The 72,089-nt window shown below is 46.1% G+C and overlaps 2 protein-coding genes across 2 annotated transcripts; both read left to right on the top strand.

Moving 5' to 3' along the window:
- The first annotated feature begins 14,852 nt into the window (after positions 1–14,852).
- Positions 14,853–24,481, top strand: LOC142570325 (uncharacterized). Its single transcript, XM_075678716.1, has 4 exons — positions 14,853–15,063; positions 19,886–19,996; positions 21,686–21,867; positions 24,118–24,481. Exons 1-4 carry the CDS (start codon positions 14,869–14,871, stop codon positions 24,458–24,460), a joined length of 831 nt encoding a protein of 276 aa, XP_075534831.1. The 5' UTR covers positions 14,853–14,868; the 3' UTR covers positions 24,461–24,481.
- A 12,691-nt stretch (positions 24,482–37,172) lies between these two features.
- Positions 37,173–71,573, top strand: LOC142571935 (cytochrome P450 2B4-like). The gene is made up of 10 exons (XM_075680666.1): positions 37,173–37,424; positions 42,917–43,136; positions 45,175–45,351; positions 46,588–46,681; positions 47,279–47,434; positions 62,297–62,505; positions 64,179–64,304; positions 69,089–69,193; positions 69,705–69,836; positions 71,198–71,573. The coding sequence occupies exons 2-10, from the start codon at positions 42,971–42,973 to the stop codon at positions 71,548–71,550; spliced, it is 1,518 nt and encodes a 505-aa protein (XP_075536781.1). The 5' UTR covers positions 37,173–37,424; positions 42,917–42,970; the 3' UTR covers positions 71,551–71,573.
- The last annotated feature ends 516 nt before the right edge of the window (positions 71,574–72,089 follow it).

The following is a 72,089-nucleotide window of genomic DNA, read 5'->3' as shown; positions in this document are numbered from 1 at the left end:
AAGAACTGAGCTGAGGCGAAAAAAAAGCTCCTCCGAAAATTAGCAGGGGCGTAACATTTGTATACAGGAGAGGAAAGTCGTAACGCCAACACAACTAATAACAGAAGCCCGACGACTGTACACAGGAAGGGGAGCCACTGCAGCCTTTGACGGCGTTCGAGTCAATCAGGGTCACAGCACGCACTCGTTAGCATAAACGACGCACTGCGAGCCGTCATCGTTGACCCCGCACCCATTCAGAAGCACAAGCAGATAAATTGGGAGCGTGGGCAATGCCAGTACAACGACGCAGCTTGATGGGCGTTGTCGCCGGGCTTTCTTGGCCTTGTGAGCTCCCGGAAACGATGCCGTTCCTCTGCCTCGACCAATCTCAGCTTCCGCTCTCCTGCTGTTACGCTTTTTCTGCTTTGCTGCTTCGTCTTTTAAGACGGCGGCGTATAGAAATAATGGCACCTATATACCGCGTTGCGATGCCACGCGCATCCTCCGTTCTATTGAGGGGTTAATGAATTGGGCTCTAACCATATCTACCGATACGGTGCAGGTAGTTTGTACATTACAACAGCAGCTTTCTGTTGACGCGATAATTAGGAAAAGCCCCCCCCCCCTTTTTTTTTTGCAGTGCGTATATGTAAGCTCGTTGTGGCACATGTAAGCGCTTTTTTTTTAGCGTGTGTTGTTTCTAAGCGGCAAATAGTGTAATGAAACCACCACGCTGGGATGATATGCTGGTTATGCTGTCGCAACTCTGCAATGTGCCTTCTCCGTATATTTCTGCATGTGTTATGCACTGTGTGCATCCTGACGAGATTAAGCGAATCGTTCCAGAAAAAGTTGCGGATGCCTGTAGATATTGCGAAAGAAAAGCTTGTGGGGAGATTAAGCATTCTTAATTTCTTTAGGAATTTACCAATCAGCTTATCTTCAAGAAGGCAAATGCCCAGCGTTTTCTAATTGTCACAGAAGCTTTTTTTAAACATTTCAGTCTATATTCGGGTACAACTTTAGAAAAAATGAGAGGCCCCGCCCAGATGACCGAAGCGCGACAGCCGATTGCCTCCGCGGCTAAAGTAGTCCCGCTCAAGAAACCGTGCTTCTAAAACGCGTAATTATGGGTATAAACAAAGAATTTCGTATTTTGATGTCTAGTTTGGTAGAGCTCTCGTGATTTGAATACGTCGGATCGCGAGAGAAAAGTAACCCCGTGCCTTCTACAATGCTACAAGTCGTCTGCTTCTTAGTTTCATTGCAAGGAACAAAAGAAGAGAGAGCAGCTCTGCATGGCCTTTAGATTGGTTTACATGTGCACCACATAGTTACTACTGGTTTTCTGAGCTTAAAATGAATCAGTTCCTCTTTAACGAGTATTTAAAAACACCATGGAACAAACATGCAGGATGTTTGTGTGTAGCGGTGTGCCGCCGGGGTATCATGTTTTAAGACGAAGCGTAGCGCAGCGTCAACGATGCTCGTTGCAATCTTTCGTCACTGGATCCCGGCGACGGTGATCACGGCGCAGTAAAAAACACATGCAGCACGAATGGTACATCGTAAACTCCCGATAATATCTCCGGCTTCGTAGACCACCACGAACAGTTTGGGAATTCAATCTGACGAGGGGCAGACGCCCACGACTGACGCGATTTAGCCCAGTTCGAAACTCCGGCGGCTGTCTTCTCCATCGGAAGGGCGGTCACCGACCGTCCGGCTCATGTCGTCAGTCTACAGTGCGCGCCCATTGGTGGAGGCTTGTATGCATCCGCCTTGGAGGAGTAAACGCCCCTTTTTCCTAAGTTGTAGCCGACTATAGTTAAGCATAATGCCTTTCGCCATCTATCGCGATTAAATAATCAGTTGACCCAAGAATAATGAAATATATTTGATGACTCCCTACAAATGAAACCATCTCTTTGTTGTTTAGGTTGAAGACAGGGCGCGCTGGTATGGCACACTAGACGTTGCATTGCGCAACATTTTGACAAGAGAAGCACAGAAGAGAAACACAAAAAGCGGAGCGTTCCGCTGTGTGTTTTTCTTCTATGTTTGCCGTCAATATACTATGCAATCCGACTTCTTGGTTGTTACCATTTTTCGGTCTTCCTCTTGGAACAAATTTGTGATGCAGTTTCATTAAATATTTAGCTACAGCTATCATTTAGTTACCTCATAACCCATACTTTAGTTAAAGTGTACCAACATTAACTTGTACAAAGATTGTCAGATAAGATATTTTTTTGTATGTAGGAAAGCACACGAATCATTTGTTTCTGAGGAGATAATTCTGAACCATTGTTTATCCTATCCTTGGAAAGCAAACCCACTAAAGTGAAAGGGATATGACCTTATAGCCATAATTCCGTGCGTTGAGGCAAGTTGTATAAAGCTAGATCTTGCGCATATCTTGCTTTAAACAACTAGGATAGACTAGAATCATCGTTAGACGGATCTTAGGTGACATTTTATATTATTAAGCTTTATAGACATAAAATTAATAATAAGGAGACAGTATCCCGGAGACTCCGAAGTGCTTCTTTTTTTGCAAAACGCTCCATTCACAATGCAGCTCCTATGTATTTTTGTTTTATTCGTCAGGTTCGAAAGCAACATCACTGCTAGGTTTGAATGAGACCATATGGTCATATGCCACCCGTTAGCGCACAGCCATCTTTCTCCCTGATCGCGAAAATTTGGACGCCTAATAAACTGCAATCTACTCTGTACTCCCCCTCGGCAATGTTTCCATCTCCGTTACTCACATGTCGGCGGCAAGTAATGAATACGAGAGTCCTCTTGGGAGTTGCTTCGGGAATACCAGTTCAAACCTCTCGCGCACAGCGCGCTCCGCCCACAAGGCACCACAGAGATGGCATTGGTTAAGGCTCACAATTCCCCGTGGAACTCCTGCGCATAGTTCGTCATGGAAACATGGCCCCGTACCTACTTTGCGAGACTTCGCCATGGTGACGAAGTTTGGCTCTCATAATTACGACGGTTTTACAATTATCCTCCCCGTCTGTGTACTGCTTGACTCGAGCGAAGCAGCTCTTAAACGATACCGTTATCCTCTCGTTCTCGCCATATCCGTTATTACTGACAGGTTCTCTATGTTTGTTTTTCGTGGTTCCCAACGAGAAAGCAGTAAGTCTTTCGGCGCTGATGACAAGAGCGCTAAACAGAAAAGAGCAAAATATTACGATCGGGAGGAACCCAAGAAAAGAAACCAGGGGGGATCTGCGTATCTCTCAGCAGCTACGCATATTAAACGGCGGACAGCTGGTCAGTATTAACTTACCCCTTTTGAGTTTTTATTTATGAGTGATGTTCATGCGCGCTTGATTTTTGCACTGTGGCGCCGTGCACCGAAGGGCGCAGACCGTGTTTCACTTCTTTACTTTCAATAAAGAAGGTGAGTGGTTTAGAGGGACGAAGAAAAAGTGAGAAGCTACGATCGATACCTATAGCAGAAAGCTTTTCACAGCAACAGTGACAGCGTACATAACCTATTAAAGTACGCGTAATCGTAGAATTCTCTGTCCCACGCCGCTGCATCTAAGCATACTGAACTCGCATTACTTACAAAGCACTCTTTATGCTCAAGCACTGTCTAGATTTGTCTCGGTGCTAAACCTGCTTCGTCACATTGCTGAGTAATTCTGCTTAACCTTGCACATTCGATGTGGGATACTTTAAACGCAATTCCCCTGAAATGTGTAAACATTACTTTGTATACGTAACTGCGGCGCAAAACTATGCACCACTGAGGCACACGCATTCGAAGCGTCACATTGCGATACCAAGACGTTGCAAGGAGATAAAAAAAATTACCGACGATTACGTTACTTCCTAATGCGAAATTTGAGCGCAGCAAATAAGCTGTTTCACCTTTTGGATAGATTGAGGCAAAGAAATCGAGCAACACATGTATGCGCTATCACATAATTTTTTTTTTATTTTTCACACGTATTCCTTTAACAAAGACTCCACTAACAGTTCTTGACAGTCATGAAGGAAGCTTTGTGGTCGGAGAAATAGACTGATATATGTTCGACTTGGTACACCAATGCCTGATTCTCAAAGACGAGATCTATACAAGTGCCTCGCGAGGTTGTCACAGCCGTGGGGGAAGCAGAGGCTAAGCGCCGCCGCCGAGAAGACCCTGCCGTTCGCGCCGCCGAAGCGGAGGCTCATTGCCGCCGTCGAGAGCAACCAGCAGTAAGCGAGGCTGAAGCAGAAGCTCATCGCCGCCGCCGAGAAGACCCTGCAGTTCGCGCCGCCGAAGCGGAGGCTCATCGCCGCCGTCGAGAGCAACCAGCAGTAAGCGGAAGCGGAGGGGGGCGGCGTGTACACCCAGCGGCAAACGATGGGGGCAGAAGCGCGCGCAGCAAGCGGACAACACGATAAAGGGAGGAGGGAAGAGATAGCAGCGACTGACTGATGCCGCTGACGGCGATAGTGAGTCAACCCCAGCTATCCGCCACACAAGAACAGGGGGGGGGGGACCCTTTCCTCCTCTTTCTGCATGGCGGCGACGGTGTTCTATGCAGTCACGTTATCTTGACTCTCTAGCGGCGTCAGCGGCATCCAGCGGTATCAGTCGGTCGCTGCTAGCGCTGGGGGGATGAAAGGGGGGCGGAGCTGGTTACGAGGCCGACGACGACGCCGACGACGACGCGAAACCCAGGAACGGACGCCAAAGAGCTGCGCTCTAAAAAAAATCGCGCAAGAAACGCCTGCAAAGTTACGTTGCCCCATTTCTGTGGACAGCTCGCGCGGCGAACTCATGCAAGGTGGAAGAAACGGGGCAACAGCGCCGGAAACGAAATTAGCGCAATGAGCGCCATCTGGCGCCGAAGCACGCAACATTATCGTTTGTATGCGCAAGGGTCGGCGGAAAGTTGCACTGCGGAACGCAGTCATGTCTTCTTAGATCGTAGCGCTGATTTCTCCCTGCCCGCTGCACTTGCGGACGTACGTGGGCAGGCGCCAAATGTGGACGTAAGCACCTTCCATTTAGGCTGTTGCTTAGGGACACACGCCTAGGAAATGCGTCCACGCTAGACACAGCAGCAAATGGATGAGGCCGTGCGAGTGACGGGTGTGTTTTGCCAAAGTCGTTCAGGAATGCTTTCATCACGGGCCGTTCCTGTCGCAGTATGCCCGTTTTCAGTGGCTTATGCAATTCTCGCTTAGCGCCACTCTCGCCCTTTCCATCATGTGACCGAATAAACGTTACGCAGATGGATGCGCACGGACGGCGACAGTGGCTATTTTGCTCCAACGTGCGGATGCATGCATTAGTCTGTGCGTATGTTTCTGCGCTTGCGTAAGCGCGTGCGTGTGGTCGTGTGTGCACGCGTGCACGCGTTTGTTCAGCATATTTATTAAGCCGAAAGACTTGCGCGTCTATGTTGGCGGTTGACCTTGGCGAAACTGCGCCGTGACGAAAAATGGCCGACGCCGCAATGAGTAGAAACACGCCAAAAAATGCTCGGATTGATGTCACATTTCTCGCGAAGGTTCCTGTAAACAAGTTAAATTAGTGGCTCTGGTGCACTTAGGTATTGGTGGTAGCCGAGCTCGGGCCTCCGCGGTGGGAGACGAGCAAGCTTCCCTCAAGCCACGGCTGATCCACGGCTCTCGCTCGCTAGAGGTGTGGCCTATAGTGGCGTGTGTCATTGGCCGGCGTACGTGACGGTGCGGAGGAGGTGGCGCCACATGACGAGTGTATAAAATGAGCGCGTTGATGACATTCCGAGCTCTACGAACGCTGCACTGCTTTCGCATTCCCACACGTAAGCAGTCCTAAGCTTCTGCCGAATCTCAAGTTTAGTAATCGCGAGGACGGCCGCGCAAGTACGCCACAGGGGAAGAAGCGCGTGCCGCTGCGTCTGCACGAGCACGAAGACAGGGGTATCCCGAACTGCGGGAGCAAGAAGCGGAACAACGACGGGTACGACGAGCGGAAGAAACCGAGCGACGACAACCCCGATTGTATAACGTTACGTATTACCATATGTGTAGCAGATATATATATATATATATATATATATATATATATATATATATATATACATATATATATATATATATTCTCGTGCTGGATTACGCTCAGCTGCACATTTCCACGAGAAATTAAAATGAGTATTTGACTAGTTAACTATAAACTGATTACATTGCAGTACATACTGCTATTTGTTATTTGTTACTTGCATCTGGTGGTTTTGAATATCATATCCAGTGCGAACGAATTCTGAGAATGACATCAGTTTCGCAATATACGTTCCCACTGTTTGCAACTCATGGATTGGTGCTTCAATTACTGGAATGTATAAAAAGCAGTTTCTTTAAAAAGTAACTAGAAAAACAGTGCATTTTCCCCACAGCGGTGGCTGTGCTTATCTCTAGAGTGGTGCTAGTTACAAAAATTCATCCCGAGTGGAGGTCCCTTGTGAAATCACAGGCTTCCATTCGTCTGTTTCAATTCGTTCTAAAATATTTAGTTGAAAATATGATCAGCGAATTTTTGGCAATTAGTCAATTCTGAATTTTTATTTTTAGTCAAAGTAATGTGTTCCTCTTCGAGTGATCCATATTAATAGGCACATTTGGGCTATGTGCCATAGGCATTGCAATTAAGAGAAATTCTGTTCCCGTTCAAATATTGCACCCGGTATGTATGTATGTATGTATGTATGTATGTATGTATGTATGTATGTATGTATGTATGTAAGCTGTGATTCGACAGTTCATGGAGCTGTAGATTGCTAATCGAAGGTTTGACCACTGAGTCACTGCGCCGATGCTACAGCAGGGAAGAATATTGTTCCTGCAGAGTGCAGTGACGTGGCCAGCGGCTATGACTGGCTGACGCATTATAATTGATCGATGCCACTCTCTGCTGCATACGCATCAAAGCGGAGGTTTTACTCTGACTCCAAGGAGACACAGGCCTTAAAAAGGAAGACTACTTTATCGCACCAGTATTTGTACGCAAACTGAGCGACGAAAGGGCAACATATGAACACGATACCATTAAAACAGTTCGCACTTGCGCAATCTAAAGACGACATAAATGCTTCCGAGATATTCAAATCAGATCACAAAACCGATTCATGCCACCATGACGAGCTTAACACGTAAAGAATACTAGTATTTTTACTTGCATATGAAAAGACGCCATGAAACGTCATTGCCTACCCGCGCGGTATAATTAGTACCACAAGTATCACTCCCCTAAAACATTCCGTGTCAGTCGCCCCTAACCTCCCTCCTAGCGCCTTGTCTCTAGGAATAAATGCCAAAATATTTGACACAAAAAAGTACGCCGTGTCATGAACCAAACATATTTTGTGCTACGAAATATCAAATTGTACCTAATGGTCCTGAGGTGCATTTCAATTATTTCGAAACAGAAGGAAACCTAAAGGGGTCTTCTTCATATCTAGTTCATTAAACAATGTGCAAGTACAAATTTAAGATCGGGACCGTTTTTCCGTGTAATGATAAATATAGGCCTCCTTGATATACTGTGATATAAAGGATTTCAACCGATATAAGGTGTATCAGAAAGGCTGGCCAACATTTTGATAGGAGGACCTATAAGCCCTACTGGCCAGCCTTTCGTCGACCAGCGTTTCTGTTGGTCAGCCTTCCTGTGGCACCTGATCCCTGCTTATTACCTATATAGAACGGTGTGCTCCACCATTTTTCAGGCCCATTCTTGATTTTGGATTCCCCTGATATAGTATCAAATAAGGGAGTTAGCATGGTAAAAGCCCCATAGCGCATCGTCATTAACCTTCCCAAAAGGCAATCGAGTCCCGCTTCAATACATAAGCAGTTAAATGAATACAATATTAATACACATGGCATTAAGGACAGTTACAACAGATCAGAGAGTAACAAAGTTTCCAAGCGGTTCCGCAATGACGCTCTGATCGCAAAAAACTTAGTTGTCGTCGACTATTTGAACATTCCTTGCGCAAGGGCATGTGCCCAGCCTATTGGTTGAGTTTTGCAGATACAGCAACGGATGCGCTGACCCGGATATCGATCTCAGCAAAGGGGAGCAGTGATACTCATGGTGACATTACAATGAATAGTGCGTGAAGCCAGCGTATGTGTGCTGTGCTGGCTAAAGTTATCTTGATTTATTGCCCTTCATGGCTAAGCTCGTACCACGAGCCCTCATTCGATGTGTGGCCGAAGTGAGCCTGTCCAACATTTTTCCTTTCCTAAAATTATTGCCTTTTTTAGTCTGATGAAATAATCTCATCGCGGCCGCTTTCGGTCCTGAACTGCAGTATTTAGTTGCTAGGAATCGCGTTTGTTCCCATCTTTGACGGCCTTCTTTACCTGAACAGAAGAAAATAATTAATATTTTAATGTGTGCTCTACTGCTAGTCTTGAAGAGGGATATTACGCTTATGCTTAGCACAACGACTAGCGTGTAAAATTCAGAAATATCCCCATTAGGCAAAAGGATTACTTTCTGAATGAAATCTGTTGGATTTCAAGAAAAGTAGCTCAGTAAATTGATGTGCAGAAGTTCTATTTATAGCTGCAGTTTTTCTTGTAAAAGAAAGCTAATGAAAACAGCGAAATCAGAACTCCCAAGAAAGGATATAGCTAGACATCAAGAAGGCTTTCCTGTTGTTTGATATTTTTGTACACCAAAAAGTCATTCCCCTGTTACCTTATCGCTAGGTGCGACGAGTCCCTATAGCAATTCAGCAGTTCACTGTAGCAGACACTGAGCATTCATAAAACAAAAAACAATGCAAAAAGCAAAAAAGGAAGTAACTTTTCTAATAGTGCGCGATAGGAAACAGATGCAGAATTCTTCTATTATGCAAGCAGTCGTCAGCTTTCTACAACGCGACTAAAGAAATCAAGAACGAAATAACACAGAAAGTTCGACGCAGTTTTGTGATACCATGCAAGAAATATCAAAAGAATCATCACCAGTGAAAAACACACTCACGCATCCCAATGCGCGATTGTACTGACAAAAAGAACAAAAATCCGCGATCTTCAATAACCAAGAACACTGGAATATACAGAAATACTTCAGGAAGAAAAAGATATAGTTAAAAGCCACAGCTACGGAGACCCAGCGGTGGGTGAACGCACTGAATGTGGAGCATTACTTTTCTTTCTCCCTAGCAGTATCAACGCATTTAGAGTTGTAGTGAATGAGAGTTCTTTATTCGTGAACCTGACTGAACAGTGATGCAAAAAAGATGGCCCATTTCATAGACGTCACACCAATCACTGCCCCAGCTTATGCACAGTTTTATATACTGTCATGTTTGTCAGCAATCCAAATTTACATCCTAATCGTTCTTTTTTTCCAGAAAAACGTTTTCATATGGTTGCTATAACAATGACTTCGTAGAACGTTGGAAGCTCGGTTTTTGAACTAGGAGACCAGTAGCATCAACACTCCACAACGTACGTGTTTGCGTTCAGTAGTTTGTCTCTTTTGATCCTATTGCTGCCGGAGCTTGAACTGAACCATTCTCATATCAAATAGGGCTACTGTCCTGTTATTATTTTTATATATATATATATGTGTATATATTATTGAGAACTGCAAGTAGATGTATTTTTGATGTTATCGCTAGTAGCCCTTTTGGTGTACCCAGCTTTCGTAAAGTTGTAGCGTAGGCAGCCAGTTTACAGCCCAGGAAGACAATTTGTCCGTTGTTTTTACGCGCGCAGTCTGTAGCAAACTTTAGTATCGACAGATCTTTCTGTTCGCATGACAGTTACGAAAGGAAACCAAAAAGTTCTTCAGTTTTGTTTACGCACAGCGGCTACCTGACTGCGTATTGAACACTTTCCGCACGTACGAGCACACGTATCTATAAAGGCTCCTGTCTATCATTATTCTTTCAATGCGGAGAATCGCGCGAAGCAAACGAAAAACTTCAGCCAGGACACTGGTATAAAACGTCGGCATTGCCTTCCAGAAAAAAAAGAAAGCGTGAGCCAGGCTCGAACGTTAAGCCACGGCCGCGGCTGAGAACACCGGAGCGATGGTCATGACACGAGATGTTCGCGTTACGTATGTCAAGGTAAGTGTACGACATTGTTTGCCCAGCAGATATTTCTTGACCTATTTTGGGTAACCTGTCGCACAGACTACTTGACAAAAAAGTTATTCAGCTAGTAAACGTAAAACCGCTTAGTTTGCAAAGTGAAATTTCGCGGCGAAGAGAAATATTGCTTAGAACCTGCAATTGTTAGCAGCGGCAAGATTCAGACTTCGTGTATTACCTATAAGAGTTAGTTTATTATTATTATTATTATTATTATTATTATTATTATTATTATTATTATTATTATTATTATTATTATTATTATTGTAAGTAGTTGGAGTAGTCGGAGTAGTAGTAGTAGTTATGCTATAACCCGAAGCCAGTCAGTGACCCTTCTGGGGCCGTAGCAACAGCAATACTTTGTGCTTTACAAAACCTAACATTCACAATACTTTGGTAGCTTATTTCAGAAAAAGGCACGTGTGAAGCATCTTAAGTAACTCGCAGTGCGTTTTAGGCGTTTACTTGGGAAACAGACCACCATTTTCGGAATCTGTGTTCCCTTTTCCTCACCCTCCCCTCGACATAAAGCTCCGAAGCCTATATCTTGAAGACGCTTCTACAGGGCTGCGAAAAACACATGCATACTTCTGGTGTGCACATTTGCTGAATTTCATTGGAATCCTGTTCATTACGCTGTCGGAATGTTTTCACCCAGATTCAACTTTGTTTATGAGGCCTCGAGCAAGTGCCTAACTGATTCTGATTACATGTTTCATGCACTTCGGTCCAGCACATGGGTTTCCTTACCTGATCAATCGCTGCACTCTCCCCACGCCAAACACAGACACTGTTGTGATCTGTCTTTTGCTGCTTACCTTGCAGTTCTTGCCGTATTTGGACGTCGAAAAGCATGAAGGCCAAACGGTTCTCACTGGTATTATTGGCGGTTTGACAATGCTTATCATCGAAGCACTCAAGCTCAAGTATGACAGCTTTTTTATCTTCGCGCTGAAGCTCCTACACGTGCATAGCAGAGAGCTGGATGCGCAGCAAACGTGCCTCTTTACCTCTTTCGATTCAGATTTTCTGGTTGCAAATATGAGAAACATGTTCCTGTTTGTAACATGTAATGCATTACCAGAGAGCATGCAAAGTATAACCAATTTGGGAAGAGAAAAGCACCTCGGTGGCAATCAGAACAAGCCTAAGCAGTTTCATAGTATTTAGAATGATTTTGGAAACGTAAAGTTTAGCATTTAAGCGGTTCAAGAGCACGTCCTACTATAACGCTGTATTTCTGCCATTATCTTTCACAGTTTATTCTGGAACTAGTTGTGCCAGACTGTAGAAGTCACCCCTGACACATGATTAAGTGTCTGTGGAATCTGTTAGAACGCAAGCCTGTCAGAAAACATGGGTGCAAATTGCGAACATTTCTCTTTAGCATCTGTGACATCAGTTTTACTACTTGTGACATCTTTCTATCGCACCTGGCTCCCAACTTCGTTGTATTCAAGTGCGTCCTATGTGTGGTCTTATTGTTTGTCTTCTTTACAGCATACGAAAATATTCATGCCTCGTCGGGCTGCCATTACAAATGGGAAGAGGTGCTCAACCTAATAATTCCAAACAGAATCAAGTCCTCCGTTTTATTATGTGGTTCTAAAATGTTTGTTTCTTTAAATTAATGTTTTTGTTGTTGCTTTTATGCAATTGAGCTTTTGAGTTTAGCTGCAAACAATTTGTTATACTTTCATAGGTGTTTTGACACAAACATTTCACATTTGTGCCTTTATTGATGATCATCTTTTTCGAAATAGTTCAATAGAACGTCTGGCTTATACGGCACCAGAGGCAAGAAGCGGCTGTTAGAATGCGACTAGAGGCTCGTGAAAGAGCTTTTAAGAAAGGCGGCACACGTTCAGTCTTTTTGGGCGCCATGAAGAATTAAAAGCGTTTTGCAAAGGCACTTGTTGGAGCCATAGACCCAGTCTGAACCGAATTTGGCTGCCGGTGACTTGAAGATATTTGAGGAGACGACAACACATAGTTCAGTTCGTAACTATTTATGTAGGGATACTTTTGGCGTAGACACTTGACCAGCCGGCCCCCAGTGACCTGGTTACCTCGCTCCACCTGTAGCCTTCGCAAGTTGCGATGACTCCTGATAGACCCTGTATTACTTATCAAACTACTGAAACGAAGCCGACGTGAGCGAACGAACACGTCGAAATAGCCTTCGAATTTAACAAGTGTACGATGTTGCGTTGCGGTTGATGAAGTCGAGAGTCTGAGGAAGTATGGACTGGTCAGGAACGGGAAGAATAAACTTAAAAAAAAAGGACACTAGCCGGAGTCGTTTTCTCCTATCTTCCTTTGATAATGAAAAAAAAAGATGCCAATGAAGTGAAGAAATTTATTGCAAAAAAAATCACGTAGAAGTTCATCGGAAGCAATGCTATCGTGTGGGAGCTGAAACGTCAAGTTTTTAATAATTTTTTCTCCTTGTTCGGCGTTTGTGTTGTTCACCATGACTATTTCGCGTCAAACCAATAAAATCCCACGCTGCTGTCACTTTAAGAAGATACAGCCCCTTTCAAAGACACTTAATCTTATAATATCGCGAACACCACACTGAACGATATGAAAGATCCAGGAATACCGCGGCCAAAATACGTCGCGAATATACGGCAAATTACTTCACGAGCTTTACTCTTCTCGTCCTTTTTCCTCCGCTAAGTGCAACTTTTGTAGAACCGATGGACGGCGTGTTCGGGGTTGAGCTGCCCAACAGAAGTTGGTCCGGAAAAATGGGAATGCTCGTTAGGAACGTGAGTATGCTTCATTCCTACGCAGCAAACTTATATCGTTATTTTTTTTCTTTTTTAAGTTTACAACGAAGGGATTGTCAACGTTTGCTTTCTCCCGCATAACAAGAAATCAGTTTAATCAAGGAGTAACTTCAGGCGCTACGTTAATCTATGGCTTAAAATATTGTGCCACAGCATGTTCTAACGAAAAACTGGTTTTGTTCATGCTCCTCAAAATTGACTTGTCAGATTTATAGCTTTCAAAAAATAAAAAAAGAACCATTGCAAGACATGACGGAACGCATCATGGCCAGGAGATAACGAACCTGGGAAAAATTCCCGCTGCTCTAGTGGATGATCATAGCAAGCTGGTGGAAGGCAGTGCACATAACATGTATTTTACAATTTCTGTCTCCGAGTACGTCTATAAGCGTCCGACCATATTCGTCCAAGCGACCTATGATTACCCTAACGGAGCGAGTCTCCGCGCTTTTGCAGGTACGATACATGTTTACGAAATTGAGATCAACGGGAGAATACATAGAGAACAAATATACACGTGTGTGTGTGTGTGTGTGTGTGTGTGTGTGTGTGTGTGTGTGTGTGTGTGTGTGTGTGTGTGTGTGTGTGTGTGTGTGTGTGTGTGTGTGCGCGTGTGTGCGTGTGCGTGTGCGTGCGTGCGTGCGTGCGTGCGTGCGTGTGTGTGTGTGTGTGTGTGTGTGTGTGTGTGTGTGTGTGTGTGTGTGTGTGTGTGTGTGTGTGTTTGTGTGTGTGTGTGCGTGCGTGCGTGCGTGCGTGCGTGCGTGCGTGCGTGCGTTGCCTTTCCATAGTCTATTTTGCTCGTGTCAGCTTAATGTCCAAGTACAATCATTGTAGGAGGCCGACATCACTGGAGGGCCACTTATTATCACCACGTCTCGTATGGAAGCAGCCCAACCGTCTTTCCCGATATCCTACATCGATGTGGTCATCTTCGCTGGTCGTCCCTTCCACTTCTCCGAGGAAGTCTTCGCTTTCCTTCGTGCCTTCACGGGGACCGTCTGGCTGGGCACGGCGCTCGCCTTCTTAGCCCTCTGGGCTGTGTACGTGGGTATATCCGTGGTTTCGGCTGCGCCACGATCCGCGCACCCAGAGGACAACGCCCTTGGGTACTTCATGAAACGCGGAAGCGTTTTGGAATCATTTGATATGCTTGCAAGCTCCCTTCTCTCACAAGGTAAGCCGGCAAGGGCCGTAAGCAGACGTCGGGGATAGGAAGACAGAACTAGGTATTATGGGTTGCTTAGATTTTCACGTTCCGTGGTGCGAAAAAACGCAACTATTTAGCCATAGGTTTATTTTTTTGTGTATGTAACAACTGACGGAAATCTTATGGCCGATCACGAAGCAAAAGCTAGAATTCTTGAACTGCTAATAAATTTTCTATTTAAGGTCAGCATTCTCAATTTGTTATAAGAAACAAGGCACGCCCAGATTGGGTAAATAAACGCTATAGTAGGCTGGTATATATCTGCTGCCATCTGCTTGCACGTAGTGGCAGCCCTATCTGAGCCCACGAGCGTGCAAGTGTTTTACGCGAAAATATGTGCTTGAGAAATTTTCTGAACATGTGTTAATTCACCCATATGCATCCACCACACATGCAATTCCTACCCTGTTTCACCATGTTTCAGCTCTCATGGGTCTTCTGGGCTGCTGTTTTTCGGGGCTATATTGTACTAGAATTCATCATTTTTATTAGTGTGCTAAAGATTATTTTCATTGCTTTCATGCGATATTTTACTCTTTATCTGCACAAAAGATATATAAAGAGTATATATGTAACTATATTCTTTATCTTTATTTATCCATGTTATAATTGTCAGTTATGCTGAATGTGGGAGAATCTACTGTTTTTTATGCCGCAGATCTTCTCTGCAGCAATTTTGCGTTGCCGGTACTCACAACATAATAAAATAAGTAGAGAAATTTCCCCTCATAACTTCGCAGCCTCACCTCACGGTCCTACTAGGATGTCGCAGAGAAATTTGGTGGCTGTATGGCTTCTGTGCCTCATTGTGCTGCGCACGAGTTTCATCGGCCAGACGAAGGCCTCGCTGGTTGTTCGTGCCGACGTTAGGGGCATCGAGGGCATTGAGGACCTCGCCAGGGATCCGAAAATAACGCCTATAGTTGTGCCGGGCTCTGGATTTCTGTGGCTTCTTGAGGTAAGCATGGTGGCCTGGGGCGCTATGACGTAAGGCCATTCCAAACTTTTCGATTCAATTTCTGCAATTAGCCCTCTGCGATTGGCAAAAATTATTTCGGGCCACTCCCACTTCGCTTGTCTGTCACGCGACGCTAGGAAAACCGCGAAAACCCTTTATCTGATATTACACATACACACTCACTACGCATGATTACGCCGAACGAAAGGAAAATAATTATTTATGATTCTGCGCCTGCTTCACAGCCCTTCGCTATTGGTCAAAAGTGGGCTGCGCCCACCTCGCCTGTCTGTCACGGGCCGGCACAAAACCGTGCAAGCTCACCACGTCAAAGTGGTGTGTACGCAATAGAAATGTCATTAATATACCGAATAAAACTGAATTTTTTTCAGAATAGGTGGAGACTCCCCGTTCCGAAATAAATAGATGATGGCTGCTCGCCGGTCGCTCTCGCACTAGCAGATCGAAGCTGCCAAGGCGAATAGATTTATTTGCGCATAATAAAGCGTTTTGCCTGGCAGATAACGTCATCGAGAACTTTTGGCACGTACATTACATCAATCCGCCAACTTTTCGTCGCTGAGGATCCGTTTTGAAAGGGGAACCGGGCCAATCGCCGACACCGGCGCTGCTCTCCTCAATTGGTCATACAGTTTCACTGTGATAGCTTGGCCCCATCGAAACTCTCTCCACGTCTGCGTGCTCCTTGCCTTTGGTCAGTCCATAAGATAAAAAATACGAGTCAAAGTAGGCAATGCTATTCTCTTTGAAAGCATACAAAAGTGACCTACTATAAACTAGGATAGCGTGTGACCGGGCTATTTAAACAATGCGGTGTGTTACCGCGCGGTGCTTGCGTAGGGGGTTACGTAAATCTGACGTCAGGAGGTTGGAATAAAACATACTGAAACAGTTTTACGTGATAGGGCCCCTGGGTTTCTTTCAAGAGCCGAATGATTTACGTTAGTAACTTCTGCATGCTAACTGATCAGAAACTTCGGTTTCCTCCCCTGATAACCACACGATGCTGTATGTCGCAGCTATCGCTTGTAGTTGGCAAGGAAATGACGTCGAAGTCGTATTCGTAAATTTTTACTGCAATGGGGGTATTCACTGTCTCAATGTCCGTGCACTTGAATCTTAATTTTTCGAAAGCTGACGTTACAAAATATACAATACAATAAAAATAGCAAACAGTCTCCTATTAGGATAGTGGTCTGTGGCTGATGTGTCACAACGTTACGATGATCCTCGCTCATGTAAACCAAGTTGACAACTTTGGCGTAACATTTCGCGTTTGTATCAATGTCTCTAAATAAGCGCAACACGGGCTAGAGATTCGACGATGAGGGATAGAAAAAGAGTTGAGAACTTATTTGAGAAAAAGCAGAGATGTTGGCCGTAGGTAAGTTTTCTTACGCGCTGCTTTGCTCAAAGGGAAGGGAAGATAGGTCGCAGGACTTGACTATATACTCTTGACTTCGCTATATCGTCCTTCCAATGCTCCTGCTTCCTGTTTGCTCTCGCAAAAATATCATTCGTATTTAAAGCTATTCAGTCGATGACAGAATGAACGCTGTGACTCTTCAATTTATGCGCATCGCCAAGTTAACATGTCTAAATACCGCTGGCGGCAGTATGAATGGTTAGGTGAGACATCTGACGCTTAATAGGCTGTTTTAGATTTTCTGAGAACTGGTGAGAATGAGTACTATGTGTATTTCACATTGCAAAAGAAAGGTGCGTGCCCAAACTCGGCGCACCAAGAAACACTTAGCCGTCCCTTATTTCGTGTCACTATCCTGTTGCTGGCAACGAAGAACAACCAGCAGCACGAAACTTAGTAAGGTACTATTTTTTTGTTTGTGCACTTCAAACATTTCGGCTCACCCTTTTGTCTTTCTTCGAATAAACGTTATCTCTGGTTTAGTTGCTCAAGTATTTTTTTTTTCAGGATACAATCAGATTTTCAAGATGCCACTCTGCCCAGAAACCTAGGGATACATTTTCTTTCGTGTTTTACAGCGAAGCTGTATATGGCTAGGGTTCCATGCATTTTTGTTCTCCGTGACAAAAAAAAAAAACTATCATCATCTATGACTCATACCCCCGTAAGCATTCATGCTCCCCTAAGGCAGAGGCTACAAGCACTCAGCATAGGGAAGGAGGACAGTACTTAAATTATTTCCACTCCTGCATACAACATACAGAACAGCATGTCGGAAACTGCTATCATCAACGGTTCATACCTCCGTGAGCAACGGCTCATCCATCCGTAGAGAGACAGAGAAAGGTTTAATGATACGAAATACAGATAGTTTGGCCTGAGGTATACATTCCTCTAGACAGCTACTCTGCGTTGGGGGAAGGGGAAGAGGGAAAGAAAGAGGTAAGAAAAAGGTGCATGATGGGCGGCGATGATGAGGAAAGATGTAAAGCATATAGTAATCTGTTTGGACAACTTTAAGCCTACAGCCCAGGCCCGTGTCTTAAAAAAAAGATGAGGTAAGGCCTGGATAGCCTTAAAATTCGATTTAACGTCTGACCATGCTCCTAAAATAACATCCCCCGACAGAGGTGGGCTGCCGAGGCGCGTAAGGACACTATTCAACTTCTGACGCTCTTCCACGTACTGAGGGCAGTCACACAGAGCATGATCTATAGCCTCTTTCTTCTTTCACATTGCACAGTTCACAGTCTGGAGTCTCGGTGCGGCGCATGACGTGCACGTACCCACGCGTAAACGCCACCCCCTGCCTAAGTATGGAAGAGACAACAGAAAATTTTAAACATTGGTACACCGCCTGTGTCTTGGTGCTGCATTTACGAAACACTTCATGTACAGGATAAAACGTGTCTCTAGTACGCAGTGTTCTTGTGGCCATCCAGACGAAGATGTGCATCATCTTCTTCTCGAATGCACGAAATACGATACACAAAGAAAGGTACTGCAAGCAAGTTTGTTGATATTAGACAGAAGACCATTCACTCTAAAAAAGATACTACGCCCATGGCCAACTGCGGGCCTTCAAAAGAGAGCGTTTTTTGCTCTGAAAAAGTTTTTAGAGGACACCAACATTTTGGGGAAATATTAGGTATCAGATGATCCGAATACGCTAAATGAATAACACAAACGTTGTTGGTGGTTCATAATTGATTTATGTGGTGATCGCAACTTTTACGCAATATGTATAATTCTGTTCTGTACTTGCAGTGTATTACATGTGTTGTGTGTTTTGGCTGTTCAAAACATCTGACTTTATATAAGCGTATGTGGACTGAACTAATGCACAGAACGTTGCGACTCATGTACTGTTGGACTGTATATTTTTTATTCATCCAATGTTCCAGTTAGTGCCATATTTCGTGTCGCTATTCTCCCTTTTTATGCCAATTTGGTTCCTCTGCCAAGTGACAAGGAGAACCCGGTGCCACCATAAAGACGCCAACCTCTCCTAATATTCATTTCAATAAAAAAAATGGAAGGAGGCTGGCACAGCTGGGTTGAATTTTGGGTGTAGCCTAAATTTCATGGTGAGGTCCAATCTTCGGAGTCGTCTTTAGTGATTATTCGATTTGTCGCAGTGCTTTGCTGTCTCTGTTCTGATGACACTTGAGAGAAGGCAGTTGGCGTCCACTCTTGAAAAAGGAATCGCAAGCAGTGGCTCTGGTTCTTCTAGCTCCTGCTTCGCTTAGGCATCAGCCAATTCATTGCCCGTACACCAACAGTGACTGGGAACCCACTGAAATCTAATCTGGTGGCCATTCTCTCCCGCTAGAGTGTATAGCTCGGCAGTCTGAAGAGCCAACACTCTGTAAGAGCTTTTTTCATTACGACTCTATGTATCTGAATAGCCAATTTCGTTTCATTAAACACTCTATACTTGAGGAGGCTGTTGAAAAATATAGTGCACTGCCTCCTGATTGCCACTAGTCACGTGGATGTTGGCGTTGTCTTGTTCCGCAAACGAAACCGTCGAATGACTTGATGCGCAAGCACGACAAAAGCCGCACCAGACGCATACGACGAGACCAATCCGTATATATATATATATATATATATATATATATATATATATATATATATATATATATATATATATATATATATATATATATATATATATATATATATATATATATATATATATATATATACACGTCCACCGACGAGTCATATAGTTTTGATATATATTGAAACGTTAGATGTCAGAGGCCCACGGTGGGTATTCGCGATTTTCAAGAAATTCCTGGCATTGAGAGACGCATCCGTACTTTAGACGTTACCCCCATGGAGGCATACATGCAAGGTCAGCAGGGGCAAAGTATTATGGTATGGCAGATTCTAGACATTTAATGGCTCTCTAAAAAAGTGTAGTCCAGCCGTATGTAGGGAAGTGTCGATAAGGGGTGGCGTCGGAGACGGCACAGCAAGCAAAAATGCAACGACTCATAGTCCATGCAATGTCGATGTGTCGGTACTGAAAAGGAGCGGTTTACGCTTTCCTCGTTACAGACATATGCCTTGCGATGCTACACCGATCCGGCCTAACCAATAACCCAGCAGCGTACGTGCATCGAATTGCCATTTTCAAAGAATGTGATTGCAGTTGCTAGTGAAATAATGACGACCCATCAAGACAATAAATGAATGTGCGTACCTTTCGTCCCGATGACCACCCATCAAGACTATAAATGAGTTTGTACCTTTGTTCAAAATTATGTGTCACTTCCGTGTCTTGTGCTAAACCGCTTCGCTGGTCAACCACCTTCACGGAGTGGAATGGCTCATGATTTTTATTTACTGTTTCCTTTGTTGCAGACGTCGGAAACGGATGCCTTCAAGAAAGTGCTAGAGAAGATCAGAAGCAGGAAAGCTATTTTTAAACGGCATGATTTGTTCAGTGTACCAATCCTGAATCGAATTTTGAAGGCAAGTCTTTAATCCCTTCTTTTGCTATTTGTTTAACGAACAGTAAGCAGGTGTATATGTGTACCCTCCTTCCGACCGCATCACAAATCCTAAGTTGGTCTCGTCAGAATCACAAAATTTGCATGAAGCACTGTCCATCATACCAGTAGCGTACTAGATTACCTTAGTTCATTAGCAACTTACGTCTACATACAGATTTCATGTGTATGTGCCGTCAACAATTAGCCCCCATTTATGGCTGCATGTCCCTCTGATCTGACCAGCCCACTAGGTGTCCAATTCAGTACAGCATAATTGCAGCCTAAATTCATTCGAAGTAACAATTAACAAAAGGAACAATGTCACACAAGTTTTCTTTCCTTAATGAAAATGAGGTTTAAGCACGCCTGTGCATGGTTGAACAAGAACGTCGATATACTAGAAGCGTAACTTTTGAGGTGACTGCAAGCAGTGAGAGTTTATTAAAACGGCGGCAGAACCATGCTCTTCTAATATTAAGTACGACACCCTGTGAATCTCCTCATGCAACATGTATTCAAACAACAGTTTATGCCAGAGGACTCATCGAGAATCATAAGTTAGCTGCTTATGTTGCCGTCAAAATGTCTTCCTAGATTCGCCCTTCCAAGGGCAACGGAGGATGTGTCTGGCGAGGGCTACGTTCAACGCGATTACACATCGTCAGAGTAAAATTTTCTTTCTCTTTCGTTTCTCGCTCATTTTCTCTCTCCAAAGTCCACGTCGACTACATTGAACAGTGTACTAAACGAACATCCACTCGTGCCATTTGCGATTTCAAGCTGCCACACTATTAAAAAGGTTTGCACGCTTTGGGGCGTATCTTTTCCCACAACAATAATTGTCATGTGTCTTGCCCTCACTTCCTTTGACGTTTGAGATCGCTACTTCCAAGTCGCGAACAGCATGCGCGCTATCAGCGGGACATAGCATTCTCGACAGGGAAGTAGCGAGCACAGTGTTTTCAAGAAACGCAAGCGAGGCAGATGACGATTACTGTTGTGGGACAAATATACACCCCAAAGAGTGCAACTGTTTTAAGAGTGCAATTAAGCTGACCCATTAGCTGTGCCACACTATTATCCCTTATTCTTCCTTCTGCATCTCCTTTTCTGCTCCATTCCTTGCCCCCTGACACCATCGTACAAGTGTCCACCTTCGAACGAGACAGTGACCACGGTCCCCCCTCCTCCTCCTCCTCCTCCTCCTCCTCCTCCTCCTCCTTTCTTTATCATTTTTGCTATCACCTCTTCAACATCTGCGTGATTTTCATGCTCACTCGGTTCATTTTCTTCTCCTCAGGGTGTGTGTTTTTTTTTTCGCTTAGCTTCCTTTTCCCGTAGCTTAGCGTACCGCAGCTTCAATTACCCAAAAGCTGACACTGTTTATACACGCTGTTTCAAAGAATCCGGCAAATAGCCACCACTTTCTTGACACATCTACATGTCACGCGCAGCTATGTTAAATGGCCAAGAAATAAGACAAGCGAGAGTTTGAGGTAAACTGAACATCCGCGTTGTGCATGCAGGTTTTGATGATAACGCGGTCCTGTGTCTGTGCGGGTTGGATTGCCGCATTGAAAAGAAAGCACGGATAGCCTCTGTAAAACTGTGTGTACAGATATCTGTAAGCTGTTCGACTAATGCAATGCTCCCGATCTTATTCTGGCAGGGCGAAGCAGCCATGATCTTCACCCAACAACCCATTGCGGGAGAGATGAAAGAACGCTGCAGCCAACTAGGAGACATGGAAGGCGAGTTCTACTACGCGCCGAAGTTGGTGGCGCAGCTGCCGATTTCCTTGTTCATGAGGAAAGGACTGGACAAGGAACTCCGCGCTAGCATTGGAGAAAAGTACGTTATGCACGCATGGACATACATGCTCAAGTACACATCACATATTTGACGATTTTAAAGCGAAGCTGTCCCAGCCTCTTCTTGGCTGGGATTTCTCGTGTCCAAGATCGCGGGTGAAATTGTGGGCCGATACCGAATATAGCCTAATACTGGGCAGGCTCGCGGCGGAGGTGAAGGGAAAGCGCATACATTCTTTGGAATCATGCATACAACATACAGAACAGCATTCGTATCAATAAACATCATGCACAAATCAAGCAACCGAACCACGTAATTGATGATAAAGCGCTCCTGATAAAAAATGCAAAGCACGCAGCGCTCCCCGCATGTGTTTTCCGGTAAAGATTACTGTTGTGCAAGATGCCGAGGCGACGGCAGCTTGCGACGTGGAGAGTGACATCACTAGCCTTTCGTATATAAAGAAACCAGCCAAGCAGCTGATTTATTTTTTTTTTGCAGGACTGCTATGGGTAGGCAGCTTATTCACGCAACCCCCGAGAAGCAGCGTTAATACGAGGAACTGCGAAAGGAAAAAAGAAAACGACAATGTGACCAGCGGCGGCGTGCTGACAAAATTACCATTACTTCCATAACTACCATTGCTCTACATTTCCATTACTGCCATTGCTCTGAAGCAATAAAGCATTGCATACCCCCTCAGAAATTCTAGTAGTAGTTTTCGTCAGCTTCTCTGAACATACCCTTTCGCAGCGCCGGGATGGCGAGTAAATTTGTTTTTACCCTTTTAGTGTCCCAGGGGAACGCTTTTTCATTAAGATGTCTAAGCAGTGTTTCCAATTACGAAGAGAGGCGTCACATGAAGCATCGACAGCTGTAGCGAGAAGGAGGAGCAGGAGGAGAAACATTTATTTAAAAAGAAAAGAAAGGACAAGCAGGTGTCGGAAACATTCACCCAAACGCGTTTGCTAGTGCCAATCGACTTGTTACCTTTTCAAATGCAAATAGTAAACAAAGGGATAGACTAACACTCCTTATTTCTCAGCTAGAATGGAGTTCAAAAATGTTTTGTGGCGTTAAGATGTGTACATGAGAAGCTGAGAAATCGCGGTGGTTAAAGGATTTCATGGTTGTGGCAGTCACTGTCTTCAAAACTAAGCAACGGACAGTCTGCGTGTCGCCACAGAAGCGACCCTAAGACTGAAGATTGCCTGTGCCTGATCCACAGCCAAAGCCAGGCCTGAAGCTATTTGTTCGTGTCGATATTATGCCACATTGTACAAGACTGCATAAGTGAGGACTCATTGAGAAAGAACAAAAAGAAAAAACTAAGCGGTGTTCATGAAGCGAAAGAAAGAAAGCGAGTGAGAGAGAAATGTTCGGCATAAGTGCACCACTTTCTGTCTGTGTTTTATTCCGCTTTCCGTGCCTTAATTTTTGCGCCTAAAACCATCTCTAAAATGCACCACAAAATTCGTTTTCAAGTTATAAACCGAACTAATAATGAAACTACTTGAGAGTAGGATATTAAAATATTCTGGAACCTAACAACTGCGAGTTCGTCTGATGTAACGCGCGCTACTAACTCCATTTAATGTGAGTAACAGAGTGTATGGGACTTCACGTGGACTAGATCGAAATATTTAATATAATCCTTATGCCTTAAAGACATCACTGCCGTCGAGATTAAATTCACTATAATGAGAAAGATAATTTTAGCTGCAGCGGTAACTTACCATATTACAATGCAAAACATCCACTAGTACCACAAGAAAAGATTTGATAACCCAGCAAATACGCAAAAACAAAAAACGGGTAACGATGCCACACGATCTTGAAGTTCCCCAATAGTATGCCGTGATTTCATAGATTATGACAGCGATTGATCGAGCCTAGTTAACTTTTGATCGGTAAACTTGAACTATATTGTATTCTCATAGAACAGAGAGCAGAACGAACTCGGAAAGTTTAAGGAACTGTTATTGCGCCGCAACCAGCCGAATACAAAAAAAAAAAAATGCGTTGAAATCCGCAAAGTTTCGCCGACGTACTGGAGCTGGTGTTCTGGTGCGAAAATCCGAAACACTATGAACTTCAATTTCTCTTTTACCACGAAATTAGCGAAACTATTGTTTTGAAAGAAGGCTTTATTAGTCCAAACAGAGTTAACGTTTCTTTTTAATGTTCCTTTAAGGGCGCTTTCTCTAAAAACGGGTGCGAGATAAAGAAAGATATTTGCCTGCAGGACAGAACAACTTCCTGCTGACTGTTACGCTCCGCTGATCGCAGGATTGAGCTGTTCATCGAGCGGGGACTGATTCACAAGCTGTTCCGCGACAGCGGCCACGAGGAGACGCCCTGCCTGCGGGAGTCGGCGCTCAGCCAGCAGAAGGTCAACACTGACCGAAGCCAGTTGGACGGTCTGCGAGGAATATTCTTCACCTGGCTCACTGGACTCGCTCTCGCCGCCCTAGTTCTGGTCGCCGAGCAATCGCACCACCGCTATCACAAAGCCACTGCGTCGTCACGGCCCAAAGTACTCCGTGCCAGACCAGCGCGTCTGCGTCGGCGTGGAGTTCGCCCCGTCTTGCTGCCGTCTAATGCGTCACTCGTCCCTGTATTTCCTCAGTGACAAGTAACGAGCAAGATTGATAAAGATGGTTACTCTGTGGCACCTTTGCTTGTCATTTATGCTATGTGAAGGTATGAATAAAATAGAATAGAATATATATGTAAAACATTTCCGGCTATTAAAGAGTTGAAAGTAGCGCTTGTCTTCGTTTCGACCTTCCGTAGTGTGCGTCGTTTGTTGCACTAATCCTCATCAGCTATGCAAGACCAACTAGCTTAGTCCTTCTTGCAAAGATTGGCGTGCACGGGTTAATTACGGCGTCACGAAGAGCCACGAAGAAGTCGCGTCAACAAGGCGTTGGCGATGCTCTAAGAACAGTCAGCAAACTAAGAACAGCTGGCAAACAGACTCCTAGCTCTTCAGACAAATATTGTGAGAACTCGCGCTTATGTAGCTTGTCTGTCTTTGCTGTACCATTTGCTGAGATCGGCATCCATCTGCGAAGGTTTTCAAGCGAACAGGCTTCTTAGACTCTTTCGCCCGTTTTCTTGGACGGACTTTCACCGCCCACAAGAAAAACGCCGACGCAAAGTGTGCGTGCTATCGACGCAATCGAGTTTCGAGGCGCGTTCATCAGCGCAGGCCATCTATTGTATACTCCGTTCCATACATTGCAGTCAACGCTGTGGAAGCTACGCAAAAAGTTCGGTCAAGAAAAGTTATCACTCCACGCGTTCCGTCTATGCTTCGCTGCGCGCCAACAGCGTTCGCTCGCGCTAGCATGCACGTGAGGCTCCCCACGACCGGTTGCAAATATAAAACCCGAAAAGAACAACAAAAATAAAAATGACCTAAATCAACGCATTAGCAGCCGTATACCACAGTGCGTTTGTTCCTGAGCATTAAAACTTACAAACTGGGATACATAGTGCAAGAATGACACAGGGACAAGCAGGAACACGGGACGAGCCGTCCCGTGTTCATGTTTGTCCATGTGTCATTCTTGCGCTATGTATCCCAGTTTGTATGTATACGGCCAACAAGCCCAAACTTCTTCCCTGCTAAAGATTAAAACTTGTTTCATTCAATACTGAGCCCATATAGAAACCAATCGAGCACATTTGCGGTCAAAAATCATCGAACTATACACAATTGCGAACGAGGCCACTGCAAGAAGTATCTCTAGCCTACCCAACGTTGTCTGCTACGTCATGCTACGTATGGAACGGAGTATAGCTCCTTGAGACGCACGTACTGTGCGAGAGCTATGGGGCGTTTGATGGTTTACACGTTGCGGTGGAGCGCTCAGGAAGGACCGCCCTTCTCTTCTCCCGATACGCTCCCCCTGTGTGGCTGCTACGGGAAATGGGGATGGTAGTCGCCTTTCCCGCCGCCGCTAGCACCACTGGATACAACCACCCAAATATGACGAATGAACTTATATGTACAGCCACCTGCGCTAACGCCACAGATGCCGTGGTTAGCAAAAATTATTGTCCATGGGACCACGCAATGAAACAAACGATGCCTAACTATTCTCGCGACAGCAAATATATACGCCTTCAAGCATATCTTTTCTTTAATAAAACAAATGTCGTCCCACAAGCGTTTAACAATTTACTTACGTTGATATTATTGGTCCCTCTCTTTTTATTCGTGCGGAAATTGTTGCAGACCTTCACTCATTTCATCTGCACCAAATCATTTTGCATTGTCCGGAGGCGCCACTTGTAACGAGTGTAATGGTCGATTACTTATTTGTTATCTATGGCAGAAGTGTACTTTTATTTTGACGTGCCACGTGATTCCGCTGTGCTTCTATACGTCAGAAAAAACTCCCTGTCGCCGCTCGCACTATTACGGCAATGTTCAGCACACCAGGGCAAACGCTTGAACAGAGGGTTTCGAATGACTGGAGCGCAGGAAACTGAAAATATTGTTTAGGTATCTCTCGAAAAGTTCTCTGTTAGAAGCTTTTGTTTCGTAGCAGCCACAGAATTTGCAAATGACATTTATTTTCTTTCTCGCCACTTGACGTCAGACGTTGCATATCAGGAGCTTCTCTGATGCATGCTACCTGTGTATTAAGTAATGTGTTTCTGCCCGTAGTCGGCTCGGTAGTTTCATGCATCAACTAGATACACAACCGTGAAGAAATTTAGTGATGGCTAGGTCACAAATTGGCTACTCTTCCATCATAATGTGCTGGCGTAGCAAGAGTGCAGGTTTGTTCTTTAGTAGGGAAGCTCTAGAGGATGAACAATTCATGCTAGAATGAACGTGCGCTGTGATTCCTTGTCCCTTTATAAGCCTATAGAAGACCACTATCCCCCCAGATCCTGTCTATGCATTTTTCTCGCCCAGGCTTGCTAGGAACTTGAGGTGCCAGTACAATTTTGGGCGGCAAGAAACACCGCTTATTTCCCCCCCCCCCCCCCACGCACTTCTAGGAATCGCAGTAAATCAGATTCAGTGCGAGCCACTCCAGTGGCGCATGATGTCAGTCGGTGGAGCATGCAGGCTCACTTGCAACTAGATTGCTCATACTTGATTTCATAAGATGTTTTGCGCTTATAATGATTCTACAAGCGTGGGCTCCTTTTTGGTCAGGTAAATGTACAATTACAAACAAGGGGGGAGGGCTAGGGAGAGCGAACTGCGGTTCCACCTCCAGCAAGCGGCTCGGCTGGTTGCCATGCTAATTGAGCAGTATGCTCGCTTTTTCTCAATTTGATTTTTGCGCTTGTATTTATTTATTTACAATACCCCTAAAGGCCCTCGAAGGAGGGTATTACATAGGGGGGGGGGGGGGGCTACAAGAAAAAACACAAGTGTACATTCAGGTGCAGCATACATAAAAAGAAAAACATTTAGAAGACATTTTTTTCTTTTTTTTCCGCTCAACAAGGCATTGTAGTTATCATATCGAACCAAGAAAAAAAAAACAAAAAAAGAAAAAAAAGCAACGTACATAAAAACATCAGGAGCGAGCAACAACTCACAAAGCATCAAAAATATCAGGTAAACACACTTAATAAGAAAACACAATATTTTTAACAGCGCGTCACAGTAGAGCAAATTGTTTCCTTAAATTTGGCTATGTCAGTTTCCATGGCTATGTATGAGGGTAAATCGTTCCAATCGATGATAGTGCGTAGTACGAAGGATTGAGCGAAAGTTGATGACTGACACAAAATGCGTTTAACTTTGTTAGGGTGATCACGGCGAGGAAAGATAATAGGCGGTGACTGAAAAAAATCATCACGAAGTGAGGTGTGGTGGAAAATTTTATGAAATAGTGATAAGCGAGAATGTTTTCGACGAAGGCTCAAGGATTGCAAACCGGCACGTTTCTTTAAAGATGTAACGCTGGTGAATGTTGCATAATCTGAAAAAATAAATCGAGCAGCACGGTTCTGCAGGGCTTCAAGGTTAGAGGCTAGATATATCTGATGGGGATCCCAAATTGCCGCAGCATATTCAATTTTCGGACGAATGATTGTGATATATGCCTGTTTTCGTACGAGTGGTGGCGCTTGCTTGAGAGTTCGTTTAAGTATTCCAAGAGTACGGTTAGCAGCTGCCAGGGTTAAGTTTATTTGGTGATGCCACGTTAGGTCAGATTGGAAATGAAGGCCAAGATATTTGTAGGAAGTGGAAGACTCAATCGTGCTGTTATTAATGAAGTAAGTGTTTTCAATTCGAGACTTTCGGCCGTTAAATGTCATTAACTTGGTTTTAGAGATATTAAGCGACATTAGCCATTTGGAAAACCATAAGGTAATTGCATTAAGGTCGGATTGCAAACACTGACGATCGATATCAGAGGAAATTGTGCGGTAAATTACGACATCATCGGCAAAGAGACGAACCCGGCACGTTACGCAAGAAGGAAGATCGCTAATATATATTAAGAAAAGTAAAGGACCTAGCACGCTGCCCTGGGGGACACCGGAAGTAACGTGGGCAAAGGAAGAATTGTAGTTGTTAGCGGAAGTAAACTGGGGAGCCTGGAGGAAAGAAAAGCTTTAACCCATTTGCGGCCAACAAGATGATACCCCAGACCCAAGACCAACAGTTCTTATCCGCTGCGCGGGATCATGGTCAGAGAGCCGTGAATAGTTATATTTTTCACGTTAAGTAGGAACAAAGGAGGAACTGACACGTGGACAGGGGATGTTTGCACCCGCCTACAAAGGTGGAGCAAATACCAATGCAGTAAAGTGGTCTGCAAATTGTTTTAGCGCTAAGAAACACGGACCCAACATGGAACAACGGACAATACACGAGGCCCTTCCCGTGTCCTGTGCCCCTTCTTGTGGTCTGAAACAAAAATTACAAATGCACCGATCCAACGTCACGGCATCTGGGAGGCTCCTTAGCGGGGAAAATGAAATAAAAAGCAATTTAAAAGAAAGGAAAACGTAAGTAACCGCATCGGATCACGTTGATAACAAGGGGTCAACCAGCTTACGCACGCAGTGCACTAGTTATTTCCCTTAAGCGCAATAAAGTTTATTCATTCTGTGCTAACCACGGACCACAACAACCATTGTATACCATCGTGTACCGTCGCTACCTGTACCGTACACAAACTGTAACACCAGCTAGTGTTCCTGTACAAGGTCACTGACACCAGCGCGAGTGAGCTGTCCTCTGTCGGGAAGTGACTATTTCGCACCTATAAAACGCTGAACTTTTTTTCTTCGTCACTCAGTACTAAAAGAAATGCTGGAGCTGGCGTGATCGCAAGTCTCTACACAACCTGGACTTTCTCAAGCTGTTTGTCCGCCAGCACTCGTAAGGCAATAATAACTGTCACGGCTTTCCTCAACGCGTTAAAACGGACGTTTGGGCGAGTTGGTAAGCCATATTTGAAACAGAACTGCGCGGTTTTGACGTGGACAAGGAGTGTCGTGTCTCCCTCCTTGTCCCCGTCAAAACCGCGCTGTTCTGTTTCGAATATTCTTCAACACGTGGCTTCACTCGAGAATGTATTACAATAAAAGACGAATTTTTTTTATCGTGTAGTGTTTACGGTAGGGCACCACATCTGCTTTAGTTTTGGACTTCCTCCAAGAAATAAGTTCTCGCCGTGAAGCTTGGCCAGTTAACCTGTCTTCTTTACGCAGACGACTGAAAGGGCACTACGTCCGAAAGAAGCGGCGTACGTGGTTTTGCATGCCGGTCTAAATATTTAACTTTTCGAAAAGTCCCGCCAGAACAACTGGCGTCGACGCTGCCTGCCTTCTCACGGAGGAAAAGAGAATTACAGCTGTCGGAGTGCTAGTTCTTCGTGTTAGATGGCGCAGCAGTTTTGAACTCTGCCCGTCTGATTTTTAGCATCGCTGCTGTGTTGCTTTCTTGTTTGCTTGTTTCACGTTTGGACACAATACTGCTAACTATAGTGCACTAAAATACTGCTAACGCTTCCATTTGCAGGCCAACCACTACCCTGACTTGTGGAGAAAGAGGCCGCACATCCAGTTTTCCACTGCAATACCAATTTCCGTGCTGAAATGGTTCTGTGGGATAACCACTGTGGCAGTTATCGCAGGGAGAAAACAAGATAAACGTAAAAACAAGATAACAAAGCTAACCGAAATTCTGAGCTGAGGATCTAATTTTAATAACAATGCAGCACTTTATTTCCACGCACAAATTTCCTCCATTACTGCGTTGTAAGAATTAAAACAAAACAAAAAAAAACAAATTACGGGGTTTTACGTGCCAAAACCACGATCTGCTTATGGGGCACGCCGCAGTGAGGGACTCAGGAAATTTGGACCACCTGGGGTTTTCTAACGTGCACCTGTGTTTAACAATAAATGAAGAAAGCGTTCTACAGATCCAGCGTACTGTGGGAATCAAAGTTAAGCAAAGTATTTTGCAGGTAGCTGGCTATGGCGTCGACCCTGCGACGGCGCGCCTCGACCGACTCCTCGATTCTCTCGATGACTTCGAGCAGGCGCTCATTGTGGAGCTCAGAGATGGTGCGGGTCAGAAAGAACGTGGGTATGCCTAGCTGCTCGATCATAGCGAACACGTTTCCCTTACTTGGCAGCAAATAGTACCCTAGTAGTACGTCACCCTCGAGCTGCTCAGGTAAACTGAGCAACGCAATGTCCAAGTTGACCTACTTCTTGACGAAGCTGCGGTTTTTCAAAGGCTTCTTTGTGAGCGCCGCCACCTGGTAGGCGTGCATGGTGTGAGGAACTTGCTTTTGAATCGTTGTTCCTACGCAGGAATGAGGCACGCCGCAGTGGGAGACTTAAACCTATGTACGCGAGTGTTTTTACATTGCGCCCTCATCGAAGTGAAGCCGCCGCGGCGAGGATCGAACCCGCGACATCATATTCTGCAGTGCAACGTCACGTATGGCCGCTCCACTACTGAGTTTTTTATTGGAAATAGTTCTTTGCCTACTTTAGGCGCTTTGAATCTATCTATCTATCTATCTATCTATCTATCTATCTATCTATCTATCTATCTATCTATCTATCTATCTATCTATCTATCTATCTATCTATAATCTTGCGGCGACCTAGTGGCCGAAGTAGTCTACCTGCTTGGGCCACTTGAGTATGTGCTCCTTTCATTCCTAATGACGCCAGGAAACAAAGCCTGATGCCACCAATACTCCAAAATCTAATCACGAGCCAGACAATGTTTCCGCACATCTTTTGTGATGTACCGTGGCGCTGAAGTGTTTCTTGTATGATGTAGGCGAGTGCATTGTAAAGACAGAGGTGCAGGGTTGGGCACACGCGTTGTAAGTTCATCAACTTGAATTGCGTCAAGAAAACCTGTACATGCATTCGCCCCTGCTTTATCAGAAGCGTACTGCACCGCGAATATACCAGCGGTAGCTTTTAACGGCACCAAATTTTAAGGAATAGGCAAATGTAAATCTTCCTGACATTATTGTTATCATTCGAGTGTTCAGATGGTAACCTCCAGATACGGAGCAAGTTGAGCAGTTGTTCACGAAGATACGTTAACGTTTAAGTAATTGATCTTGGATGGCTCAAGCAAATGAGTGGTTTGGAGCCTGTCTTCTAGATTGTGTAGCTCAGCGAATATCAGTTTATTAAACGTGTTCCGGTAAGAGCTAAGAACAAATATTCTGGAATTAAACGCTTTCTCAAAGTGTAACTGACGCGGAAAAAGATCGTCGGTAACATCGACCAGACCGTTTCCTGCCTCTTGTGATATTGTCATAATGGTATGGCTCGGTGAACATGTTCCTCGCGCCCAGACGACTCTCGGTTTTTATTGACATTGTTTTTCCGAAGGCAATACATTTAAAGTTGAAATGTCATTGTAGCAGCGAACGTATGCTGCCGAAAGCTTGCTTGGTCACAGGAATGGTACACGAGTCAATGATGGTACAGATTTGGCGCAACATTGCGCTCAAGACATTAGAGAGTCGTAGGTCAGCGAGCCAGCGGGCCAGCGTAGACGCCAGTGCGCATGCGCGGTACATGTGCAGTACTGCATCTACGCTGTGCCACTCGGCCCGCTGGCCCGCTGAGCTATATATATATATATATATATATATATATAACCATAGAGGAACGGGAAGAAAGGGGGTTAACCGAGCTGTCCAATTTTTATTAATCAGGTAATGAGTGTTTTATTGGCTTCTCATAATGTCAACAATTTATTTCTCTATGCTATAACTCTCTATTGTGCTACCGCAGGCAGAAGCAAGATAAGGAAGGTGAACCGCTTAGTAGCTTCTCACGGGGCCGTACTGATCAAGGGCGGCAATACTGACGTCACAGGTGCTTTCTTTCTTTTTTTGTCGGTTTCTCATTCAGAAAGAGATAAGGCTAGAAAAGAAGTGTCATTCATTCTTGTCTCGTGGATTTAAATATCAGTTTTATTGATCTCTACATTACTTTGTTCAAGGAGTAGGTATTAGCCGGAAAATGTTCGCTCACACATAAAAACACCCACGCACGCACACACATACGCACACACACAGCCCCACTCACACACTCTATCCACCTCGCACGAACACATTCTCTGCCTCACCACGCACACACGCACACAGACGCATTCTCTCGCTCGCCGTCGCGGTCGTTTGCTTAAATGAATCAACCATAACTTGATTTAAATAGGATAAGCCTAGGGTGGAGAGCGGGAGAGGGGGCCATGCTTGCATGACATGACTGACATGCATGCCATGACATAACATTCACAACATGACATAAGTGTCATGACCTTACGCCGGTCGTGATGTCAAGAGTCGCTTCTTTAACTAGATATACATCAGGATAGGTATGGCATGAATGACATGGCACGACGTGAATGGTATGATATATATATCATATGACGCGCATGGCATGGCATGTCATTACATAACTATAATTAAATGAATTAATGTTATGCCACAAGACATGAATGTTATGCCATGTATGACATGTGTGACATGACATGATGCCGTCGTCTTGCTTCTGTCGCAGCAAGGAGGCTCGCGTAAAACACAGAATTGCTGACATTTTATAAACATGTCCGCCCATCCGGCAACTCTTTAAAGACCTCGAAACGGTGCCGGGTAGCCAGTCACCTGCAAAATGTTTCGCGTAACATTGATCCCCACAGTAGGTGGAATTTACTCATCTTACTTTTCTTGTATTTATTTAGTATCTGTACAACTTCAGCTTTGACAATGACCGTGATATGTCCATTAATACAGCTTCATTTAAACACAAACAAATGTGAATAACCTACTTGAAAGAACAACAACAACAAAACACAGAAGTTAAAACTTCCTCAAACGTGGAAGGTAATCTAATATGGTAAGCCAGTGTGGCGGCTCAGGTTGCGCCTTGTAGGCCTCACGGATGTATGCAACGCGTTCGATACAGGGGGGGTATTCTGCAAGAGTCCACCTAGTGGACTGTCCATTTCGGCCGCTGCTGGTTGGATGCAGCTGTATGAGCGAGGAGGAGACGAGCGGCCCCAGCCAATCAGCAGCGGCCGAAGTGGACTGTCCACTAGGTGGACTCCTGCAGAATACCTCCCCTGCTTTCTCTGGAAGAACGTGCATTAGTGGCATGCAAGTGCATCATGCCACTAATCTACTGCGGCAAGTGAAACCAAAAAGGTGGACTAAGTTGCAGGTAGTGAAAGATGTCCCTCGGTAAATTTCTTCGCGCACGTGTACGATAATCGTAGCATTTACATAACGCTACTCTAAGGCTTTAATGCTGTTTTACATCATTATGCGGCTAATGGTACGAGAGGTAACGCAACGGCTAGTTCAAAAAAAAAACAGTGTACCACTACAACATGTCCTTTATGTTGGAACACCTGAACCTTCTGCCTCTATATGAAAATAGAATCTGCTCTACCGCCGCTGAATAGTTCAGGTGCCAGCAATGAGTGAGTCAGCTATGACCTCCGGAGCAGAAGATTACGAAATACCATCCCTTTTACTGCCGCTACACCGAGCATTTGCTTTAGCAAAGTGAGATGAGTTCAGCGTGAAAAGTTCGTGGTGCGTATACAGGAGCTTGCCGTAGTATATTCAGTCACTTAAGTACAAAAGACGGGGATCATGGCTAAGCGAAGAAGTCTAAATCGGAATCACGCAAGAATTCTTAAGTTGCAATACAGACCATACTTAAAAAAGTCCTCATACTTCATAGTAACCGAGAGTAGAGAAATGCAGTATCCGAATCTCACATACTGTGAGAATAATATACACGGAGCTTCTGTGAGGTAAGTGCTTGTGCGAATGGAAAATATTTTGACGTTATATGATGTTACAATAACTTAGATATTAGAGCACGTTAAGCAGATGACATTTTTACGTTATTTAGATGCTCTGCGGATGTCATGCATGCGATAATATTGGCTGTTTTGAAGCCACACACGAAAATCGATTATGTTGGCTTCTTTGTTCCTTGATTCCTTGATATTTATACTTAAACAAATGCTAATTTTGTTCCGCATACTAATATTATCCTTGTTGGTACGAGCTGCTACATGCTGTACCAGAGCGCGTTTATAACGCGATGCTATTGTCGAGATCAGCCCGACGGATTTGATCTCATAGCCTTCGAGATCAGCCGGCATTGCATATCACAATAAAGGCTTGCGAACGCACATATTGTGTACTGCACGTTTCAGGATCGTCCCACCAAGTCACCCCCTCTGAATACGTAGTCTCCGGGATCCACAAAGTCTTGATTTGATCATCTCCGGGATCGACGCAGTTTTACTGTTCGGAGCACAGGAGACGCCATACATTGGAAAGAAAGCTTCAATTTTCAAGCGGAATGCCTTTGTACAATTAAGAAGTCTGCCATAATGAACAATATCACTCTTTAATAGCTAACACTGCATTGTCAGAGCAAGAAATGTTTCGACAGTGGTCACAACAAAACTGCGCGCTAAAGGCAGCCACAGCGCTAGATCGCTTCCTGAGGTTTACGAGCCTGTGAGATAGGGACTGGTATAGTGACTTGTGCCGCTTCAGTTTTGCGCGCCCATTCCAGTTTATATACTAGTCTAGCTGTCTCGCTTCCTGTCTCTCCGAAGGGCCACACACCAAGTCCCATAGGAAATTGTAGTACTATAAGATAACTTCTGAAACACTGTCTATGGATTATTTTACCGAAATAATATATACCTAATCGGTTTATTATTACAGGAGATAAAATAAATTGATAGCACTGTAACCATACCGTAAGGAGGCAAGCGCGAGTGCCAGCAATGTTCCCGGATCTTAAGAAAACTAGCGATGACAACCGGCATCACCTCGTGGTTTACGCCGAGAGAAACATATTTAAATTGTGTGTGCCTGATGCACAACGTTACAATAGGCGGACGGTTTACATCATGAGCAAAATCCACTAGCTCATCGTCTGTTTGAAAGTTGTGCAATCGTAGCTTCTCTTTCTTCCTAACGCTTTGCGTGAACAAGTGAAGAAGAGCCCGGCAAATGAAAAAGGGCGGGTCGCCAAGCACCGATCTGTGTATCTTTGCGTTTGTGGCAGCTGTGTAAGGACGTTAGCTGATTGGTCGCGAATGGAGAGCAATTGCATGTGTGGCCTGCTAGCTGCCCCTGGCTCCCACCAGGAGGCACGCTGAAGTTAGTATCCGATCGCGGAGCTAGGCCGCGAGATGAAAGCCTTTCGCTACTTCTCGACGATCCAGAGGCTTTACCTAATTCTTTACCAACAGACACGCTCTCTTTCTCTGCCTCGAGTAGCATCCGCAAGCGACGTTCCTTCTCGACCTTCTCCAATACCGAAACCGAGGGAACTCGTCAATTCACGGGACGAGCCCGGCCTTCTTTTCAAATGCGTAAGCATTTCTATACGTACCCAATGGAGAAACCCGTCCGTCCGTCCACCCGCCACGTAAGATGATCGCTTTCAAAGTAGGGCCCGAAGCAGTAAGCGAATTCACCTTCGTGCCGCCTTAAGGTTCAACGCGAACTAAGCGGCGAGAACACAGCGCACACGAAGCTATCAGCAATCGGCACGCTCTGTCCCGATCGCAAATCGCTTTCAAGATAGGGCCCACGAAAGCGCGCCATACGCCACCACCGCCGGAGTATGATTGATGACGTTTGATAACGGTTCCGCAAGAACGAATAAGGCTCTAAAGAGCGATAATGGGTTATAATTATCGGAATATCTTCAGCACTCCTGGCGCCCTCACCTGCATTAGTTTGCTCACGTCATGAATTCTCCTTGCGTCGCCGTTTGCAGCTGTTGGTGTCGCCGCAGCGTTGCAGTTTAGCTGGTCGGATCAAGTTTCATAGCATGGTTAATGAAACCGCGCTGTGTAGAGACGAGCATGTGGCATAATGCCCCCCCCCCCTTACGCCTGTATAGAGAACTCCTCGAGGAGTTTCTGCGTCAATTTTTTCTTTTCTTTTCTGCGCGGCGCATTCACCAGCGATGGCAATGCGCGCTCTGCAGTGAATAATTTACCGCAGTCATGTGTCATGGTGAGAGGAAGGGAGGAAAGCAGAAGGCAGGGAGGTTAACCAGAATAACGTCCGGTTGGCTAGCCTACACCGGGTGTCATGGTGAGTGACGCTGCTATGTACTGTGTTTTACGTCACCGCGTTTGTGCGTGTTACCCCGACTCTGGCTGGAAGCAGTCTAACTCAAAAGGGGAGGCGCACGGCGTTTGGTTTAAGATGTGAGCCGTATTCGCAGCGTCGTGCGCAGTGCTTTTAATACTTTGCAGACACTATGACCAGCACGTGAAGTATACGCAGCGCTTGCCTGTTTGAAATGGCCAAACGAGGGAGCGCCCCTTCAGACCTCTTCTTCCTTTCCCGCGAGCAGGCTAGCAAACTAGGCGTTTTGTCGTTAACCTCGATGCCTTTAATTTGCTTTCTCGTCTCTCTCTACATCTCTCTAACCTACCCCTAGAAAAAGCACTGGTCTTGGTGTGGAAGTTAGTACGTGTTCAAAACTTTCACAACAATGCCTACCAAGTTGCTTCGAGCAGATACGATAAAGATTATTTGCTCATAATTATTTTTTAACCTTTCGCACTCCGGCTATCTCGTCACAACAGTTGCTTTACTTAGCCCATATGTGGCCGCTGTCCGCTTCGTTAACAAGCCCACAATTGAGGCAGCGTCGGTGGCCCTTAGCACTCAAGGACTCTTTGAGATCAATTGCGGAAATACACGTGCCGTGTCTCTCGCCTGTTCAGCCTGCACCGTAAATAGCGGCGCGAATGGGGCCGTGAGCAGGGAGAGAAACAGTACGGCACTAAACGAGAAGGTTGCGGAGAGAGAGAGACGGAGTGAAGGAAAAGCAAGCGTCGCTGCTGTCAGCGCGTGGCCCCAAGGACGCGCGCACACGCAACTGCCGCGTTTGTGGCAGCGTGGTTTCGTGTTTTGACTCACGAAGGCGTGCGCTTCAGGCCTGTCCCGGCCCGATGCGCCATTGACACTTGAGACTTGCCGTCACAGTGTCCCTCTACACTATACGTCGGATCCTACCGGGGACTTCCTTTTCATTGAAGCAAGGTTTCTGCGGTAAGTGCAACATAGGCTGGTATGATCGGCTGAGCAGAAGGGACGCTGAGCGAGGGTTTTTCTTTTTTGTCAGAATTTTTTTAAGCCTGTGAATTCACGCGCCACTGTTGTTCTCGCCTTGCATCAGTTCGAGATTATCAGTTGCGAAGTGAGATTTAAATTTCCAATAGTACTGGTGCAATACCTACTGCCCGTTTTGGGTCCCTCAACGGTGTGGAATGAAAAAATTAATATCTTGCCTCGGAACGACAGAATAAGCACTTTGAAAACGTCCGAATGATGGGCTGTATACTTGCGATGGCATTTTGGCCATTGAAGCACAATGACGGCATGCAAAGTACACAGAGTACACTCTTGGTCGTTTCTGTGTCCGCCTTGCTCGTCGTCTTTGCTGGCGCACTGTGCGAAACATCATGACCTCAGCAAAGAGTGCACGGGGTGTTATATCCTTACTTTTGACGAGCTATACACCGTTCTCTGTTTTAAATGACCATAGCCAATCCTAACAATGCTCCACAAAAGGGTCAGACGACATTTATCGAAATTAATTTTGCAATGAAACAGACCTATAATATATGGTCGTTCCGTAAAAAAAAAAAAGAAATGTTGGCTTCCATTTGCTTTTTGTTTTTTCGCTTGCCATGAAATGGTTACATGCATACTGGCCCTTTTGACCCTGAAATGTGTAGCAATGAGAGATATTTTTGTGGCTACTTATTAAAACTAGAACAATGTGAATTTATGATTTTACGGCATACGTCATCGTTATTCAAGGAACGGCGCTGAGCGTATTGGCGTTATACTACAACACGTACACTTAAATATACAACGTAAATGTTTGTAAATATTTGAGGCACGTGACTTAATCCCTGGATTCGCTGAAGCAAACGCCACCTGTAATTTTTTTATTTTCACTGATGCGCAGAATTATAAGTAAAATTTTCAGCTTTTCAGGTCAATATTGCAATCGCACACCGTAGTGAGGGTTCCGGAGTAATTTTGACTACTTGCGATTTTTTAACGTAAACCCAATGCACGGCACACAAGCATTTCTTGCATTCTGCCCCCATTGGAACGTGGCCGCCGGGTCCGGTATCGAACCCGCCACCTCGAACTCAGCCACCCAAGGCTCTTGCAACCGATCGGCGGATGAATGAACAAATTCGCAGTGACCGCAATTCTAGACCGCAATATATACGCGGTACTTATACGGTACAAGTACCACCTTTATATTGGCTGGAGTTTTCTAGCAGCTAAAAGACTGCGCAGCTGTGCCTGACACAACAAGTACTTAGGGAATGTACAATCGTAGTTTCAGCATATATGGATTTTATCACCCACAATTGCAGTTGCTGCGTGACGTTCATTCAAATTTACGCAGGAGGGGTGAATAAAGCATCTTGCTTCAACGATAGTTAAATTATTTCACTGCTTTCAAAAATCAATCTACGTAAGGTGAAGGAAGCAATGCTTTGTTGCGTTTGTAGTTGTTGTTTGGAAGATGGGAGGGGAGATTTCCGGGGGTTCTCGAAAGATCTTTCAAACCATTCTCGTGGTTTTCTAACGTGCAAAGCATTTCTAAAGCTTTAATACCAGAATAAACTTCTCTATTACCCGCCGTGGTTGCTCGGTGGCTATGGTGTTGGGCTGCTGAGCACGAGGTCGCAGGATCGAATCCCAGCCACGACGGCCGCATTTCGATGGAGGCGAAATGCGAAAACGCCCGTGTACTTAGATTTAGGTGCACGTTAAAGAACCCCAGGTGGTCAAAATTTCCGGAGTCCTCCACTACGGCGTGCCTCATAATCAGAAAGTGGTTTTGGCACGTAAAACCCCATAATTTTTTAAGCTTTTCTATTAGCGTTAATTAGGCCTCATTCAATTAGGCTTCATGCGTGCTATGAAACTTCGTGGCTGTCTTACGCGGCCTCTGGAGCACTGCCTGGAGCACTATCAAACAATCAGTTCAATATGCGAATGAAAGCACAGACAATCGAATGTTATGAGTTTTAAAATGACGTACATAATCACTCAAAGACATCGCTTTCTTTAAGAAGCAAATAACCTATCCGTAACCGTCTCAGGGGTGCTGCGAGCATTCAGTACAGCTTGCACCTGAAGAATTCGTGATCGGTATTACTATTAAATCATTATTCAATAGTTTGTATCTGCACCCTACTCTCCTTGCGGCAATTTAAATGCAGTTATCGAAATACGCCACATTTCTATAGGATGTATACTATCAACGTATAACTAAATGGTTGAACATTTGCAGTTACGTATATTGTTGGCCTTTCATAACAGAAGCAGCCTTTAGCCGAAGTGACCCGCCGTCATGATGCAGCCTTCGCTTTTGCACCTATAGGCTCACGGTGTCGACTACGGTTAGCAGTGGCTACACATTCTTATAATGGTATAGTTGAGAAAGGCTCCTGCGTAGTGGAGAGAGGTTCGAAATCCAAGTTGTCGTAATTATCCTGGATCCTTCGTTACAGACACTGTTCTTCTACCTAGGAACTGTAGTGCTGACGTAGTGGCTATGGCGTTACGCTGCTAAGCCCAAGGGCGCGGGATCAAATCCCGACCGCGTCGACCGCATTTCGATGGGGGCGAAATGCAAGAACGTCCCTGTACGGGGCGTTGGATGCAGGTTAAGAGAACCCCATGTGGTCGAAATTAATCCGGAGTCCCCTATTACTGTGCGCCTCATAATCATATGGTGGTTTTGGCATTTAAAACTCGAAAATTAATTGTTTTTCTATCTATGGCGTGCGCGATCAAGAGTGGTAAGCTCGCTTGTTCTCCGCCGCTATCAGTTTCACCGCGTAGTACTAACTTGCAATTTCCTGTAGGCATCGTTATTTCTCCCGTGCCTGCGCTACATATAATGCGGAGATGTGACTGTTTTAAGAAGAAAGTTGAAGTGCAACAACTTGTGAGCGGGCACGCGCATCATGCGCACTATATACTAGACCGCGCACTGCGACACAACGACACAACGTCATATGTCCTCATCGATTAAGCCTGCCTCCCGAATAGACGCGCCCAACGGACTCTTGAAGGCCACGCCAAATGGTGGCGGATGCTGGCGGCGACCTCGAAGCAAGAAGTAATGAAAACAAAACGAGAAACAGTGGAACGTACATGCGTATGTGGCGACCACCGATTGCTTGCTTTCTACAGACGCGTGGATAGGCTGCGGGGTTGGGTGAGCGTATCAGGTGAGGGGCGCCTGAAAGAGCATGCGCACTAGGATCCTACATACGCGCGCATAGAGACGGTATCGTCTCTTTGCGCGCGTATGCCCGCGTATTGAAACGCTGCTAGCCCAGCTACTCCTGGCGCTTCCTCGCGCAAAAGAAAACGGTCCGATACACGCTGCCGATAAGCCACCATTCTAGGGATCGGAAGCATGTGCTACGACATCCAGCCATCTTTCAGTTGAGGAAATCACGATCCGTCGTATCGACTTTTTAAAACTCCGGTGTCGAGGAAACTAAAGGACATCTACTGTGCTACTGCCCATCTTTTGAAAATGAAAGACATGACCTCTGCACAGCTCTCAATCAGCTATAGATAGAAAGCCGTGCACCTTGAACAAGATCTTGGGACCATGTTCTCGCATGTCGCAGCTACAAAAGGCCACAAAAGCGCGGCTGCGATATTTGAAAGCTACCGGATTGAGTCAGCGTCTGTGATCCGGACTGAGTGATCGAATGATACCCCCAGTGGACTTTTCTTCTTTTCATCTTTCCGTCGTCCTTTCCCTTTCCCTAGATTAGGGTAGCCAACCGGGCTCAGTCCTGGTTACCCTCCCTACCTTTTATTTATCATTTGCTGTCTCTCTCTCTCTCTCTTAGAAGCGAAACCTACTTTTCTGGCCAAGCCGTGCTATAGTGGATTTGCCGCAGCCATGGAGGAAGGAAAACTGAGAAGGGGCCCCGACGTCACTCTTTGTGAAGCTAAGTGAAGCCAGAAGTTCGCGTTGCTCCGCCATTATATCGGGCCAGTTCTCCTCTATCGTTTACATTTCTCGCGAAATCACGCCGCGTAGCATGCAACCGTGCTGCTCGGACGCGCCCGCTCCGCATCAGTATAAAACAAAACGATATAATCGCGATGTCTCATTGCATATACCGTTGCCGGAATGATGCTGAAAGAAGTTCATAATGAACTTCGAAAATTGGGCCGTGAAGTCGAATCCGCTGCTTTTACCGGCTTTTATGAAAATAAACATGCTTTATAAGGTTAGCCAACTGGACTGCTCTCATCAACCATAGGAACCAGCCGTTGTGCAGTTCTTGCGTGTTTCTTTTTTAAAAGTTCACTTTTATAGCTGCCTTCTAATTGCTTTTCTCTCCTTGGGCTTCCTGGGGTTCTAAGACGGACTTGCGAGCTAGACATCTGGCGATACGAAAAATATGTACTCATTCTCACTGCACTGCAAGAACACATTTGCGATCCATCTGGAGTTTATGAGCACCAATACGTATTCTCGCTGTGACTTGAGGAATCGTCGCGCTTTATTGAACAGATTTCGGGTTGCCGCGCCTCACTATGACAGCGCGCCGGCGAGGAGGCAGAATGTAATTTCTGACTCCGCGTTTAGATTCATTGACTGCGGCTTGAGGTGCCTTCTTCACGGAACCAAAGTTTTGCGATAGCCGGCGCACGGTGCAGAACAGTGCGCGCGTAGAACGGGCCTACGTGCCACCATGGAACAGCCGTTTGATGTGTTCGCAGGCGTACGTTCTGTGGAGCTTTGCGCACTCTTGCAGCGCTTCCGCTAACCTTCACTTCCCTGCGCTTCTTGCGCGCACAGATAAGATACGCCTGCGGTAGGGAGGATTCGTTCCTTAAGTCAAAGCAGCCACTTCTTTCCCATATTACCGCATCAAGCGGTGACTGGCCGGCACACGGTGCCGAGGGCTGCAAAATGCACATATTCTGCGTAACGCTCTATCAGCACGTGTATTGTGGTACACCTGTGCAGGTGTGCATGAACTTCAAACGTGCTCTGCTTAAAAGACTTTGTGCTGTCACGAGTACTTCGAGAAACAAGCAACAGTTAAGAAACATGTGTTTTATTATGCACAAAAGCAAGTTGTTACTGAACACAAATGTTCTAAACCCAAGACTATACATTCTGGCATAACGTACGTTCTACGTGCAACAAATGCACCGTGCGCTGTCGAAAGCAGGAACCACTCACCTGTCCGAAAGCCTGGCCGCTACAGCAGAAGAAATAAAAAGAAATAGGGTAAGAAAAGAGGAACCCACTTCGTCATTTCCTCCATACTTTTCTCCTAGCGCGCGAAGGGTGTAGGGCCTCTCCTCAGTTTTCCTTAGTCCACGGCCGCAGTAGTCAGGGGCGACAATGGTGGTAGAAGTCGCGCCTGTGGTCCCTATTAAACGCGTTGTAGCAGTGCCCGCAATGACGTAATGTCTGCTCAAATGCTGCAGCATACACACTCCCTCTCTCTTTTTTTTAGCGCTGACCTGCGAACTGCCCACAGCTTGACACGGGACAGCGGAGCTAGCCAGTCATGAGCGCTCTGCTAGAGGGGCTCGCCCTTTCATCCCTATGGGACTGGCGGTGGATCACCACAGCGCTGGTCGTCGCAGTATGCTACTTTCTCGGCCGCTTCTACTACCGGGTGTCCAAGTATCCGAGGGGGCCGTTTCCTTTACCGCTGGTCGGAAACCTCCTCAGTAAGTGACGCAAAACACCGCTTTTACAGAAGTGGTGGGAGTTAGGATCAGGGTAGGTAGAGCCAGTTTGTGTATCTGCCACTATACGATGCCTTCTTCGATCACACTGCTCGTGCATTACCAACGCCCCACCACCAACTTGTCGCCTCTTTCAGTCATTCTGAACGTCTCTTTCGTAAAGCGTTTGGAGTTTTCCAAGTAATTTACTGTTTATGACATTTTTTTTTTGTTTTATTATGCAAGGAAAACATAGCTGCGTGTGTTCATGCCTTAGATCCATTAGCTTAACTTCAAATGTTTCTCTATGGAATTAATTTAGTGTACTTTGTAATGTTCAGGATATTGTTTTAGTCTGACGTAGGAAGGTAAGTTCCTGCATTTCTAAGTGCGTTACTTGAATGTAGTAGATTTCAATCTTCCATTATTCACGGGAAAATCGATTGTGAACGCGTTAGTTTTCACACTCTATTTGTAACTCTTTGTTAAAGTGCCTCTCCTGTCTTCATACTCACGCTTTCAAGTGGAAGAGAGGGTTCGGCGTCACTCTACTATATTTAAAGTGCAGTCTCCCTATTTTCTGACGTTAAGCCAAAATCTGGATTCTGTTCTCTTTCAGTAACAAAGTGAATGTCAGTAGAATGACAGAGCCATTGAGTCTTTCCGTTTTCTCCTATACATTCGCGGGCGCCTTAGTTTCTTTTTTTTTTCTTTTTAGCGTTCTCAAGCGATAACTGCGTATTCTAATTTAAGCTTAACGATAGTCACGTATGCTGTAAGTTTGGTTGCTATCAACGTGTTCATTAATTTATGTCGCTGTCCTGTGATACAGTAACCCCTTTGCCTCTGCACGCCCCTGTTCAGGTATCAGCTACTCGGGCTAGGCAGTTACGCTGCAGCTGGCAGTAATTTTCCTTTTTTTTTCTATTGCATGCACAGCTTAATAAGAAACCTACTAAATACAGCTGTTAGGTAAATGCAAATTCCACCTAGGAGCCTTAGTTATTGTGGCCGTTATACATTTGTAACCTGTGCCTTGAGTTAGCGGCGACGAAGAAATTTCTACGGAAACGACAGAAAGTTTCCCTTTCTGATTATTTTCATATAAACAACTTTATCATCGGTAACACTTCGCAGTTTGTCTAACATCTTCCACGTATTCGTCTAAAGCAGTTTGACATCATTAAATACGTAATTTGGCTTTATCAAGTTGCAGGCCTGAGTGATGGTTTCGTTTTCTTGCTCACATTTTCCCACTCACAGACAAAGCAAAGAAGCTCGTCATTCACTCGTGCGCTCTCACGAAAATGTAGAACACCAGCCAGAGTTGAGATTACAGACTGTTGTGACGCCTGTTTCTCGAACCTCGACTGGCGTTACTATTGGGTAGCGTGGCGTTGTCAGCGGGCTGCAGGTGTCCGGTAGACCATGGCGACCAGGCAAGGACAAGACGATTACTAGTGCGAAACTCGCACTGTTTATTCAATAGTTGGTGAAGGATGTAAAAGAGAATGAATGAAGTGAAAAAGTACATTGCGGGGCCCCTTAAATAGGCCCACTGGAATCCTAGGCGAGATCTTGCTCATGTCAACGTCACGTGACAGGCACTGAGCCTGGTTGTGGATGGGCGGCTAATCCCTTTTCCCAGGTGAGTTTGCACGAGATTGCCTCCTCTGGCCGCAACCCACGGAGTCTGGTCGGGGATAGGCGGCGGATCCCTTCTCCCAGGTGAGCTGTCACGGGCTTGCCTCCTCTGGCAGCAACCCGTGGGTCCTCGTTCTCCCCTAGAATTGGACAGTTCGTGGAAAGGGTTCTCCCTTTGGTCGCACACACAAAGGGACCTGTCATCACTGCGGGGTGCCTGCCAGACCGCCAACCACACGAGACAACCATAGCAAATCAGGAACCCATTCTCCGTTTTGATTAGGCATGGTCTTTAAGCATCCGTTTTGCCCAGCCTCTTACACGTCAACCGTAACAAGACGTGTCGCATAGACTAACATGGTCAGAGAGGCGCACATTGTTTCCACGGCCTTCGCAGGCCTCCGCAACGTCAACTTGCCCATCAAGGCGATCGAATGGTCCAAGGTGTACGGAGACGTCTTCACCGTGTGGATGTCCCACAGGCCCATGGTTTTTCTCAACAGCTACGACACCATCCGTGAGGCGTCCCTCGACCGCCGGCACGAGTTTGCCGGGCGCTTTCCAACCAAGATGGGTGAGCCTTCATGCAAATGATTTCGTTTGCAACGTCCTATTTTACGTCTAGTCGCTACACGCTTTCGCGGTCATTTACTTCAATTTCACCAGCCTCATGCTTATCTTAATTTCTTTGTTCATGCTTACAGTTTAATCGCAGAAGCGGTACGCGGTTATCTTCGATCTTCTACTCGCTGTATTCACTGTTCGCCTAATAACATTCATCGGCGATACACGAACACCACCACCGTCAGGAGCGCTGGTTGTAATGTTTAAAGACAAGTCCGCTGATACTTTGACTCCCAATCTATGAGCAACCACATATTTCATGTTTACTCACTACAGCGTGCTGCACTGGAAGTGAATATTTTTTGTTTGTTTAGATATCAGAAAGGAGCCACAAAAGCGCTCGAAAGGGGCCGCGCGACAAGTCGCTCGGTAATTTTTTAGTATCGCAGGCTTTATTTAAAAAAACAATAGCTATACAGAACGTAGTGAGCAACAGAAACATGTATCCGGGGTGTTTTTTATGACGGCCTACAATTTCCTGTTTGACGATCTTGTTCTTTAAGAAGTTAATTAAATAATAATGCCTAATTCTTTCATTTGCCGAAATGCAAAAAAAAAAAATAGTTTGATTTGCTCCAAATAACGGCAAGAACAATTACCTTGGTTCTGTCCAGCTACGTAACAACCGCATAATTTCTCTTAAATTTTGCCACAAGTTACATAGGGCACCTTGAATGTAGTAGAACACACGCATGCAACCACACACGTACACATGTATACACACACGCGCCGAAACACATACACAAACAAACATGTCCGCCGGCACACACACGCACACAAACACACACACACAACCACGCGCACGCAGAAAAAGAAACACTTAAGTGCGTCTTATGCTACTACCAAATTTACCGCAAATAAATCCGATGCTTCAGTTTTTGTTCGCTATCAGCGTTGATGACGTTAACCAGGAGCTGGTGCAACTTTGCTATTTAAATCATAGAAGCCAATATCTTAAACACAGGGACCAATATCTTTATTTCGGTTGTCCCCCAATGCCGGGCGCAGAAAGATTTCCGAATTTCGCTGATAGGCGGGATATATGAATCACCATTATAAGAGAATGTTGTACTATGTGCTTTCGCGACCTGTCTATTAATAGGGGAGCTGCCAATACGTGCCTTAGACCCTGCTCAGTCTCGACATGTACAAGCTTCGTTTTTTTCTTTTTTGCTTTGAATTCCAGGTAGCATACAAACCCAGGGAAATCACGATATTATGTTCGAGGATTACAACGCGCGTTGGAAAGCACTTCGAAAGGTGGCCCTCCTTGCTGTAAGGTTTGTATTCCTTATTCACAGCGGACGTTTCTGTGACAGCTGATCGGCATGTGTGGAATTCATATCATTACAAATGGGAAGCTGATCGATGCTTTGAAATTGTCGCAGTGCTGACTCATTTTATACATTCAACTTCATCAACATGCGATCAACCCTCAAATACAATAAATTCTCGTAAAGATTCGTGGAGATAGAAATTCCAATGTCCTAAACAACTGCACTTTACGCGTTCAGGATTTAAGGCATGCTGTCTGAAGGCGTTGAAGCATGAGTAAAACATACTTATTAAATTCGATGTGCTGTGCATACAAGCGACGTGTAAGCAGGCGTTTCGGATGAGCGCTCTTTTCTTTTTTTAACCGGACGCATTCGTAGCAAGTTAACCGACTATGGCGGAGCCGGCACAAGTATATCCAGCTCTTGAATCCTTTTCTTCCTGTGACAGCAGCACGCTCCCCCTCTGCGAGCGGCGTTAATCTGCGACACTAAATAAATATCACATGCTACACGCTTCTCCGTGACGGTCGCAAAGCTCGAATTGTGCTTACCACCGAACATTACTATTTTCCGTTTTACTTGTTCTGTGTTCAATCGCAGGAAGTACGCCGTCAGTGAGTCCCTCGAGAAACTCTGCACGGATGTTGTCGACTCTTACGTGGACTCCCTGAAAGAGGGTCCGCAGCTTGTCGAATCAAGGGAGCCGTTTCTGCACATCCTGTTCACCCTCGTTGGAGTTTCCGTCTACGGCACAACGTACGGACCATTCTTTGTGATTGCGTTTTATTTATTTATTTATTTCAGAATACTGCAGGCTAACAGTTATGGCGCATGCAGGAGGGCACATACAAGGCATGAAAATGCACTGTGACATAAAAAGAAAAAGAAAGAACAGCAGATTAAGACCAGAAAATAAGAAGCAGTAGAATATGTATACACATACACATATTAGTACATATATACACATATACGCACATATAAAGCACTCATTCACTCAAACAAATGCTCTTCTAGAGCCTTAACAATATTAGGGGACTGGAAAACGGCCCCGGAAGACAGTTCCAGTCGGAAACGGTCCTCGGGAAAAAACTTTTTGAAGGTTACAGTTCTTGCAAAAATTGATTCCAGTAAATGACTTCCTGTGTGGTGTGTTCGTCTAGACGATAGCTGTTTAAGTACTGTGGGATGCGAAATGTTTAGTTCATGTGCTAAAAGGTTACGCATGAACAACAAACGGGACATTTTCCTACGTACTTGAAGTAGATGGATGTGATTTGCTTTCATTAGTGTCGTAGGTGAATCAAGCCTTCTGTATTTCTTATAAATAAACCTAATCGCTTTCCTTTGCACCATCTCAAGCTGGTAAATTTCCTTTATGAACGGGTCCCATAAGACCGACGCGTACTCTAACTTTGATCTAATAAATGTTATGTATGCAAGACGTTTAAGCTTACTTGGAGCGCCTCTAAGCTTCGGCCTCAGAAAGCACAGCTTGGAAAAATGAGGAACAAATGTCTGCAATATGCGCAGACCAGGCTAAATCGTTTATTGTAACCCCTAAGTATTTATGATTTGTGGCCTTTATAATAGAATGATTTAGAAGGCTGTCAGAGAAAGGAGAAACCTGCCTTTTGCGCGAAATTCGCAAGATGACAGTTTTATCTAGGTTAAGTTACATATTCCATTTAAGGCACCATTGATGAACGACTAATAGCGAGTTTTGTAAGAGGTAATGATCATTACGCTTGTTTATGCTCTTAAATAGAATGCCGTCATCTGAAAAAAGGCTGACAGACATTTTCGGAAATAGCAGCCGGCAAATCATTAATATAAATTAAAGAGAGCAGCGGGCCTAAAACGCTTCCTTGGGGTACACCTGACGTCACTGGAAGCACTTCAGATTTACAACCATTAACCTCTGCGTACTTTTAAATAAGCATTAATCCAATTAACAAGGTAAGTAGGCACGCCAATACTTTCCAGTTTATAAATAAGTTTACTATGGGGGAACTGTGTCAAATGCCTTGCGGAAATCTAAAATAAGTACATCAATCTGCCCTGATTTATCAAGCACAACACAAAAATCAAGAATTTTTGTAACTGTGTCACAGTGGACATTTCTTTCCGAAAGCCATGTTGCACAGGCGATACAATGTTATTTTCAGCGAGATAGAAGTTAAGATAACCAGAAACTATGTGTGCAAGCAACTTGCAACAAGAGGAAGTGATTGAGATTGGTCGATAATTAGAAATAATTAGGTTGTCCCCTTTTTTATAGATCGGCACAACGTGGGCCACCCTCCAGTCCTCCGGCACATCCCCTGAAAGTAACAAAACTTGAAAGATCCTCGTTAGTAAAATAGATACCAGTGCTGCAAAACGCTTCGGAAAGGCATTTGGAAGCCCATGGGGACCCGCAGATTTGTTATCTGCGAGTTTACGCAGCATAGACACAACACCGTTCACAGAGATAGTTGGTACGTCACCAGGATCTTCAACTGGAATTCTAGCGGGGGTTGGCCGTCCCATAAGGAACACGCTTTGAAAATACGAGTTAAAAGCTTGCGCTATGATTGTGGAGTCTGTTACAACGCTGTTATTAACTCGAATCTTGGTCAAGTGGTCAGTCCTGCGACCTATAAAATACCAAAATTTTTGGGGATCACTTCTGATAAATTCGGGGAGCGTCGTGTCAAAATAAAGCTGGAACTGTTGAGGACAAGGTATTTTTTTCTTCCTACTGCGACTTACTTTCCGTTTCATTCTAATTATTTCGCGACTTATTCAAGGATTGCGGCGATCAATACGAACCATTCTAAGGGGAACAAAATGTGAAATATTCTACTGTACTGTATTTTTAAAGTGCTGCCATAAACTATGAAGGTGATTGCTCCAAGGGTTATCTAACTGTGATTGTAAAGAGTCCATTATTGCGTTATCGTCAGCACGTGCATAGTCCTTGATCATTTTAACCGGACGCATCCTAGAAACAACTGGCGAAACACAACAGAAGAACAACAGACGATGGTCCGAGATTCCAGCTTCAACACTAAGCACTCCATCAAAAAAGGTTTGACTAACAAAGAAATAGTCTAGGACAGATGTGTCTCTGGTGTATGCATGAACGGTTCGCTTAAGGTTTAAAGAAAACATCAGATCTAGAATAATATCGCATGAGGCACACAGGCCATAATACGGTTTATCCCAATCGATAGCAGGGAAATTAAGATCACCGGTAATAATTAAGTTCCGGTTTTGGTAAGGTGGTAAGCGGTCAAATAAACTATACATGAAAGAATTCTCTGCATCACGTGCACGATACACAGCACAAAAAAAATGAGACCATGCGAAGTTACGTGCAACAACAAACTTTCATGCTGATCAAGTTGTTCAAGCAGCGTTACGTTTACTGCTCGCTTCGCAATCACAGCTGGCAACGCCTCCACCACGTGAGCCGCGACCTCTTCTGTATATGACGTAGTCCGGTGGCACAATTTCTTCAAGTATACTACTATGTAAGCACGCCTCGGAAATCACCAGTAGGTGGGGATCGTAAGAAAAAAAAACTTCAAGGCTATCTTTTTTTTTTTACAAGGCTTCTAGCGTTCGAGGATATCACACGTGACTGGCACGTATCAGGCGATGGGGTCGTCTTGCCGTCAAGAGAACTTGGAGCGTTAATATTAGTCGATGGCCGTTTATGCTTAGCTTGATTCGGAGAACGGTGGGCGCAAAAGAAAGAGTGATTCTGAACCTGTGGCTTGTCAAGTACTAGAAGCATTGGCGCGTTTCCTTCGCGGACGACCTGCATTTTCCCCCTGTTGTGAGGCGTTCGTTCCACCACTCTCATAGCTGTGATCAATACCGCGTGAAGCGGCATCAGGTACTTTCAACCTTTGATTTTTCCTTTCGTCCCACGCGTAGACTTCCTTGTTAATGACTAATTTGTCATACTTAAGGTACACTTTATCTTCAGGCCCCTTATCTTTAGCATTAGCCCAGTGCAGCTTTCTAATTTTTCTTAGCCTAGCTGAGAAGTCTTCCGAAAATGTACGTTTGAGTTCCCTTCACCTTCTAAGCATTTCTGAGAAGTTCCGCCTTTTCAATGAAGTCAAAACCATATAATCACCGGACGCGCTTTCCCAACCGCTTTGCTTCCTAGGTGGTGTAAACTTTCTAGGCTTTCTACTTTTATTTCAAGTTTGCGTTCAAAAATTTCTGCTAGAATATGTTCCTTAAGACTATTTACTGTCTTTACTTCAGACTCCTGAATACCATACACGACTAGATTGTTTCATCGAGAATAATTTTCAATGTTGTCCACATACCTCCTTAGTGAAACAATCTCTTCGTTTAGTTCCGCAAGCGACTGCTCACATGTCTCCATCCTTTTAGCTGTCTGTGAAAGCACTTCCACTTTACCTTCAATGGAAGACAGTCTTGCGGTAATGTGCGAGTCTAGCTTAACTTCGATAGCCTTTAGTTCACATGAAGAAGCCTTTTGATTTTGGAGAATTTCTTCGAATTGCTCTGCTATTCCTCGGTCTGAATTAAGTTCAACGTCCCCGCTTAACCGTGCAAGTAGACAAAATGAGTCAAAACACTCAGTAAAACATTCAAGCAAGATGCCTGGGAAAGGCAGCACAACCAAACAGAGGGAATCACTTTTAAATTCACAGGAATTGCGATATCTACCAACCTGCATGGAAAAGACGAAGAGGTTTAGCCGTGACTGCATCCCTCGGGTGCTGCCTTGCCCACTGGCGAAGAAATCTTGAGGGGTAGTTTCCAAATAATTTGATGATGTCCATGTTACTCGGCATGGCCAACGCGAATGCCGATAACGTTCAGGGCAGCAGCCATCGGTGTCGTTGCGAAATCTAGTGTTGGCATGGGAGAGCATCGTCACTGGCACATGGTGGTGTCGTTCATTCCACGACGCAGCACACTCACCGTGGACGGGATGAAAAGAAGCAGTGTCGATGCACGAGGCAAAGAGCTGCATGAAAAAGACGAACAGGTTTAGACGTGGCTGCATCCCTCGGATGCTGCCTTGCGCGTCGAGTTTTTCCTAAAGCTCGACGCGCACTCGCTTTTGTTCGGGTGCCGGCGCAGTACTGCGCCGCCCGCGAGCACCAAACAGCAAAGGAACATTTGACCAATAAACTTCGAAATCAGATGAACTTAGAATAACGCCAGGATAAGAGCTCCAACGGAAGCGACTCGCCTTCACCACGGCGTGGCACACGCTTCGCGCTTGCTGCGCTGGCTCGCCAGTCTTCTCGCTTATTGCTGCCGCCGCTGCATATGAATGCATCGCTGCGCATGCGCGATGGTGCGCGAACTCTTGAATTGGAATCGACCGCAATCGTAACTGTGTCACAATCACGCGGTCGAAGCCGTCGGCACGTGCAGTCCGTTGCATGCTTGACGGGCTATCGGGGATCCCAACAAACCATTCAGCCAGCTGCAATTTGGCAGCATGACGAATGTACCCTCCTAAACTGAAATTTCACGCCCAGGTGAGAAAAGGCTGAATTTTGACGTAATTGGTGGTTTCCTGGCGGAAAGCTTATTACACCACCGCCGTTTCCCTTCTGCAGAGGGGGACGTAACACGTCGGGTGGAACACCTTCACAAAATCGCGCGGCTGCATTTTTCTAGCGGCACAAGCAAGGTAGCCTTCTGCAACTTGTAATGGCATGCGACTTTCATTAAAAGATGAAGCTCCATCCTTGCCCAGTTGGAGAGAGACATAGAAACAGAGTAAAGACTGGGAGGTTAGCAAGAGTACGGTTAATTACCGTGTACGGGGAGAAAGGAAAAATAATTTAAGGGCATTGGAAGGGAGAAAGATGAGTAGCCGAAAGGAAATTGCTGCACCAAGATTGTGAGTCTGCCCACATCACTATCACAGCCTATCTCGCAGGTTCGCGCAGCACTGGTAGCAATCGCTCGGGCTGCCTTCAGCGTATGCGTCCTCTGTGACCACTGTCCAAATATATTTTTTTATTCGGGTTGCGACCAGCTGCATCAAAGGGTGATTGGCGACGGGGAAGCGGTCAGACGTTCTTTATCTCATCGGCAGCGCTCGGCCAGCAGCATGCACTTTCGCCGTCATCCGATGGGAGCCGACCTTCTTCACCGAACGCACGCTTGAGAGCAGCACGATGCCACTGCGCAAGCGCTCCGTCACGTGGCTTTTTTCATACTTCGCGGGCTTTCTTTGCAGCCCGGAGAAAAGGACAACGCGCGACGTATCCTAAAGGAAACAACTAGATTGGTGGTTTCTCAAGGTGCTCTACAAATCTGCGTATCATACTTAGGGTTCGCAGCCAATAATTTAAAAGTTGGGTAATTAGACTTTATTTATTAGTGAGTTATGGGGAAAACAAAAAAAAATGTCTCAGTTACTATAGACTATTGCGAATAGTATGCGCTCGGTTCAATTTGCTTCCGACGCGCCTTTCATTTTTAAATTATTGGCTCAAGCAGCAAGTGTCACAGGTGTGGCTGTCGGCCTACATATATTAATAAACGAGATTGATTTGGGAAAGCGTACAATCCACATCCAGTACAACAGTTTCATCGCAATTTGCTAGCCCAGGTGGTAGTCATAAGGCAGTGAATTTAAGTGGCTGCTCGTGAACCTGATTTAGTTCTTACAAAGACAATTTATGACCCCGTGCCACAGAGACAAGTGTTGCTGCCGCGTCTGTTCCTGCGTGTGGAATTCAGAAATACTTTCCCATTGTCTTGCCACCGAATGGGTAGATTCCTCCGCGTGACTATTGCCACTGACGACACTGCAGTGTTCCGGCAGCCACTGTTAAAGTATATCCCATTGAAAAGACACAGTCCGATAAGAGGACGCTACTAAGGTGACAGCAGCCTCCGGACACTCGAGGCGCGTTTGGGCCGTCGGGGGCGTCGTCGTTGCCGCCGCCGCTGGGCTATCACGGTGTCGATGGCGAATCCCACGCGTGTAAATCTTTAGAAGGTTTCACAGAAGCGCAGTGGGCCAGTGTGGCGCTTGAGATCCTCGTACGGTGCTCTATATATAAGATATAACAATAGGTGGAGGCTTCATATTAGCGTGATGCAGCATGCGACTAACCGCTGCTAGGTGGCAGAGACAGCCCCTTGGCGGATACCACGTATCTCGGAACAGCTAGAGTAATTAGGGACTCCGGCGTTACGCACGTCGCACCAGAATAGAGCACGAGAAGAGACCGATGGAAAGCCGTCGACCTTTATCAGTGCGCAGCGAAAGGATAGAATAGCTATAGCTTCACATTTACTGTCCGTTCTGCTAAGACCAGCGCATGTACCGTTGTGTGGTACGAACACGGCTGCTCAGCGGGAAAGGCTACGCATACGCGCGTAATGCTCATGCCAGCAGCGGAAGGCAGGCTGCGCTGCCGAGCCGACAAAGGGGGACGTGATCGAGAGTCCACTTGGCTTCGTCGCATTTGCCACCATAGACACCTTGCTATCGGTTTAAATATTTCACTTGCCGGAACAAACAACTGTCCTTTCGCATGGCAAGTGTTGTCCGGCTTTCCTAAGTGGCCAGAGAAATTCATCTTAGAGCATCGAATTGTCTGACGAAAGGGTCAATATGCTACATTGCTTTATCTTTATGTAGATGTAGTATCTGCTTTAGTTGAAGCTTTACTAATAGGAGTCGTAATATTTCTTTGTAGCTCGGATGGCATAGGCCAATCAAGTGGGATGATATCTTATTTTTTGAGTTCGTTTCCATGCATACATATTGAGCCGGCGGGAAAAGAGAAAGAGCCGATGAATAGCTTGACGATCCCTTACTACACAAAAATCAAGAAATAAAAAGCGAGCGACAAACCTGGAAGTCAATTACACATGAAAATTTAAATAAATTTTTGCTAATGATATACTAAAGCTTTAAATTCACCTTTACTTGTAAGCTTTCCTTTTGGTAATTTCGAAGTGGACCATCCGCTGGTAAAGAATCGAGCCGTGTGTTGCGAATAACTGGATTGCATACAAATGTTTAAACTCACACACGACGTCATCAACAACAGTAGAGCTTTTTGCAAAATTGTCTTTGCTACGCTACATAAATTCAGTGCAGAAATGGGAACAATTGGTCATCCTTTGCGACTCGCAGGCAGCTTTGTCTTCACTTCATAGTAACATCAGCAATTCGCAAAACATGGCATTAGTTAACGAGATACTAAAGGAACTCACAAAAGCAAGGGAAGAAAATCGCACGGTAATCTTCCAATGCATATCTGGCCACTGAAACATATCTGGGAATGTTGCAGCAGATAAGGCAGCTGGACAAGCGCATGTTAATAACGCCACACATGGTCTCCCTCTAGAACAAGGCGAATTGCGCCGCATACTAAGACAGATCCCTGCCCGTGGCTGCAATGCGACATGGTTTGATTAGAATTCGAAATCTTCATATTTATTTCACACGGACCCATCGCTTCAATTTAAAATCCCATCCACATTATATGCAACCAGCGTCTTTGAAACGCTCATTCACCGTCTGCGGCTAGGTACCGAGCACACAAAACGCTTTCTACAAAAAATTTCAAGAGTTGATAGCTAATGAAGATGTACAGCATCTTCTGTTAGAATTTCCGCTACACGACACACACAGTCAACGCTTAGCACTTGATTTAGTGGCATTAGATCGCAGGCCCTTCAGCCTCAGGAAGATCTTAGGTCCTTAGCCAACATACTCATTGCAAAGACGAGCGTTAGTGGCCCTTCAAAGATTTCTAGAAGCGAACAATATTGGAAATTATTGAGTAGAGTGTTTAAATGTGATAGCGCATTCTTTGTTTTTCTTTTGCCCGAATTTAGCCAATCCAACGCCTGGTCCTTCAATTTTGTAACTTCACCAGAATTTAATCCACAATTTCTTATGTGCCCTTATTTCAGTCTAGCTATGTGACCGGGCATCGTGTTTACTTTAGTGCACATTTGTCACTGGACAGTATTGCTGTGTTTCTGAGTTGACTTTCAGTTTTAGTGTGACATTGGTCTACTTAAGTGACTGGACTTTGTGTTTTATGATACTTATGTTACCGGAATTTGTGTTTTTATGATTTCACTATTTTTGTCATGACTTATCCTATTTCTTTTAAATCCCTATGTGAAAAGGAGTAGCCGGCGCCAATTAAAGGAGACAACGTCTCGTAAACACCATATAATAATAAAAAAACGACGGGCTTGCATCTAGGGAGGCGTTCGTTTAGGTACTGTTACTATGCGAGACCACTGCTCAATAATTAAAAAAAAGAACAAAAAAAGAAAAGAACCCCCAAACAGAACATGCTAAAGAACAGTGCCTAAACAGTACCAGTGCAGCTCAGATGGTGGATGTGTGCTTGGGTCTGGTTTTCTCGTAGTCAAGTGATATGAGAGCAGCAGTAAATATCCTTTAATAGCCACCAAGCTAGAACGACCCATTCAATGGGATTGGATGCAAAGCGAAGCAAAACTTACCTATTATATTTTACAAACGGTCAGATATTACTGATATCTAAAATAACACATTTGGTTGTCTCAATCAACAGGATGCACTATAAGCATTCATAAGTAAATCGATAATAATGTTTTCATCAGTCATTTTCCTAATGTAGTATGCCAATGCATTGCCCTTGTCATTTGGAGCAGCGCACTAGGCATATGATCCCGCAAACGTCTCCAGCATATATTAATGCGTTCGCATTAGAAGTGTCACAGTAAAAAAGCGCATTTGTGCGAACTGTGGGAATCCGATCATGTGGCAAAGGTGCGTGTATGTATATATATATATATATATATATATATATATATATATATATATATATATATATATATATATATATATATATATATATATATATATATATATATATATATATATATATATATATATATATATATATATTGTAGTGGGTAACATGCATGTGGCGCTGTGCGAACTGCCACCGCTGCGGCGCGAGACCCGAGCTCGGGCTGCTGATACGAACGGCTAGGACTCGCGATCAAGAGCGACTTGCGATCCCTCGTACGAGCTGCAATAAACCCCCTTTCATTTGGTGGAGCTGCGGGGTAGACCTCGGAAACTAGAACTCCGAAGCCGGACGCTACCGACTGCTACGACCATGCCTGACGAAACCACCCAGGAAGATGCACCACAGCCTCCGGCGGTCATCGTTTCCGGTGTGTTGCGCCAGCGTGATCCTGCCATCTTTAGCGGCACCGATGATCATGACGTGGAGGATTGGTTGTCATCTTACGAACCGGTGAGCCAGCATAACAAGTGGGACGACGTCACCAAGTTGCGCAACGTGTTGTTTTAATTAACTGGCGTCGCGAACCTCTGGTTCCGAAACCACGAACACGATTTCGGAACATTGAGCACATTCAAAACAAGTTTCGCTGAAGTGTTCGGGCGCCCCGCTGTGCGCAAGCTTCGCGCAGAGCAACGCTTACGGGGGCGTGCGCAACATCACGGTGAAACTTTCACAAGTTACATCGAAGATGTCATTGACCTGTGTAAGCGCGTGAATCCGTCAATGTCAGAACAGGACAAGATCAAACACATTATGAAAGGCATTGATGAGGACGCCTTTCAGATGTTGTTAGCGAAGGATCCGCGTACCGTGGCCGAAGTTATCAATTTGTGCCAAAGTTTTGACGAGCTACGGAAACAACGCATCTTAGCTCGGCGCCCACCGCCTACGGAAGATTCGTTAGCAGCATTAATTATTGGCGACAACCACACAACTTTGCTGGCGCAAATAAAAGAATTTGTGCGCGAGGAGGTCGCACGACAGCTCTCGATTTTGCCGACCACGGAGAAGCCTTCTCAATGTTTGGCTCCAGCGCTCCGACAGATAATTCAAGAGCAAGTGACCGAAGCTCTTCCACCTCCGTGTCAGCCGGCTCCCGTGGCCGCGCCTCTGACGTATGCTGAAGCCGTTGCACGGGCGCCTCGTCTACAGAGGTTCTCTCCTCCGCCTTCAGCGCCTCGCCCGCCGGTGTTCTCTCCTCCGCCTTCGCCTCGCCAGCCGGCGGATCCCTTTTTCAGTGCACAGCAGCAGGGTCCAAATCCTTGGCGCACTGCTGACAACCGCCCAATATGCTGTGCCTGCGGTACCCCGGGTCATGTAGTGCGCTTCTGCCGCCGGCGCTTGCCGGCCTTCGTGGGCACCCCGCGACGACCCAGCTCCGACTTCCGACCTTTCCGTATGCCTTCACGACCACCACCGGAAGTCTACGCTGCTGATGACATACCGGCACCGCAGTCACAGCTCTACGGCACTCGTCGCTCGCCTTCCCCTCGTCGGCGCTCACTCTCACCCATGCGTCGTAGACCCAGTGCCAGTACTACTGAGGCGGAAAACTGATTTCCGCAGTTCCTGAGGCACGAACTGCGTCATCGTCGGAACATCAAAGTCCTCGTTTTTCCCCCGCTAACGTCATTGAAGTGTGCGTTGATGGCATCAAATCCCTTGCGCTCGTCGATACAGGTGCTGCTGTGTCCGTGATTAGTGAGAAGCTTTGTCGTGCATTGCGGAAAGTGACCATGAAGCCTTCGGTTCCATTGCTTAGAACAGCCAGTGCGCAACAAGTACAGCCAGTCGCTATGTGCACTGCCAGAGTGCTGATTCGAGACATTTTGTATTCCATTGATTTCTTTGTGTTAACTTGTTGCTCCCACGATGTCATTCTCTGTTGGGATTTTCTGTCGCGCCATCATGCCGTCATCGACTGTGCACGTTCTGAGGTTCAGTTCTCCGTTCTGTGCGATTTGCCATCTCGCGACTTTCAAGTTCACGATCTTAGCAGGATCTGTGTAGCTTCAGATACTGACCTTCCTCCTCACAGTGCTGTATTTGTCCCTCTTTCATGCGCATCGCTTGCCGAAGCGACGGTCATGTTTACACCCGCTGCCGTCTTCATTCGCCGCCAGCCTATATTGTTGCCTTTCGCCCTCCTCACGGTTCACCATGGTGCTGCAGAAATACTGATTTCTAACGCAAATTCGTGCACTTTGGCTTTGCGCTGTGGCGAGACTATTGGCACCATCGAGTCTGTGGACGCTGACGCTATTGTGCACTTCCCCATGGCCGACGACGTCGATACTGCCAACGTAACAGCACTGACGCCTCATGTGCCATCTAACCGAGTCCCACCGGATGTTTTTGTCGCTCCATTGCCGATGACCTCGAGCCGACACAACGTGAGCGGCTAATTACTCTTTTAAATGAGTTTCACGCGTCTTTTGACTGGAACCAAGCATCATTAGGCCGCACAAGTACCGTCTCTCACCACATTGATACGGGACACCACGCACCATTACGCCAGCGTCTGCACCGCGTGTCATCCACCGAGCGTCGTGTCATCACCGAGCAAGTTGAAGACATGCTTAACCGTGGTGTTATCAAGCCATCCTGCAGCCCTTGGTCATCGCCCGTAGTACTCGTTAAGAAAAAAGATGGCTCGATTCGTTTCTGTGTGGACTATCGTCGCCTCAACAAGATTACACGAAAGGATGTCTATCATCTACCGCGCATAGATGACGCCCTGGATTGTCTACATGGTGCTGAATTCTTTTCTTCTTTGGACTTGCGATCGGGCTATTGGCAAGTGCCAGTGGATGAATCCGACCGCTCGAAAACAGCTTTCATTACGCCTGATGGCCTGTATGAGTTTACGGTAATGCCATTTGGCCTCTGCAATGCGCCAGCGACATTCGAAAGAATGATGGACAATATTCTGCGAGGCCTCAAATGGAAGACGTGCCTGTGTTATTTAGACGACGTGGTAGTTTTCTCCCCTGATTTCACCTCTCACCTCTCTCGTCTACGCGACGTCCTTACTTGTCTTGCCACCGCCGGCCTTCAACTTAACTTGAAAAAGTGCCGCTTCGGCGCCCGCCAGCTGACCATACTTGGCCATGTCGTTTCCAAAGACGGCGTCCTTCCCGACCCTGACAAACTTCGTGCTGTCGCAGAATTTCCGCGGCCGACTACACTGAAAGAGCTCCGAAGTTTTATCGGCCTTTGCTCGTATTTTCGACGCTTTGTACGTGATTTTGCCTGCATCATCGCTCCTCTGACGAAGCTCCTGGCTGGCCCAGGTGACCTTCGCGATTGGACTCCGGCATGTGGCCAAGCCTTCACCACTTTGCGTCGTCTGCTTACCTCACCACCTGTTCTACGCCACTATGACCCGACTGCACCGACCGAAGTTCATACGGACGCCAGTGGCGTTGGTCTTGGAGCCGTCCTTGCGCAACGCAAGCCTGGCTTTCCGGAATATGTGGTTGCATATGCGAGTCGGGCCCTCACGAAGGCAGAAACCAATTATTCTGTCACAGAAAAAGAATGTTTGGCTATAGTTTGGGCGTTACACAAATTTCGCCCTTACTTGTATGGCCATCCGTTCGATGTTGTGACAGACCATCACGCGCTCTGCTGGCTTGCGTCACTGAAGGACCCGTCAGGCCGTCTTGGACGTTGGGCTCTTCGGCTCCAAGAATTTGACATTCGCGTCATCTATCGATCCGGGCGCCAACATTCTGATGCCGATGCACTCTCCCGATCGCCCTTGAGATCCGACGAAACGCCACCCTCCCCCTTAGAGTGCCCGGTTGCTACACTTGCTGTTACTGACATGCCGTCTGAACAGCGGAAAGATCCGTGGATTGTGTCTCTCATTGACATTCTTCACAGTTCTTCGACGGCTACATGCCCTCGAGCCCTTCGTCGCCAAGCCACCCATTTCGTGCTACGGGACGCCATCTTGTACCGCCGAAACTATCAGCCGGATGGTCGCAAATGGCTGCTAGTCATCCCTCGCCATTTGCGCTCCGACATATGCACGTATTTCCACGCCGACCCCCAACAAGCTCATGCTGGCGTCCTGAAAACCTACGAGCGGCTCCGTCAGCGCTACTACTGGCGCGGCATGTATTCTTATGTCCGCAAATACATTCGGTCATGTGTAGCCTGTCAGCGACGCAAGACATCTCCTCATACGACTGGCCCTCTGCAACCTTTGCCGTGTCCTGCACGTCCTTTTGATCGGATTGGCATTGACCTCTATGGGCCTCTTCCATCCACTGCTAAAGGAAATCGTTGGATAATTGTTGCAGTAGACCACCTCACAAGATATGCCGAAACTGCTGCACTTGCTTCGGCTGCTGCTCGCGACGTCGCCGCATTCATGTTACGGCATTTCATCTTACGGCATGGCGCACCGCGAGAACTGCTCAGCGACCGAGGCCGTGTCTTCTTATCCGAAGTTATTAATGAGCTACTCGCCGCTTGCCGCACTATTCACCGCACCTCTACGGCGTATCACCCACAGACTAACGGTCTCACGGAACGGTTCAATCGCACTCTGGGTGACATGCTCACCATGTATGTTGCGTCTGATCATTCCAATTGGGACGTTGTCCTCCCTTTTGTGACGTACGCGTATAACACCGCCGTTCAGGCTACCACAGGCTTCTCCCCATTTTTCCTTCTTTATGGACGTGAACCATCCACTACCCTCGACACCGTGCTACCATATCATCCGGATGCCTCTGAATTCACCCCTCTTTCCGAAGTTGCTCGCCATGCTGAAGAGTGCCGCCAACTGGCTCGCTCGTTTACGTCGGCTACCCAAGGTATCCACAAAGATCGACGCGACAACGGGCAGCCCACACAGTCCTTCGCCGTGGACTCTCACGTCTGGCTTCAGCTGCCCTTCCAATCCCCTGGCCTTAGCCCAAAGCTTGCTCCGAAATATTAGGGTCCGTACCGGATCGTCGCGTGTACATCGCCGGTGAATTATGTGGTCGAACCGGTGACGCCATCTTCGGACAAACGCCGCCGTGGCCGCGAGACGGTTCACGTCAGTCGCCTGAAGCCGTACCACGACCCCCTTATCGTGTCATCACCTTAGGTCGCCAGGATGGCTCCTCTTCGCCGTGGGGGCAATTGTAGTGGGTAACATGCATGTGGCGCTGTGCGAGCTGCCACCGCTGCGGCGCGAGACCCGAGCTCGGGCTGCTGATACGAACGGCTAGGACTCGCGATCAAGAGCGACTTGCGATCCCTCGTACGAGCTGCAATAAACCCCCTTTCAATATATATATATATATATATATATATATAATTAAAACGTAGTTTAGCTCATGCATTCGGGATCTGAAAGAGTTACGACGTAATGCTGTCGCATTTCTCTGGCATTCACCGCTAAATCGCCATTGAATGTTTTTAATGAATGTCGCCTTTTCGCTTTTAGAATTCAGTCTTGTCGATGGATTCGATGATGATAGCCACACTGCCTATAAGCGTAAACAGTGCTCTGAACAATTGTTGGGCTTGACGCAACGTAACAGTGAACTGAACTAAATGTCTCCACATGCTTTTGTATGTTAGATAAAAGGGAAAGTAAGTTAGGTGACAAGTAATTGAGGCTCTTTGGTGTTCTAGCGGTCGCCTATAATCGGAAAAGTTTGAACCTTGACTGTTGCGTGTCGTCTTCAACAAGGAGGCTACATTCAATGTGCAGGTCACGGCAGCCATCTACCGTCGCGTAATAGTAGCACATGACGGCGCTGGCTTCTCTGCGCAGGGTGGACGAGGCAAAAGAGGATATCAATATAATGAAAGAGTTCGACCGCAAGTTCTTTGAGATGGCCCCTAACGGACTACCGAGCGACATCGCGCCCTGGCTGGGAATATTGTACCGGCACAGAGAAAAAGAGATAGAAGATCTCTTTCGGGATTTCACTGCAACCTTTGACAGGTTGTTCAGCTCGGCTGAAGCCACTTACGCACCAGGTACGTAGAAGCATGCGTGCTTACTTCCGAGGAGCTTTTATACTGTTTTTAGACGAGAACTTACGGGATTATTAACGTTATCTGAATTTATACCTGCGTTGACGACAGTACCTGCTTCGATTTGTCAGGATGATGCTGGTGTCCCCACGGTGGTCGATAAGACTGCGCGTCTCGAAATAACAAACAAATCAAACACAGTATCTTTCTTGCCCCTATACAGAGTGCTCTCTTTGTGACGCTATAGGCTTATACTTGTTTATAGATCGGAGGAGTTTCTTTAAAATTATTAGAGTTTTCACTTGACGTGGAGCACTAAAGGGTCGCGCACCTATAAGAGCCTAGATAGCATACAAAATTCTTTCGGAGGGCACAAATTCGACAAATACATTTAAATGACTTGGAACCTCTTTAAAAGGCTTAAGCCTCAAAAGTCGAGTGAATTCAGTGGCAACAGCTCTCAGTTTTCCAGCATTTGTATTTGCTAAAACTCATGGCTCCTCGAGCTTTGCTGGCTGCTATGCGAGTACCAACAATGACACTACTAAAACAGTTATACTGCTAACGTGGCCAACTACGCAAGCATAATATCAATGGTTTCTCAAAACTTTAAACTGCATATCTGTGGGGAGAATCAAATAAAAACAAGAGCTCGCACGCGAAATAAATAAACTTGACAAAACACCCATGTCTGTTTATTCTTGCTTTCCGGTGCTATGTAACAACTTTATCGTAATAGCCCCGGGATAAGAGGAGTTCTTTAATCGAAGACAATAGCCGTGATGTCACATTTTCTTCGCAGGGAGAACAAAAAACTTTATTGCGCAAAACAGTAAATTCTAGCCCTCACCCCGTGCTCTCCCATCCACCGAGAGTAGCCCGAATCAATATCAAAGGAAACCGTGTGTGGGTTCCTCACGAAGAAAGTATGGCAGCTGACGAAAGTTCCCTCCTATAGTCCAAGGATCGAATACAAAGCGACGCACAAGAAGGTGGAAAGACGCAACGTGATTGTGTTTGACTGGTAAAGTACCACAAACGTACCGCTTGGTGCAGTGAATCCTACACAATGCGTTTAAAAGGTTAAGCGAGTACATAACCCAAAGAGATCCGCTCTGCTGGCGAGCAGTGTTGCCGGGCCCGTATTCGTGATGTGATCCATCAATAGGACAATGATTAAATAAAGAGATCGAGATGCAGCAAACAGTACAAGGCAGATTGTCATGCCTAACTAAACGACGACTAATTCGTGCAAGAAGGAAAGAAGTTTAGCAACGGCTGCAGCAAAATGTCAGCAGTGACTGTAAAATATATATTAGCGGGCCTGTATCTAAGTTAAACTTGAAACGGGCATTAGGTCTTAAAAATCAATAGTATTTATTTTACCTGTGTTGTGCTTAGCGTATTCAGCATATAATTACCTCATTTTATGAATTTCTATATTATTCTATCGATTAATTTACGGAAGCAGTGTTTATTTGGGAAGTTCCGTTTTTTTCCGACTTTTGTGTTTTACATGCAGTTTATTACTACTTCGTCTACAAACTTGTCTTGATAGCAAAAAAAAAAAAGAAGAAGGAAATGCAGAGGTACGTCCCTGCGTGTTGGTTATGTTATCGTTTATGTCGAAATATCCCATCATTACAGCGTGGTCTCAGGTTCTGTTTTTCTTTCAGGCAACAAGGAGAACTTCACTCATGCCATGTTGTCCGCTCGTGAAGAAGCTATACGTGAAGAAAAGGGTGACGCCGAATATCTGACCAAGGGCAACATGGTTCAGGTTCATTTCAACATATTTGGAGGTTGGTACGTCGCGGGATGTTCGTCCGCTTGTTTCCCCTCTTAGATCACGTCCCACGATAAGAGTCAGCGTGGGCGTTCTGTGTATTACAAAAGCAATGCCCGAGTTATCTTAACATCTTCACAAGGGCTAGTAAATGGGCTTCTTGTTCAAGTGAATGACTTTCTTATTTCGTGGCTTCATGCCGCTTACTACACTAAAGAAGTCTTATCGAATGTAGCACAACAAGAAATGACAATGGTATCTTTGTTTTTTTAACGTCAGCCAGAAATACCTGGGAGATTTCTGATGTAACACTGTTCTTAAGTGCTGCATATTTTTTTTAATTTGGAGATTGCGCAGCATATGCACCCGAATTTCGTGTTGTTATCCAATTTAGAGTATCAAATAAGAACGCGCATTCTCGGTCTTTTGCACAATTACCGATGCTAAAGATAAAGGGATAGTTTTATTACCGATATATTGACAGGTGTACTTATTTATCTGTCCCCGGTGACCACTTTTAACCGTCTAACAAATGTTAAACGTTATCGCTCGGCACAGGACGAGCCTGCATGTATCAAACGTTTCTGACATGTTATTGATAGTTCCATCTGTTGGCTGTTGTGACCAAACCTTTTGTAATCTAAATGCATACGCGACGCGAATTGTCTAGTACTTTCTGCAAGATGATGATGAATCAACATTTATTGGGCCCGAAATAAATCGGTGGTGCACGCAGGCACCAGACGGAGTGGTTCCCTAGTTACGGGACCCATATGTTTCCATATAGGTCCCCTGGCCACTGTCCGTCAATGCGAGCTGTAGCCGTAGGGCGGGGCTGGATAACAAGGTCTCCCATCGCTCAAGGAGTTGGGGATTGGGGGTGTTGGTGGGAAGGGAATGAGGGGGGTCTTGAGTTCTGTGCACTCTGCCAAGACGTGTGGCAGGGTGTCCTTTTCTCTGTACAATACAAATGAACCGCAGGGTACATGCGGTTCATCAGTACGGGATGCGCAAGCGATCCCGCCTGCGCTCGACGCAGGATCGTCTGTTGTTGCCCGGTGAATTTGGGGTGCGGTTATGGCAGTCCGCACTTTTCTTCTCGGTACAGCCGGGTAATGTCCCGAAAGCTGGTAATTGGATGCGGTAGCTCTTCCGCCTCGTGCTCGGCTCGGATTGACATTTCTCTGGCATGGTAGTCTGCGATGGTGTTGCCTGCTACCTGCGAGTGAGCCGGGACCTACACGAGCTCTATGGCTCTTCCCGGAGGCTTGCGCTTGGATAGAATGGCTCTGGCCACGGAGGAGATTACCCCCCTGAGGTAGCTTCCGTATACGCTGTCTTTGAGTCGGTGACCACGGTGTCTTCGCTCGGCTGTGCGAGTGCGAGGGCCACGACCGTTTCTTCGGCAACTGCGGGGTCTGTTGTCTTCAGGAACCCGCTGACGATCAGCCTGTCTTTTGACGTAACCACCACCGCTGCACGGTCACTGCGTTTTCGGAGCGAGGCGTCCGCGTAGAGGACCCTGGGGTTCTTTTCCAGCTTCCGGGCTATGGCTTCGGCCCGCGCGGTGCGCCTCTCGTCGTCCTTGCCCGGCGTCACGTTCCGGGGAAGGGGTTTGGTCTGAATGGTCGCCTTCCAGTCTTCCGGAAGGGCCGCTCGATGGGTACTGACTCGATCTGCCATCCTATCTTGCATAGGACGGCTCGTCCGTGTTACGTGTGACTGAGCCAGATTCTCTGATTAGAGAGGTGGTCAAATTCATACTGCCGTTGTGACGGGCGGCATTATGCGCTCGTTACAAATAACTTCCCCGAGCTGCCAATTTCTCTCGCATGAACTTCGACCAGCGTGTGCTCGCATGGGCCCTGCGCCGCGACATTTTGAGTTTCCGCCACGTTGCTGCGGACGAGTACCGCCGTTCCGTTCTCCATGGGGTCCGTGTAAGTGACGCACCCCGGGAGCCTTTGTTTCCCGTTTGTTTCCTGTAGAGCAATTACATCGGGCTTGTTTTCGTGCCCGTCAATGTGTAACATTAGTTCCGCTTCTTTGTTGCGACCCCGCGGCAGTTCCATTGGTAAATTACGGTGGTATCCACCCCGGTCTTCTTCTTGTGCTCCTCACTTGGCTTCTGCATCATCCTTGGTCTGGAATCGATTGCGCCTTTTCGCGATCGCGCCTTTGATTTTTTCGTCCCGCTCCTTTATCAGGGATGCGAAACGGTTCCTCAAAGATGTTGAGGCTACTTTTGGTGCTAGGTGCTTGTGCTTCACCGATGGCGTGTGAGGCTGACTATCGACAGCTTCGAGTCGGGCGTCCATTTTGCCTAGCCTTTCGTTATATTGGGGAAATTGGGGCCAAAATGGCCGTCAGTTCTCCTTCTCGCGGTATCTGTGTCGTTGCCGTGGTCGCGGTCTCTGCGGTCACCGCTTCCTCTCCGCTTGCGGGGCTCTCTTCGGCGTCCATCGACTCTTTATTATTTGATGCACGTTGCGTGGCCCCAGCCTCTGCCGCCACCCGCCCGTTGTTTGCCACCGTGCTGTTGTTTTGGGGGCTTGCATTTGCCGAGCTGCCGTTACTCGCCAGCGTTTTGATCTTATTCATAAGCGCCCGTATTTGGGCGTTCTGCTCCTGGATCTGAGCTTCTTGGCACCCTATGATCCTCTTAGGCTCTATCACTTCGCTACTGTTCTTTTGTGGATTCGCTTGTGAGTTAAGCGGTTGGGAGGGGGTGAGGGTAGAAATTCGGTGTCACTGGTTCGAGCGACGGGAGACCTGTTGGTACAGCCCACCTTTTTCTCGGTGATCTCTCGGTGTCCAGTGGACTCGCTCCGGGACCTCGAACTGGCCGCGGATCTCGAACTGGCCGGAAGTGCGAGCGGCGGTTGCCGTCCCCGTTGCCGCCCCCGGATGGTGTCGTCGATCGGGAGTGACTCCGGCGGCCGTTCCCGACGCCACTGTTGTTGCTGCTGTGACCTGGCATGTGTGACCGGCCCCGCTGTTTGGAGGCGCTATACGGCGGGATACGCCTGCAGGACCTCTCTTGTCTCGGTTCCTTCTCCCGGTGTCTTCCTCCACTCGGCGCCGTTTCCAGCGTTGCCGGCGGACGACGTAGGCTGTCTTGAAGTAGGCTTTGCAGGCCTTGTCCGCGGTCAGGTGTTTGCCTCCGCACAAGCCACACTTCGGGACACATCCGTGGTTTTCGGCTGGGTTGGAGATTCCGCACCCTCGGCAGATCGTGTTCGAAGGATCCGGGCACACGTCCATTCTGTGGCCCAATCTTCCACACTCATAGCATACGTCGATTTGTTTTCTGTGCAACGTGCACTCCGTGAGCAGGTTATCGTATCTCACGTAATTGGGTACTTTGTGCCCTTCGAAAGCAACGACGACTGATCGGGTCTTACCGATTCGGTTTGCCTGTAGGGCCGTTGGGTTGTGCGTGTGCACAACATTGTCCTGAATCTCCTGGGCCGTATCCTCGAGCGGGATGCCCCTTATGCCGCCCTTCACCGTGCCGTGGGGGGACGCTTCGTAGGTACCTCGTGCGCCGCGCCGCGGATGTCCCTCCTTCCTACTGCAGCGTATCGGTCGGCGTGCTCTCTCTTGGAGGTGTTCACCACGACGATATTCTGCTGGAGGCTGGGGCACACGACGTCCTCACTTGCTTCATTGGCGGGGATCTGTGCCGCCGCCGCAATTGCACGACTTAGTTCAACGCGGGTCACGTCGGTGACGTGGAGCCCGGCCGCCTCGTGGTCGTAATACGATCTTTATGTCGCCGCGCGGGAAGTCTGGCATGCGCGCGCCCTTCAACAATTTCCCCTTGTTTACACGTTTCGCCCTTGAGTGACGTGTATCGCTGCCAGTGGCGCCACCACCAAGGTTGTTGCTCCGGCTGATGACATCAGCCGGAGCAAGTTGGCGCCATCTTGGCTCGTTTAAAGTACGGGATTTAGGCCTAGCTTGCCCATGCCTTTGTGCCTGACTTTCTCATCGGCAGTTTTCCAGCCTTGCGACCTTGTGCACTGGTCCGGCGAAATTTCGATGCCGTCCACCTCTACACGCTTAGAGCTAATCATATTAGGTGAATGCTCACTTGCTTAATCACCGATGGTTCGATGTTCCGCTGGCGGCTTCACCGAGACTTGGGCTGGGCCGCTCCCCCGGCCAAGGCCGAAGTCGACATTAGGCCCAGCGGCGGACGCTCCTCTCGACACACAAAAGTCCTCTTCATTCGGAAAAAGCGGTCCCCTACCTCGGAATTTCCGTTCCCGGTGGTCCACACAACTTCATGCATCCGGTCGATGCACTTTCATTAAGGTGCAACTAAAAAAATTCGGCAATTCAAAGAAAAAACACCGAGCCCAGGTGAGATGCGTCCGCTCCCTCCCTTCGTCGTCTTCTCTTCTGCAAGACATGCGGGCACCAGCGATTATGCTAGAACCTTCGACGACTTATGTAGAAAAGCCGACGTGTTTGACCCACTGACAAAATTTTCAACTTCCGCCGACTCTGCTTGCATGTAGCTACAGTTGTGCTCGAGTATTACTTGTTTTGCTGGGCACAAGTTCGCCCAATAAAGAATTAAATTCCTAACTCACGAGTTTTGACACTGGGTCGTTCCTCACCATCACTACAACGTTACAATATTCTTGAAGCTCAATCGCGGTTTTGTTGTGCTATTGATGACTCCCTCGAAACCCTCAGTATCCGTCGTGTACTCCGCTATAAGTTCTAGCCGAATTTTACTGACCATGCTGTAATTATTCTCTGTGCTCAAAAAACATTTTGTTGCTGCAGCCGCTACCGACACTTCGGCCGGAGAACTTCAATGCCTTTTTCTGATGATGGCGAAAGAGCCATGGATTCAAACAATGATTCAAAAAGAAATTGAGGCCACAATTGGTGAGGACCTTTACTAATCACAACGCTTCTGGTGTTTTGGTTCTGTGCAGCTGTTAGTTATGCGCTTGACATATTTTAAACCCATTAGCTTTGTTGTTATAACTCCAGGAGATCGTTTACACTGCAAGATGATTTTAAGAAGTTATGCCTTTGACACATTTTCAACCCATTAGTTGTGTTGTTATAACTCCAGGAGATCGCTTACACTGCAAGATGATTTTAAAAATTTCAATCGACATTGTATTTCTAGTTTCTATTCAAGAAATTGTCATAGTTTAATTAGCAAAGGGCAGGCAGTTCACTGCACATTGCTTATTATTATTATTCTTTGTTTCTTTAAGAGTAAGTATTTTGTTTGCCACTATGCAGCTGAATTTCGCAAGGTTATTAAACAATACTCTTTGTATATTTGCGGCCAATAAATTATTTCTAGCAGTGCTGCATAACTAATATCAAGAAGAAATGTCGCGCGCTTACACGCATGGGTATGTTACATTAACAACTTTCTCAGGGAACACGCCGCCTGTGTACAAGGACAGGGAAAAGATGCCTTTCACTGTTGCCTGCTTGATGGAGACCCTTCGGCGCTTCCCTGTAGGTCCCTTGGGATTACCGCACAACACCACTACGGACACTAAAATCGGTGAGGGCATGCATTAGGTTGATCACGGTCACGGTAATGATCCGGCTTAAATAATGAACCTAAATGTCTCAATGACGGAACTTTTTCTCGTATTTTGCGAACCGAAACTGTCGTCATGACATTAAAGTTATCTCGTTGGTCTGCGGTCCTGTCGGCTTCGCGAAGTCATTTCCATCTTAGCGACGCCAGTTGCAGTCGTATGCCTAACGTCTGTAGTTCAAACATTTTTGAAAGCCACTGTCGCTACGCAATAATAAAGTTGTGGTTACGTGGAGAAATAGAATGGCTTATGAGATAAATTGTATGGCGCATTCCCTATGTCCCCACTTATCTGGGACGTTAAAGAGGGATCGACGACGGCAAAGTGTGGGCATCGCATTGTGTAGATCAATCGGCAAGCACCGCTGGAGATTTTGCAAATTGACCTCGCATATCCATACAAGACCTCAACTTAGAGTTATATCTGATAACATTCGTGAGCCAATAAAGACAGTGAACATGTTAGTGAAGTCGAACAGCACCGACAAACAGCGTTATAAATAAAATCTTTGATAATCAGGTCCATGGGCCTAAAAAATAACTGTCGGACATGGTGTATTCTTAAGAATGACCGCAGAAAAATCGCCCTTGTGTTTTACTTTATTGGCTGTGACATTGTGCTGCTAAACTTGAGTGAGTACGTTTGGTTCCCGGCCGCGGCGGCAGCATTCGAATGGTGTGGAATGCAAATGCGCTCGTGCACCTTGCTTTGGGTGCACATTCAAAAGCCACGTGTGGTAAAAAGTAATCCGAAGCACTCCACAACGGCGTCCCTCATAGAAAACTGTGCAGATTCGAAACGTTAAACCCAACAAATTAGCATGAGGATATCTCTGTAGCGAAATATAGGATTCCCAAGTCGCCGACCAGGAATTCACAACGCAAGAAAGAGATGAAAAAAAAAAGAGATCGTCAGTGTGGTGCTCCAAGTACAATAGCACCAGGGTATCATAACGCTTCGGCGATTGATCATCACAATAATGATCAACAATCAGAAGCATCAGCAGCAGCGCGCGTTGCCGCCGCCAGCTATAAATTTTCGTGTCGTCGGCCAGCCACAAAGCCAGAAATAGTTTGGGTATTGTGGAAGCAGTACGTGCCTCATAAGCTACTAAAACCTGGACTTATTCACGCATATTATGTGGAAAACTACGGTTGTGGTTAGGGTTTCGAAGACCGCTTCTCGTTGCTTCATGCCTTGGATTGTCTTTACGTGCAGCATGCTCGTCAGAGGGCTCTGCAGGCATAATAAATGCCTCTGAAACCGGCAGAAAACGCGTCCAGGTTGGAACCTGATTGCAAAACGCGTTCGTTTTATGCAGGAGAGCTGGAGATACCGAAGGACACGGGCATATTCAACAACTTGTATGCTGTCAACCACGATCCTAAGATCTGGTACGAGCCTGAAAAGTTCCGTCCGGAGCGCTTCCTGGATCCCGTCACCGGCAAACTTCGGCGAGACCCCTTGCCGTTGCTTACGTTCGGCATGGGACCGCGGTCGTGTCCCGGGGAGAAGCTGGCGCACGTGGACATGTTCTACATCCTTGTGCGGCTCTTGCAGCGGCTAAGCGTCAGTGCAGGCGAGAAACCACCCAACGTGGACATTGAGGGCCTCAGCACGAACATCTTTCTGATTCCTGCCAAGCAGAATATCGTATTCACCAGAAGGAATTAAACGCGTCGTCAAATTTGTCACAAAGATATGCATCTATTGTACTATACGCGTGGACATTTTTACTGACAATTCCTCGCTGCAATCGCTCCAAACCGTTTCAGAGGTGTCGCTTTCCACAAAGTGCACCGTCTGGAATGGTGGACTACTTTTGAGCAATGATGGCTGAAGTCTATTTTTATTCTGATGCGTAGGCGATACTGTTGCGTTCCTCGCCTTAACTGTGGCGGCTCGCCGCATCTACTGGCGCCATTTATTATATACCAGTGTAAACGTGTGTACAGAAAGTCTCGAATGGTCTCGGAAGGTCTCGAGTTGGCAGCCTGTACAAAATCTAGATGTTATGAAGCTGTGGGCCCGCGACTCCTTGAAAAAATGATCGTATCCGTTACCACTTTTTAAATTAAGTGGAGTCACTTAAGGACTCTACAAAAGGCTAAGGTACATGTTGTTTAAACATGCAGTGTTCACAGCCCGGCACCATGACATCTGCATTAGTGCTCCTTGTGGAACTTCCACATCAAATTCTTGGCTGCAATGTT

Source organism: Dermacentor variabilis, chromosome 2 (assembly GCF_050947875.1).
Source record: "Dermacentor variabilis isolate Ectoservices chromosome 2, ASM5094787v1, whole genome shotgun sequence".
Lineage (NCBI taxonomy): Eukaryota > Metazoa > Arthropoda > Arachnida > Ixodida > Ixodidae > Dermacentor > Dermacentor variabilis.
This window is presented reverse-complemented; position numbering and strand designations above follow the sequence as displayed.

Excerpts from the sequence above, each read along its gene's own strand:
- LOC142571935 (XM_075680666.1), top strand. The coding sequence starts at position 42,971 with ATGAGCGCTCTGCTAGAGGGGCTCGCCCTTTCATCCCTATGGGACTGG. Across the intron at positions 45,352-46,587 it reads GCGCTTTCCAACCAAGATGG|GTAGCATACAAACCCAGGGA; the intron begins GTGAGCCTTCAT and ends TTTGAATTCCAG. Across the intron at positions 69,194-69,704 it reads AGAAATTGAGGCCACAATTG|GGAACACGCCGCCTGTGTAC; the intron begins GTGAGGACCTTT and ends CAACTTTCTCAG.
- LOC142570325 (XM_075678716.1), top strand. The coding sequence starts at position 14,869 with ATGTCGCAGAGAAATTTGGTGGCTGTATGGCTTCTGTGCCTCATTGTG. Across the intron at positions 15,064-19,885 it reads GATTTCTGTGGCTTCTTGAG|ACGTCGGAAACGGATGCCTT; the intron begins GTAAGCATGGTG and ends CCTTTGTTGCAG. Across the intron at positions 21,868-24,117 it reads CGCGCTAGCATTGGAGAAAA|GATTGAGCTGTTCATCGAGC; the intron begins GTACGTTATGCA and ends CGCTGATCGCAG.